Source organism: Electrona antarctica (assembly GCF_951216825.1).
Source record: "Electrona antarctica genome assembly, contig: scaffold_25, whole genome shotgun sequence".
Classification (NCBI taxonomy): domain Eukaryota; kingdom Metazoa; phylum Chordata; class Actinopteri; order Myctophiformes; family Myctophidae; genus Electrona; species Electrona antarctica.
Window position 1 is genome coordinate 7,228,733 of NW_027637034.1, and position 72,089 is coordinate 7,300,821.

General features: G+C 44.6%; 2 protein-coding genes and 1 long non-coding RNA gene across 3 annotated transcripts in view; 2 read left to right on the forward strand and 1 right to left on the reverse strand.

Annotated features, from left to right (window-relative positions):
• Window positions 1-19,201: 19,201 nt before the first annotated feature.
• Window positions 19,202-23,788, forward strand: LOC306919338. Its single transcript, XR_013789522.1, has 3 exons — window positions 19,202-19,300; window positions 20,425-20,781; window positions 22,198-23,788. It is a non-coding gene; the product is annotated as an uncharacterized lncRNA (long non-coding RNA).
• Window positions 23,789-27,953: 4,165 nt separating this feature from the next.
• On the reverse strand, window positions 27,954-46,804 carry LOC306919230 (uncharacterized protein). The gene is made up of 10 exons (XM_079532050.1): window positions 46,697-46,804; window positions 46,135-46,209; window positions 37,714-37,865; window positions 36,193-36,327; window positions 34,072-34,129; window positions 33,113-33,169; window positions 31,014-31,325; window positions 30,358-30,411; window positions 28,534-30,099; window positions 27,954-28,385 (listed from the first exon to the last, which is right to left on the reverse strand). Exons 3-10 carry the CDS (start codon window positions 37,795-37,797, stop codon window positions 28,297-28,299), a joined length of 2,355 nt encoding a protein of 784 aa, XP_079388176.1. The 5' UTR covers window positions 37,798-37,865; window positions 46,135-46,209; window positions 46,697-46,804; the 3' UTR covers window positions 27,954-28,296.
• A 19,648-nt stretch (window positions 46,805-66,452) lies between these two features.
• The window catches only part of LOC306919231 (uncharacterized protein), a gene marked incomplete at its 3' end in the record, with an annotated part of 9,016 nt that continues 3,379 nt past the window's right edge, over window positions 66,453-72,089 (forward strand). Inside the window, exon 1 of the mRNA XM_079532051.1 lies at window positions 66,453-66,922. Coding sequence (XP_079388177.1) covers window positions 66,622-66,922 — 301 coding nt within the window. The 5' untranslated portion in view covers window positions 66,453-66,621. The remainder of the gene's footprint in view (window positions 66,923-72,089) is intronic.

A 72,089-nucleotide genomic window follows, 5' to 3' on the forward strand; every position in this document is an offset into this window, starting at 1 on the left:
GTCCAAATGACAAGTGGCTCAAAAATGTAATGTCAAGCCCTGAAAACTGTCTTTGATTAGAAATGGAGAAGATGATGTTCCTCCAAAAATGCAAAGTTAAATGGTAAATGGTGCATTTATATAGCGCCTTTATCCAAGGCGCTTTACATAGATTGTGCATTACATTTACCCATTCACACACACATGCATACAACGATTGTGGCGGAAGCCATGCAAGGTACCAACCAGCACATCGGGAGCAATTTGGGGTTCAGTGTCTTGCCCAAGGACACTTCGACATGTAGACAGGAGGAGCCGGGATTCGAACCGCCGACCCATGGATCATTGGACGACCTGCTCTACCTCCTGACCCACAGTCGCCCAAAGCCAAAGTTCAAACATTAAAAGTTTTTCTCTCTGTGTCTTTTTTCTAGCCGTCCCGCACCTCCCTGTGTGTAAAGAGGAGGTTTTCACTGAACAACCGGAGAGGAGCTCCAGTCTGGTCCAGGAGGAACCACAACCACCACAGAATAAAGAGGAACAAGAGGAGCTACTTCAAAGAACAATGGAGGCTGATGGGTCAACGTTGACATTACTAGCAGTGAAAAGTGAAGATGATCATGATGATGAAAACAGAGAGACAGAGCCTGTAGCTGGCACCTCAACTCAGCACATGAAAACACAAGCTGATGTAGAGGACTGTGGAACATCACAACCAACTGGTGATGACCAGCTCCTCTCTTCACACTGTTCTGAATCTGACACTGAAGACAGTGATGAGTGGCAGGAGCCCAGTGAAGTTCAGTCAACTTTAAACACACTGAAATCACACAAGACAAAACATGTGGAAGGACAAAGATTGTCTTTGAGCAGCAAGCTGTCCAAGGACCTGAAATCATCAAAACAAACTCACTCCATGAGGAGCCACACGGGGAAGAAACACTTTAGTTGTACAGACTGTGGCAAATGTTTTAATCGTAAGGAAAATCTGACGAGGCACACAAGGATTCATACAGGGGAAAAGCCCTTCACTTGTACAGTTTGTGGTAAAGGCTTTATTCAGAGTGGTATTCTAAAAACACACATGTTGACTCATGAAGGAGAAAAGCCCTTTACTTGTAACGTGTGTGGTAAAGGCTGTCTTCACATTGGTAGTCTAAAATTACACATGAGGACTCATACAGGGGAAAAGCCCTTTACTTGTAACGTGTGTGGTAAAGGCTTTGCTCAGGGTGGTAATCTAAAAACACACATGATGACTCATACAGGGGAAAAACCCTTTACTTGTAATGTGTGTATTAAAGGCTTCATTCAGAGTGATAATCTAAAAACACACATGAGGACTCATACAGGGGAAAAGCCCTTTACTTGTAACGTGTGTGGTAAAGCCTTTGCTAGGAGTGCTACTCTAAAATCACACACAAGGACTCATGAAAGGGGAAAGCCCATAGACACATGAGGACTCATACAGGGAGGAAACCCTTTAGTTGCAGTTAGTGCCAAATGCATGGGTCAAAATGCACATCTGAGGATAATGAGGAGGAATCATACAGGGAAGAAGTGGTTAGTTGTAATAGTAATAAATGCACATTTTCTCCATGAACCCATTTGAGTTGACACATGATATAAGATCATTCAATCTATTCCAGGATGACAATGACCGATAGATACTAAAGCAGTGGAATCACATAATCTGACAATAGAGCGTCACAGTCCCGCCCCTTTCAGAACGAAGAGGGCACCAGAAGATAAGTTCCCATTAATTTCCCCATAGACATATCAAAACGTATTTATTTAAAGACCTTTTAAGCCTCGGATAAAGCCAACTCAGATTGTGACAAATCATGACAATGACAACAAATGTTGGTCCGGACAAATAATTAGAAATAAGAAAAACTCAAAGTGTTACCCTCCCCTTTTTTTCTTCTAATTTGTTTGGCCCAATTATTTTTTGTTTATTGTTATTATTTGTCACCATCCGAATTTAAAGACCACAACAATTTAGTTTCTTGTTATCTTTTTGTATGTAAAACCTATATAAACATGGCAGAGAAAGTTTTTGTCTTGGGTAGATTATTTCTCTATGGTAACACTGTTTAATTATACCGTTGGATGTTTCAGACGTTATACCTTTATACGTTTGGAAACTCAATTCAATCCAAACAGAAGGTTTGGCATTGGCAGAGATTTGTCACATTTGTTGTGGGTGTATCCCACACATACTAGCATGTTCATTGTCATTGTCAGCGTGTGTGATGCTATGTTAACACATTTTCCTGCACATTAGATTTGTTTCTTCAGTATTTTGTTTATTTCTGTTTTCTTTTTTTTCAGGATTTGGAAAGTGAAAGTGGTTAAATGTGTCTGTGTTTTATAAATATTGAACCAATGGTAAAAGTACTAACAAGAGCTTGTGACTAAATAAATAACTATTTTGCGTCCGTTGGAATGAAGGTTCTTTCATATTCTGCAAACTGCCTACAACTGCTACAGTTTTTCAATTTTTTATTTTATTTTTTTCTTTAACCTGTACTACCTATACTCAAGGTATTATTATTATTATTATTTGAATTACATCCATTATTATTAATTGTATTAATTATTTGGGGTCAAGTCCGATGGGGCAAAGATCCCTTATTGTTCGTACAGCAACGCAGATCGGCTGAGGCTGCCAAAACTTGCAGTTCTGGCTTAACTGTGCAGTCGTCTTTTGCAAAACTTGGCAATATGGTAGAGGGCTATGCTACTTTAAACGGTGAGGCCCACAACCATTGGCCAAAGGGTGGCGCTATAGCACTCAAGTGAAAATTCGAATATAAAAAAGGTATAGCTGATGAACCTGACAGTCAGCGGACTCCCTCTTTACCAAGCGTTTCCACCTTGTAGGTTCTGCCTCGCGTAGAACATACACGCCCGTTTCATCTAACGTGATGATGCTTATGGTCGCTATCGGAACACGTTACTGGAACATGTTTCAAATGGACAGATCTACAAGATAACAGCGTGTCTGTTGTGCACCGCGTTACACTTGTAGATCAGCTTATTTTGGCAAGCAAGCCCCTATCCGATGGATCCACTGGTTAATAAAGTAGCAATCTGTAAGATATCCTTTTCTCACGTATAATGAGAAAGAAGGTAATTTATTTAAGTTTGACCTCAAGACAAGTAAGACGCGCGAACGCGGGAAGCGAACGCAGCTCGTAAATTGCAAAAACAACAATTAGAATAAATTACATAATTTTGTAAGGTTTTTTTTAAGTTCTCTTTTTTTTGTGTTTACGTTTTTTTTTTAAGTTAATTTTTTTTTAAAGTTTTTCTTTCCCTTTAAAGTTTTTCCTTTTTAAGTTTTTTTTTTAAGTTAAGTTTTTTTTAAGTTTTTCTTTCCTTTTAAAGTTTTTCCTTTTTAAGTTTTTTTTTTAAGTTAAGTTTGTTTTTAAGTTAAGTTTTTTTTAAAGTTTTTCTTTCCTTTTAAAGTTTTTCCTTTTTAAGTTTTTTTTTTAAGTTAAGTTTTTTTGTAAGTTAAGTTTTTTTTAAGTTAAGTTTTGTGTGTGTGTGTGTGTGTGTGTGTGTGTGCGTGCGTGCGTGAGTGTGTGTGCTGTGTGCGTGCATGTGTGTGTGTGTTTTTGTGTGTGATACAGCTGCGCCCTCTGGTGGTGGGCGGGTGGTGTTACAGCGGGACAGACAGACAGACACACAGACAGACATGATCTGCTGGGTCTCATAGTAAATGCTCACTGCGTTCGCAACTAAAGGCTAATACAACTTGGCAAGAATATTATAAAAAAAAATTATTGAACAATTGCTCACTCACTCCCCTTTGCAGATGTAGTGTTTCGCAGGTAGCGGGTATTGAACCCCAGTCTCCCACTCGCCAGACCGACACACAACCTGTTGTGCCAACAGGGCTGAGCCTGATTGGCAGGGCTGTTGTGGGCCGGGTCTTGATATCTTTCATCAGAGCTTATGATTATTATTTGATTAATATCATATCACTGTCGTATGTCGGAATGACTGGGGAAATGGATCAAATCTGGACACACAACACAGCTATAATTTCTTTGTCAGATGGTAAGTCCACTGATGCGTTCTTGTGATGATATGTCGTCATGAAATATTAAATGATTCACGGGACATTTGGAGTTACAGAGGCATGCATGTCTGGCGTTCATGTTGTGATCAATATACAGTAGCCTACAGTATAGCCCTATTGGCCCCACAGCCGATCAGCCTAAGTTTTAAGCCATGCTCTGCAAGCCAGCTCTCCTCCAAAGGTGGCAGCGGTGGCCGAACGGATTGCGGAGCGGTCTTCGTACCGGAAGGTCGCCAGTTCGAATCAGCGGTCCGACACGTTAAAATTACCACCGCTGAAGTGCCCTTGAACAAGGCATTGAACCACTACGATGAAATGTTCTATGAGCAGGGCCTGGCTGGAAACAAGTTCTTGAGCTTAGCCCAGATACCCTGGGTAAATATAGTAATCATTTCATTTCATTTCAGATATGAGCAGGCAGCCTCATTGGGAACAGATGCACAACCATTTTGTCGTGGTATTTATATAAGTCACACATTCTACAAGCTTTGAACTGAGCAGATTGAGCAGATTGGACAAAACATCTTTAAAACGGCCACATTTTGCATTTCTTTCACCATAGTAAATGCTACTTTCATGGACTGAAGAGGGCAGTTTTTTACAGACGGGTAAAGGGGCAGGGGCTGAAGCCTATGCACATGTCTGCCTTTTCTTAACGGTCACCAGTGGACCTAGAATACAGTGTTTTGGGGGTCTTCTCCTTGCTGGCAGGCCGGCCGGCCGGAGGATTGACATTAAAGATGTGGATTGATCCATCATGACATCCTGTGGTCTCACTCTTTCTACCAACACCTCTTAGTACGGCGAAACATTCCCATGATGACAGTCTGTTAAGATGTGATCTTTATTGTCTGTATATATATAAATGATAAACCCTTATTCTGAAGTGCCACACCGGAAGTACCGGATATGCCTGTTACCCAATGTGTTTATAATGACACTGCTAATAAAGATGCTCAAGTTATTATGGTCACGAGCTGAATGTAAGTGCTGAGTCCTCATTCTTTTCCTCCGTTATGTTTGTTTAGTCCGACTAGCTCCAGGCTATCTAGACTCTTCCTTATCGCTGTAATGGCAGCTCTGCTAACACAGTCTATACAGAGTAGCCTATCTGGTATTTTTGTAACCTCCAAAAGAAAAACTAATAACAAGAAAAACGTATATTATGAGACCATCACTGCGTCAAATGTAATTAAATTATTTTGAATTTGACAGAAAATATACAATATTCAAAATTGGCCAAATTGTCACCTATCTAAGAAAGGATTAGAAATAGATTTTCACAATATGGAACAGTGTCAAACAAGATGTAATGACCCAAATCCTACTGCTTGGCAGGGTGGGGGCGGAGGCGGGGGGGGGGGGGGGGGGGGGGGGGGGGGGGTGCCCCATTTGAAATATATATTCTTTTGGGGGGTGTCCCTAGTTCAAACATGATTTTTTGGGGGTGTCTCCAGTTCAGTTATTAAGGGGCCAAGCTAAATGGCGTATGGTCCCTTATTGTAGTTGTCTGTTTTTAAGGGGCCGCGCCCGAAGTGCCTGGCCCCTTAAAACAAAATTGCATTTCTGGCTTAACCGTGCAGTCGGTTTTCGTGAAACTTGGCAATATGGTAGAGGGGTATGCTAAACGGTGAGAATGCAAAGCCCACGGCCATTGGCCAAAGGGTGGCGCTATAGCACTCAATCAATAGCACTCAAATGCAAAATTTGAACAGGTATAGCTCCGTTTGACCGTCAACAATAAAACTTTGATAGACATATGCGTCTCCTCATGTCGAACAACTTTTGTGTTCTGACTTTTGACCTCTGACCCTGGCTAATGCTGCATTCACATGGAATCAGGCAAGCAGTAGATCAGGCAAACCGTAAGTCATTTTAGTGGACGGGAGCAGGACGGTAAACAGAACAGGACGGCACGGCAGACCGGCAGCGGCAGACGGCATCAATGTTCAAATATTTAATATTTTTACCGTGCCGTCCAGCAGGTTTTACCGCTTGCCTGATCACCCGTTTCGACTGGTATCAATGGACAAGACGCAGTTATCAGTTAGGATCAGTACGATTGTTTTGAGCTAGCGTTTGATTGTCCCTGGAACCTCATGTGTCATTAGAGGTGACCGAGCCTTCTCTGTGGCCGGTCCCACACTGTGGAATGCCCTGCCCCTTCCCATTCGTTCTGCCCAGTCCCTGGGTGTTTTTAAATCTCTCCTAAAGACCCACTTTTTCTCCCTGGCTTTTATTGTTGCCTGAAAACGCATACCCTTCTTATACCATGTCTGTATATACTTCTGCTCTCACTTGTTGCTTTGTTTTTGTTTTGTTTTGTTTTTGTTTTGTTTTCTTTACATGCACTTGTTGTTGCTCTGTTCTTGTTTACATGCTCTTGTTCAGCACTTTGGTTTGTCTTCGGTCAATGTAAATGTGCTATACAAATAAACTTTGATTTGATTTAGTATGGGCATGCTCTGCCGACCCAACGGCTAAGTCGGTAGTTCTCCGTGATTATTTCGCTTGATTATCACTGATGTCCTGACGGAGGCGCGCCGTGTCTGGTGGCCTTGAGCTACGTGAGGCACCGCCGAGCGAGGCGCTAGCCGAGCGAGTCGCCGTGCCGAGCGTTGCGAAGGCCACCAGACCAGACTCAGCGCCGTCCGAGTTACGTCCCGATAGGCAGAGAATAGTATATATTAATAGCCCCGTAGTTTCCATGCGCCGACAATAGTTGGAAATGACACGTCCACCAGGGGGAAACCTTGACCAGGCTATAGTGACTATGCCAGTATGGCCATACTGGGCCCATAAGATGCATGATAAACGGACATACTGGGCCCATAAGATCGTATGATAACGGTCGAATCGGCTAGCCTGATTCCATGTGAATGCAGCATTAGATCACCCACTATTTTGAATTATACATATTTTCTTGTGTCAGCGCTCCAGGCCAAACCATGCAGTTGTTTTTCACGAAATGTGGCAATATGTTAGAGGGCTATTCATTTCCTGGTCCATGGTAGGGGGCAGGACTGCGACGCTCTATAGGCCTAGGTCTTTGCTTCCCACAGGTCCTGGGCAATTGCCAATCAGTGCATTGGGAGCACCTGGCCAGTGGTCCCAGTGTGTTCTATAGAGCGTCGCAGTCCCGCCCCCTACCATGGCCCAGGAAATGAATCCCAATGCATTTTTCCTATAGACATTTCAAAAAGTATTTATTTAGACCAAACAAATAATTACAACGAAGAAAAACCACAAAAAAAGTGTTGTAACCTGCCGTTTTTTTCTTCTTTCTAATTATTTGTTCGGCACAAAAAATTGTGTTTGTTGTCATGATTTGTCACGACTCGAGTTGGCTTTGTCCGCGGCGTAAACGTCTTTAAATAAATACTTTCTGAAATGTCTATGAGGCCCAATCCCAATCTGCTCCCTTGCTGACTCAATGAGCCCTCACTGACTTAGCTGTGCGTTCATGTGAAGTCTCCGAGGGCTTGAGGGATGTCCCATTTGAAATCGGAAAGTCAGTGAGGGCTCAGCCCCGCCCCTTTATGTGCCCTTTGCCAAAGTCAGCATCGATGCTGACTTTGGCAAAGAAATTACCCACAGTTCATAGCGTTACCAGGGGAATGAGGGGGATCCTCATGATTGAACGTCAATCATTTAAGTATGCAAATTATTTATGTATCGTGGTTAGAATGTCAACAAACACAATAGTGCTTTCTCACTGTTCTCAAAGCTAGGGAGACGGAATGGAAGGATAGGCTATATATTTAATAACAATGTCAATAATAATAAGGGAAACATGATGAGAAATGACTAATGGAAATGCAATTTATAATGAATATTATTATATATGAATATTACAACCCCTATCACACAGGAAAGTGTATTTATGAAACGATCAGCTTACATACTAAAATAGACATGATATAAATAGGCCAAGCATGTAGGCACTGGCTGTGAATAAGGACAGTTTTTATAAAGTGATGCAAAGTGTCATGAATGGCAGACTCATCTTCAAAGTGCTGTCCCATTCCTTTCACAACAATTTGGAGCCCTTGCAGCCTCTCACCGTCAAGCACTTACAGCTGACGTCACTAAAGTCAATGAGGGTTCAGGGCTCAGGGCTTGAGGGAGGCAATTGGGATTGGGCCTATGAGGAAAATGAATGGAGAATCATTTCCTGGTCCATGGCAAGGACTGTCTAAGAAGGACGAGACGCGAAGACCGTACGGGCGACGCCATGTTGCTTAGGAAGGAAAGAAACATGCGCAATGGGCTATATGCAGCCAACACTTCCGCGTTCAGCTTCCTTGGTCTCAACTGCGCATGTTTCTTTCCTTCCATGGAGCACCATAAGCAACATGGCGTCGCCCGTACGGTCTTCGCGTCTCGTCCTTCTTAGACAGTCCTTGGTCCATGGTAGGGGGCGGGACTGCGACGCTCTATAAAGGGCTGGGAGTTGGCCGGCCTAACTCAATTAAATTAAATTCATAGCTTTATTGGTATGAGAAAACATAAACACAAACGTTTACATTGCCAAAGCAAAAGTGGAACAAAACAATCAAGATAAAACAATACAATAAACATGTAAACAGAGCTGTGTTATATTAACACTTTGAGTAATACTATCGTGTGAGACTATAAAAGATTGTGCATTTTCTGTCAGAGATAGTTAGCCTATACATCCGAGACGTTTTATACTTTTGAAAGTTAACAGCATTATTTCAATGTTTTAAACATGTTATAGGCCTAAACATTTGGTGGTTTTCAAACTCTCCTTGGGTGATTGTAATCCGTGCAGGGAAGTACATGTCTCTGATGTCTTGGTACAGTGGACAGAAGGTTAGGAAGTGTAGCTCAGTCTCTACCTCGTTTTGTGTGCAGTGTGTGCATAGTCTGTCTTCTCTTGGGAGCCCTAGGTCTCTCTCTCTCTCCTTCCATGAGAGCAGCAGCATTTGTTTGCACCATTCAACACCCTACATTACATTTACCACACATCCACTCACTTACACTACTGATCTACTGATTAACACACGCCACTTAATACTTTAGTATTGTTTGATGCATACGTTTATTATATTGTAAATAAATATTGGTTTGTGCACTTTTAAACAGCTGTGTGTCTTCCTCCTTTGTTATGGCCCAAGAGCCAGGTCATAACACTATCTATCTATCTATCTATCTATCTGACAGTTACACACCTCCACCACCAGGGGGCGAAAGGCTTTAAGGCAACAGTGCCTGGATTCTTTATTGCGCATGCGTGAAAACTTTGACCCGGTCGGAAGTACTTGTTTGCATCACGTGGCCACGCCAGTTGTTTTCCACGGTAATGTTGTTGAACAAACATGTTGTCGTGCCTCTCGGGAATTGTTGATATTTCTGCCTTTATTACACATTCTATATTACAGTAGGAACAGAAAGCTTGGTGGAAATGTCTCCTAAAGGAGGTGAAAAGCGTCAAATGGAGTCTGTACGGCTGAAGATAAATGAACAGCTAGCGTCGGTGGGAGAGGAGATATTGTTTGTTGTGGACAAACAGCAGCGTGGCGCTGCTGATGTTTGTAGTGTGGAGCTTAGCGTCAGAGTGTTTGTGTTGGAGCGCCTCAGCGCGGTGGGAGAGTTCATGGTCAAACTCTTCCAGAGAGAGATGGAGACACTAGAAACTCTGCTGGAGACACAAAACAAACGGCTGGACATTGATTTTGATATGGACATCGATCTACACACTGCAGGTTAGTAGACTCTGAACAACACCAGCTTAGCTACAAGTAGCATTAAGCTAGCTGAACTGAACTACATTTACCAGTAGTTATACTATCCCTAGAATGTCTGTGAACATACATAAATTACATATATTCCTGTATAAACAGCCAAAGATCGGATGCCTCCGCTCCCAGTGAGCAAGGAGACATGGGTGGCATAAATGTGCTCTGCGCTCCGTTTGTACTCACCCAATAAATAATTCCAAAGACGTGGAGTGAGATATTGTCCCCTAGTTTCACATCCATGTAAAAGTTCTCAGGGCGAGGGGTCCGGAATGACAGCTGGACTTCCATTTATGACAGTCACTGGCAGGGCAGGGTTTTTTGCTGCAGCCTAGGCTCCAGAGTCAGAGGCACGGCGCGCGGAGTGCCTTTTTAAATGCATTCTCCGCAGCTGTAAGAAATTAATTAATATCAAACCGAAAGAGGGCGTATTACATTCTAAAAGACAAGTGTAGGTTACATTAATGAAAAACACATCAGTAAAATAATGTCGGCATCGGTGCCAAAAATGACGGATACATCGGTGAGACCGATGTTGGGCTCTACTCACAACACCTTGCTCTGCGAGGCGTTGTGAAGAGACTCGAGACAACGATGGTTATCCTGACAAAACGAATGGGAGAATAAATGTCATCTTTGAGTTGACAAAAGCACTTTGAGTTGCTCTGCTGATGCTACCTTCTCTGTCCTCCTTCTGTCTGTGTGTAAAGAGGTTTCATCTGAATATGAGGAGAGGAGATCCAGTCTGGTCCAGGAGGAACCTCAACCTCCACAGATTAAAGATGAACAGGAAGAGGAGACTGGTGAGTCAACTTTGACATTACTACGTAGGAATATGTGGTGCAATACTCTCTCAGGTCAAACAAATTCATATTTTATTAGTATTATTCTATCAAGACTAAAGGGTCATTCAGCAACTGTAACGATAAAAATATAGTTTGGTAACTCATGGTCCCCTAAAAGACAGACACACAGAATGTTGTTTCCGCTTGTGCCACTACAAAAGTATAGCACAACAAGTTTGAACCCATAAATTCCATAATCATGTTTAGCTATTAACACTCTTGGCGCCAAGGCCAGATTCGAGCCATGTATGTTATGCCAAGGGGTTTCTTAGAATCTGGAGACATATCTAAAGAATTATAGAATATTCTCAGTTTTGTCTTTGTGAACACACAATATCTTAAGAAGCAATATAGCTGCAAGCAGCGATAAAGCGGGACCAAGATAGAAGAAGTACAATGCGCAATAAGAACAATATGCACAAATAAGACTGACGAGCTGAGTTGTCTGTACCTGGGTTTGAACTCACAACCTTGTGGACCGAAGGCGGGAGCTCTACTGATTGAGCTACACAGAGACAATCAGTGACAACATTGTAAACAGTAAAACCATTCAGTGATTTGGTAACAAGAAGGTGTGTCCTCATTTTGGGCATGTCTTTATCCATTACTACAGTGTGTTTTCACGCACAGTTAAAGTGTGTGTGTGTGTGTGTGTGTGTGTGTGGATGTGGATGCGTGCGCGCGTGCGTGCGTGCGTGGCTGCATGCGTTAGGCAGACAATCGTTCATAACCATGGATTTGGATTGAAGATCATCTCTTTTGTTTTTGTGGTGTTTAACATAAGGTGGCTATTATCACACCAGTCTTTAAAGTTATTGATCTCACTGATATAGCCCACAGGGAGTTCAACAATATGTACAAATAAGACTGACGAGCTGAGTTGTCTATACCCGGGTTTGAAACAACAACCTTGCGGTCCAAGGGCAAGAGCTCGACTGACTGAGCTACACAGATCAACAATCAGTTACTCCATTGTTAACAGGAAAATCATTCAGTGTTAGTTCAGCATAAGTACTCAAACTTTTAGAAATTAGCAGATCTACATGCTCATAACATGTCCCGGTACAGTACAGTACGGTACAGTACGGTACAGTATGGTACAGTACGGTACAGTACAGTACGGTACAGCACAGTATGGTACAGTACAGTACGGTATTACACATTGCACTTATTACACTATTACACTATTACACTACTATTACACTATTACACTATTATACTATTACACTATTACGCTACTATTACACTATTACACTACTATTACACTATTACACTATTACACTAAACACACTTATTACACTATTACAAAATGAGACTTATTACACTATTTCAGTTACTAGTATCTCTATTATTGTGATGCCATGTCCTAGTGCCTGATGGGTCAAATGTAATCTACTTCAATATTTCTATAAGTCATCACAAATCTTGCAGCACACAATGCATACACTGAGTTGTCTTTACCCGGATTTGAACACACAACCTTGTGGTCCAACGGCGAGAGCTCTAACTGAGCTATGCAGACACAGTCAGTTGACTCATTCTAAACAGTAACATAATATTCAGTATTCATAATAAGGTGCAGAAGAAGTTTCACAAAACAGCAATTTTCATTGGTTCATAAAAACTTCATTTTTTCACTTAGAAAAAATGTGCTACGATTATCTGTCCGTATAGGTCCAAAGTTCACGTGTAGAAGTTTTCGTGCATTTTGAGCAAAGATTCTGGGAGGAGTTACATTTGAACTGTTTTTCATATAATTCAAAATGGCTGGTGATCTAAATGTCAGAGGTCAAAAGTCAGAACACGAAAGTTGTTCGGCATGAGGAGACACATATGTGTATCAAAGTGTCATTGCCAACGGTCAAACGGTTCATGAGATATGCACGTTCAAAGTTTGCAAGTTTTGCATCAATTGAGTGCTATAGCGCCACCATTTGGCCAATCATGATGGGCTTCGCATAGTCACCGTTTGGCATGGTCCTCTATCATGTTGACAAGTTTTGCGAAAACCGACTGCACGGTTCAGTCAGAACAGCTATTTTTGGCAGAAGGAGAAGAAGTACTGATCATATAATTCAAAGTGGCGGGTGATCTAAAGGTCAGAGGTCAAAAGTCAGAACACGAAAGTTGTTTGGCATGAGGAGACACATATGTGTATCAAAGTGTCATTGCCAACGGTCAAACTGTTCATGAGATATGCACGTTCAAAGTTTGCAAGTTTTGCATCAATTGAGTGCTATAGCGCCACCATTTGGCCAATCATGATGGGCTTCGCATAGTCACCGTTTGGCATGGTCCTCTATCATGTTGACAAGTTTTGCGAAAACCGACTGCACGGTTCAGTCAGAACAGCTATTTTTGGCAGAAGGAGAAGAAGTACTGATCATATAATTCAAAGTGGCGGGTGATCTAAAGGTCAGAGGTCAAAAGTCAGAACACGAAAGTTGTTCAGCATGAGCAGACGCATATGGGTATCAAAGTGTCATTGCCAACGGTCAAACGGTTCATGAGCTATGCACGTTCAAAGTTAGCATTTTTAATTGAGCGCTATAGCGCCACCATTTGGCCAATCGCCTTGGGCTTCGCATATTCACCGTTTGGCATGGCCCTCTACCAGATTACCGCGTTTGGCGAAAACCGACTGCACCATGCAGTCAGAACAGCTATTTTTGGCGGAAGAAGAAGGAGAAGAAGAAAAATAAACACAAAAACAATAAGTGACAAATAACTACGTGACTTCTTGGTCCCTAATTAACATGTCTGCTATCATGGAAAAAATAAACTGAGTTGATCAAATGTACCGGTATGAAGCTGTAAGCAGCTGAATACAGCCTGTTTTCACCCAAAACAGCACTTTGGAAAAATAGTTATGAGCATTTTAGTGAAACAAAGTACTTTCAAAGTACTTTCTACTAGGACTACTTATCGATGACATATCTCAAATTAAACCTTATGGTTTAAGTATAATAATAATAAAAAAAAATAAGCTTCTCACATTTTCCATTATATAGATATGAACCTCAGATTATAGCATGGTTTTTCAACTGATGGATGTATTTAGTGACACTGATCCATCTTCAACGGTCCATAACTCCAAAATGCAACATGATATAAACTCACTTTTTGTGTGTGATTCAGACAGACATTCCAGGGTATTTTTTTAATATATATTATGTTCACATGGTCCGACCAGTACATTCTCTGTGGATCCATTTTTCTCAAATCTGTTTGACAAAAACCTAGTTTCAAGAAACATGCATCCAAAAGTTAGTTTCTATCATCTTCCATTTTGGAGTTATAAGCAGTTTTATAACGAATAGGTAATAGTAACAGCTGTCAGATTGACAGCTGTTGGTTGGTTTGAATGCGTAGTGAATGATTGTTCCATCCTATTTGACCGAATGGAATACAATAATAGTTATTATTGAATAGTAGAATTGGCATTCTAAAACTGCCATTACAATCCACCGCTTTATATATGAAAATTGATACCTTATTAATTTACATGGCCCAGGAGATTTTTAGAATGACAAATATTGATGATTAAAACTGTATGGCTAGATTCATGTTTGATGACAGTGGTCAGATAAAGAAGGCTTCGCTATTTATTCATATTTTTCTTCACTTCTAAGAACTTTTTAAAAATTACACTTCTAAGAAATTAAAAAATTACTGGACACATCTAGAATCAAGAAAAAAACACATCTATAGTTAAATTAGAAGATAGTGAACACATCTAGTTAAATTTAGGAAGATAGGCACATCTAGAAAGATCTTGTAGATCTGCTAATTTTAGAAAAGGTAGTTATTCCTTGCTCCGTTCCCAATACTATTTGTTGGTAAAGTGTAATTCCACACTACACGTACCTATAATAGTTAGTTAAGAATAAAATTAGCTGAAATGATTAAACTTACAATTAAGGTAGGATTTACATTCAAATGGAAAGAATTAAAATGGATTATATTAGGATAGAATGTAAACACTTAACAATTAAAATAATGTAATACTTTAAAACTTTAACCTGGTAAAACTTTAACATTAGGATATTCTCCATTGGAACAAAACTATGGCCACTGTTAGTCCACCTCTCAGGCTGTTTTTCACACCCGAAAATAAATAAATAAACAGACTGACCGTGACCAAATCCTGTAGTTTAGGCTCTCTGCTACTTTTAACTCAGTTACACACAAACATACAAATACCTTTCCTCCCCCCCCTCCTGGAACGATTTAACTGCAGATCTTACTATTCGAAAATAGGTTTTTTGTCCTCTCTTTTTTTTCCCATTCATACATCACGTGGAATTTTAACCGACGAGGGAATGTTACCACTCGGAATAATTAGGCATAAATTATTGACATGGAATTAGAATTACCGTGGGCTACCTAGTAAAACCAGACTAATTGACAGGAGACAAACTAATATTAGACTTTTAACCTTGTGCCATGCCATCTTAAATTATCGATTTCACATTATTCATTTAACACCTTGAAACACTCACTTTTGAATAATTACTTAGATCCATATTAATTTATTTGCAAAACTATAAATGTATTCCTTTTAACTAACCCACACATAGGCTGTACCAATGACCCCTCCCCGTCTTGCCATTTTGGGGACGGGGTGTTTAGGAGAAATGAGGAGTTGCGTTAGTACAGTATGTGTGTGGAAATGATTCCAATATCTTATCATCCTATTTTAGGATTTTCTAACATTGTTGTCCTTGCCTACACTTTTACAAATTTTAGATTGGATTCTAGTTAGATTAAAATTTAGATTAGATTTTTAGTAGTTTATCAAAACCTTTGTAGTTCACTACTTGCACATGTAGTAAGACTAAAATAGATTAAATCACATAGGGTAAATTACAAACTAAAGATCTAGTTATTTTCAATTGTATTTACCCTTTCGTAGTTTGTTTTTTCTTTAGCCAATATTGGTTTGCTGGCCCGTCGTTGCTGTGCGGCGTAGTACAGCAGCATGGTTCAGTGGACACCAATGTTTCATATGACCTGTCTGGCCGCAGTAATAGCACAAGTTCTCTCCCATGTGGCGTGCGTGGTTTAGTTGCCGTCTTCTTCTGTCCTTCCTTTCCTGGAGTACAGCCTCAACCCTGGCTCGGCTTGGTCTTGGGGTAGGCTCGCTGATGTGGTCTAGCTGGAAGCCGCTCAGTTGATTGGTTATTTTTTTCCCTCTGTGTTTGGTCATTTGAAAGTCTGGTTCTGGCTGGTCTCTGTTGTGGTTGCGGTCGGCATAATAGCTGTTGTTTGGTAGGGACACGTGGAGTTGTGTGTCTCTTCTTTGGTCGTTGTAGTAGCTATCATCTTCTTCGTCGTTGACAGGAATGGTGTTGGCTGCGCTGGCTTCATCGTTGTAGTTGGTTGTTTTGTCGTGCAAAGTGTAGTTGGCTTGGTTGTTGGTTGTGTTGGCTTGGTCCTGGTCGTTGGTTGTTTTGGCGTGCAAAGTGTAGTTGGCGTGTAAGCCTGTGAGTTGCATTACCGCGGTTTCAAGTTTCTGTTGTAGTAGAGTCACACGTGACTGTGCGTCGTCCATTAGTTTTTTCTGGTCCTCTAGTTGGTGTTGAAGTGCCATCTCTCTTTGCTGTGCGTCGCTCATTTCTTGTCGAAGTCTCTTTCGGCTCTGCTTTGCCCCCATCTTTAAGATTCGTTTTTTACCAAGTACTCATCTATGGTGAAGACGAGATATTGACCCTGCTCACAGCGCCATTTGTTATGGCAGGAATGAGGTCTCATCATTCGTGATCAGCAGACAGAGTTGGAAGCATGACACAGCGTCAAAGAGCCAGGCATCATCATCTTTCTTTATTCATTGTTGTCAGTAGGTCCTCAGTACAGCAAAATGGTAGCATGGTTGCTCATCGTAGTACAGTCAAAAGTGATTGCATCCCTCCCTCCTTTCTCAATGACATACAACCCCCTTTTATTATCAAGCACGTCTCAATATACAACAGGGACATAGACAGATAATAACAGGTGGTGATTCAATCATCTCCTTTCATGGTGTTTGCTTGCGACATTTAGACATAGTCTAAATGGGATAGTTGGAGGCAAGCAGGAAACAGATTAATTTGAGAACACACCCAAGTAGGTAATCGTCACCTTTGCCAGTAGGGCTTGAAGACTTCAGCTGTCAGATTGACAGGAAGACTACTCTAAATGGGATTTTTACACAAATACATGTATGAGAGCTATTAGTAAGTGAACATGGGAACTACTGTCATTAGTGACAGCTTCTGCAAGGAAGCCATCGTTGCTATTCTGATTGTTGACCAATACCCACAAATAGGTAATAGTAACAGCTGTCAGATTGACAGCTGTTGGTTGGTTTGAATGCGTAGTGAATGATTGTTCCATCCTATTTGACCGAATGGAATACAATAATAGTTCTTATTGAATAGTAGAATTGGCATTCTAAAACTGCCATTACAAAGTACATTTGGTAGTTGGGGTACACCCACCTCCTCCCAGGCCCGCCCAGGCTGTGCCGTAAAGGGGATCTCGGTCGGCTGTCACCTGACACTAGACCACCCCGGAGTTGCAGACTCCCCATCTAAGACAGGAATACACAAAACCATAAAATAAGTAAATGTATGAAGCTAATTTCACCCACTTTTGTTTTTACTGTAACCTGTGATGACTAAAAACTATAAACACGATTTTGTTTTGTGCATTATCTTACCTGTTTCCATGGAAACAGCAGCATACATAGCAGCCTCAATAGCATCCGCAGCAACAGCAGCAGTAGCGGAAGGCTGTTCAGTGGACATGTCGGCCGACATGTCTGTAAATGTAAAACAATTTAAATCAATCAATTTAGTACTACTGTCATAGAAAAGACATAATCTGGTGTAAAATAAATACATAGAAATGCAGAAACAGTGTAGTGTCTCAGTAAACTATAGGATCATATAATGCAGAGAGACAGTGTAGTGCCTCAGTAAACTATAGGATCATAGAATGCAGAGAGACAGTGTAGTGTCTCAGTAAACTATAGGATCATAGAATGCAGAGAGAAAGTGTAGCGTCTCATCTAGCGTCTCAGTAAACTATAGGATCATAGAATGCAGAGAGACAGTGTAGTGTCTCAGTAAACTATAGGATCATAGAATGCAGAGAGACAGTGTAGCGTCTCAGTAAACTATAGGATCATAGAATGCAGACTATTTATGTTTGTGTGTATTATATCAGGATTTCATCCTGTGCTTTTAAATCCATTCCCTGCAGGTGTTAGAAATGAATTAATATCAAACCAAAAGAGCGTGTTTCATAAGGGCTTTATTACATTCTAAAAGACAAGTGTAGGTTACATTAATGATGTAATGTGGACTGATGTTAATGAGGACTTCGGCCACATCAGTGAAATAATGTCCGATATCGGGCATCAGCGCCTAAAATGACGGATACATCGGTGAGACCGATGTCGGGCTCTATTCACAACACCTTGCTCTGCGAGGCGTTGTGAAGAGACTCGAGACACTGACAACAAATAAGAGAATAAATGTCATCTTTGAGTTGCTCTGCTGATGCTACCTTCTCTCTCCTCCTGTCTGTGTGTAAAGAGGTTTCATCTAAATATGAGGAGAGGAGATCCAGTCTGGTCCAGGAGGAACCACAATCTCCACAACATCAGGAGAGGAGATCCAGTCTGGTCCAGGAGGAACCACAACATCCACATATTAAAGAGGGACAGCAGGAGAGGAGTTCCAGTCTGGTCCTGGAGGAACCACAACCTCCACAGATTAAAGAGGAACAGGAAGAGGAGACTGGTGAGTCAACTTTGACATTACTACGTAGGAAGATTTGGTGCAATACTCTCTCAGGCAAAACACAATGATGTTTTTATTAGTATTATTCTAACAAGACTAAAGGGTTATTCAGAAACTTTAAGGATAAAAATATAGTTTGGTAACTCATGGTCCCCTAAAAGACACAGACACACAGCATGTTTCCGCTTGTGCCGCTACATAAGTATAGCACAACAAGTTTGAACCCATAATCATGTTTAGCTATTAAGATATTTGTGCGTGAGACTTAAGATTTTAAGCACGAGACTGGTACTGGTCCACTCAAAGGGTTAAGTGATCTGTCCAGGAAGGTTCTAATCATCAATCAGCATCAGACACTTCATTCAGGAGTGGTGGATTCTTGAGCCACAATGGTTCTGCAGGCTCCACCTGGGCAACGGTGGTGCTGCAGGCTCCACCTGGGCAACGGTGGTGCTGCAGACTCCGCTTGCAGCTTGAATGGCCCTCCTAAAGGCCTCACCATGGGTGTGTTGGGCTTCCTCCTCACGGAAGACACAGGCTGGGGCGCCAACCCATACTGCTCCCGGGTGCCGTCTACATTCCGGCTTTCACCCGTCTCTCCGGTGGTCACCAGACTACTCCTGGTTGTTCAGTTGTTCAGTAAACCCTTATTGAATGATAAGTACAAGTTGTTTTTACTGGTGATTTCCACAGAGCACCACAGGGAGAGGTCTACAGTATCTAGAGAGATGGCCTCCAAAAGACATTCAACGTTGTCAGAGGAACAGCCAGAGGTGGACCAGAGACGTGGACTGTTTGATGCGAAGATGCAACCTGTAGTAAAGTTGTACCGTATAGGTATGTGCTGTTTTGTTTACTTACTTACATAAAGGGATATTTCACTTACAAAATAATTGTGGGTAATGTTATCGTCTACTATATTTATTTTGATCAGACAAGCCCATTGTAACTTCAAACTCCATTTTAACCATCGTAGATACACAGAAAACACCCATCCCTGGTTCTAGTGAATGATATTGTCCTTCCTTAGAGCAGGGGTCCTCAACCTGTGGGCCAGGACCCCTCGGGGGGTCGCCAAATTATTTTGGGGGGTCCCCAAATTATTAAAAAAATAATAATAATCTTTTTTTTGCAACTGAATGGCTGGAAAATGGAAATGAAGAGTTTACATGGTACACATAGTGCATGCATACACCTCCCTAATGATTATATCTGGTTTCAGTATTTATTTATGGTGTATTGTCTCTATTATTAAGGTTATTGTAGCAGTCAATTTATATTGGGGGTCGGGAGGGGGAGGGGCGGGGTCCCGATACATTGCCAAAGCATTTCCGGGGGTCCCCGGCCAAAAACGTTGAGTACCCCTGCCTTAGAGGGGGACAGCCATAGCTGAATGGGTAGAGAGCCTGTCTAGGAAACAGAATGTACCACAGTGATGTTGTTAGGTCTGCAGTGGGTCCCAGGACCCACGGGTGGGAGTCCTAGTAAAAATGGTATATATATATATATATTTTTTTAAATTGTAATTGTTTGATATTATTGCATTTATACAAATCATGCATCAATTCAAGATTGAGACCTGGAGTCACCGCTCCACATTATATTTATGACACACTCAAAAATCATTGTATTATTGGAACATGTTTGTTGAAACTTCCAACAACCAGTTTGAGTTTGTGTCAATTGTTTCAGTTGTCTTTTCTTTTTTTCTTGTAGTGTAATTTTGTCATAACCTTCTGTTGAACACGTATTACTTATTTGTAACTATTTAAATGCAACATTATAATCAATACAAACAAAAGATGTCTTCTAAAATCTTTACTTGGACAAGTAAGTAAATGTAATGCTCAAAAATGTAATGTCAAGCCCTGAAAACTGTCTTTGATTAGAAATGGAGAAGATGATGTTCCTCCAAAAATGCAAACATTGAATGTTTTTCTCTCTTTGTGTCTTTTTTCTAGCCGTCCCGCACCTCCCTGTGTGTAAAGAGGAGGTTTTCACTGAACAACCGGAGAGGACCTCCAGTCTGGTCCAGGAGGAACCACAACCACCACAGATTAAAGAGGAGCTACTTCAAAGACCAATGGAGGCTGATGGGTCAAACTTGACATTACTAGCAGTGAAAAGTGAAGATGATCATGATGATGAAAACAGAGAGACAGAGCCTGTAGCCGGCACCTCAACCGAACACATGAAAACACAAGCTGATGTAGAGGACTGTGGAACATCACAACCAACTAGTGACAACCAGCTCCTCTCTTCACACTGTTCTGTATCTGACACTGAAGACAGTGATGAGTGGCAGGAGCCCAGTGAAGGTCAGTCAACTTTAAACACGCTGAAGTCACACAAGACACAACATGTGGAAGGACAAAGATTGTCTTTGAACAGCAAGCTGTCCAAGGACTTAAAATCATCAAAACACAGGGAAGAAACGCTTTAGTTGTACAGACTGTGGCAAATGTTTTTATCTTAAGGCAAATCTGACTAAGCACTCAAGGATTCATACAGGGGAAAAGCCATTCACTTGTACAGTTTGTGGTAAAGGCTTTATTCAGAGTGGTGATCTAAAAACACACATGAGGACTCATACAGGGGAAAAGCCCTTTACATGTAACGTGTGTGGTAAAGGCTTTGCTCTGGGTGTTAATCTAAAAAGACACATGAGGACTCATACAGGGGGAAAACCATTTACTTGTAAAGTGTGTGGCAAAGGCTTTGCTATGAGTGGTCATCTAAAAACACACATGATGACTCATACAGGGGAAAAGCCCTTTACTTGTAACGTGTGTGGTAAAGGCTGTCTTCACATCGGTAATCTAAAATTACACATGAGGACTCATACAGGGGAAAAGCCCTTTACTTGTAACGTGTGTGGTAAAGGCTTCATTCATAGTGGTGATCTAAAAACCCACATGAGGACTCATACAGGTGAAAAGCCCTTTACTTGTAACGTATGTGGTAAAGCCTTTGCTAGGAGTGCTACTCTAAAATCACACACAAGGACTCATGAGAGGGGAAAGCCCATAGACTCATACAGGGAAGAAACCCTTTAGTTGCAGTTAGTGCCAAATGCTTGGTCAAAATGCACATCCGAGGATAATGAGGAGGAATCATACAGGGAAGAAGTGGTTAGTATTAATAGTAATAAATGCACATTTTCCCCATGAACCCATTTGAGTTGACACATGATATAACATCATTCATTCTATTCCAGGATGACAATGACAGTTAGATACTAAAGCAGTGGAATCGCATAATCTGACAATAGAGCGTCACAGTCCAGCCCCTTTCAGAACGAAGAGGGCACCAGAAGAGAAGTTCCCATTCATTACTGTACTGTAACAGCATGCTGGATGGAAACCGTGCATGTCAAAAAGTACTACTAAAAGTAGCAAATCTACAATCTCTAAATGTGTTGTGCTGCGTCTGGAGCTTGCAGATCTGCTATGTGTTTATACCAGTTTTAGTCTTCTTAACGCTAGACCACAAACCCTGCAACACTAACCCCAGAACTCTTAATTAACAAACGTTAAAGGTAGACAATAACTGTCTGTTGGATACATAGCATTTGTGCCATGATGGAGTGCCAGGAGGGATAGCGAGGGAATTGTAAAATAAAATGATAAATGGCTGGTAACATTGTCAACTGTGTACATTAACGTCAAATTAGTTTATGCAAGTCCATGAAGTACCTCTAAACAATATGTACATTGTCTTTGTTTCCAATTCAGTGTTGCATCATCAGTCTGGCTTCCCTGTTCTACCAGAGGTGAATGAACAACGAAGATTGGCTAAAAAAAAATGCCACTGCTGTGATCAGTGTGGTAAACGCTTCCCTACAATGTCCAGACTTAAAATACACCAGCGAATGCACACTGGAGAGAAACCCTATGGATGTGATCAGTGTGGACAAAACTTCTCTCATATGTCAAGCCTTAAAAAACACCAGATAATTCACACTGGAGAGAAACCCTATGGATGTGATCAGTGTGGACAACACTTCTCTCGAATGGACAAACTTAAAAGCCATCAGAAGGTTCACACTGGAGAGAAACCATATGGATGTGATCAGTGTGGACAACACTTCTCTCGAATGGCAAACCTTAAAACACACCAGAAGGTTCACACTGGAGAGAAACCATATGGATGTGATCAGTGTGGGCAACACTTCTCTCGAATAGACAGCCTTAAAACACACCAGATAATTCACACTGGAGAGAAACCTTATGGATGTGATCAGTGTGGACAACACTTCTCTCTAATGGCAAACCTTAAAACCCACCAGCGAATGCACACTGGAGAGAAACCCTATGGATGTGATCAGTGTGGACAAAACTTCTCTCATATGTCAAGCCTTAAAAAACACCAGATAATTCACACTGGAGAGAAACCCTATGGATGTGATCAGTGTGGACAACACTTCTCTCAAATGTCATACCTTAAAATCCACCAGCGGATTCACACTGGAGAGAAACCCTATGGATGTGATCAGTGTGGACAACACTTCTCTCGAATGGACAAACTTAAAAGCCATCAGAAGGTTCACACTGGAGAGAAACCATATGGATGTGATCAGTGTGGGCAACACTTCTCTCGAATAGACAGCCTTAAAACACACCAGATAATTCACACTGGAGAGAAACCTTATGGATGTGATCAGTGTGGACAACACTTCTCTCTAATGGCAAACCTTAAAACCCACCAGAGAATTCACACTGGAGAGAAACCCTATGGATGTCATCAGTGTGGAAAACACTTCTCTAGATTGTCCAACCTTAAAAACCACCATAAGGTTCACACTGGAGAGAAACCCTATGGATGTGATCAGTGTGGACAACACTTCTCTCGAATAGACAGCCTTAAAAGCCACCAGCGAATTCACACTGGAGAGAAACCCTATGGATGTGACCAGTGTGGACAATGCTTCTCTCACATGCAGAGTCTTAAAATCCACGAGAGAATTCACACTGGGGAGAAACCCTAATGATACTGATGTATGTGGAAAATCATTTTGTAATTCAAATAATGTTTGAATTTCCAGGTTGTACACACTGAATTTAATTTGTTCCCTTCTTGTCAGTGTGGAAAGAGATGTATTAATTCACATCATGAACGCACATATATTTGAAATATAAATATGTTTAGTGTTTTATATAGCTTCATTAGAGCGGGTGAGAAACATCAGCAAATCCACAAACCAAGTGTAGCATGATGAGCATTATGGCATTTGTTAAGCAATTGTTTTTTAAGAAGGGTAATATAATAACCCACAAGTTGATGTTGATTAATTGCAAGTAAACTTAACATACTGTTTTTGTACTATTTCTCATTCACGGTTCGACCAAATGTGCTGCCATTGTGCTGATTTCCCACTACATGTTTCTATCTAGATTCTGTATTTCTGCTTCATTACATTCATTACATCCGACTTTACCATGTTTATTATTGTCATCCTTTTGTTATGTTGCATTGTCTTTGCGGAGCATAACCACTTGTCCATTTACATTTAGCTGCAGGCAGAAATCTCAAGTATCTCAAGTCTCAATATTCATTTTATTCTCAATGCTATTGTTTCGCCATAGTTACCTGTAGGTTACATTTAGATTTATTTTTATTTTGTCTTTTGTTCTTTTTGTTGCCATGGTGTGTTACTTTTCTTAGTAGACTATATCATTAAAAATGTAAATAATGGTTGTGCAGTCACAAATAAAGACAAACATTCAAAGTCAAGAGGTGTTTTTTTTAGCTTGAGTTTATAGGCGTAGAGTGTGTTAATTTCAGTCAATAACTATTTGGAAGGCAATAACACACCTTGTAATGTAGGAGCACAACAGTTTTGCAACACTAAGTAAGGTGTTATGAACAACCACATATTATTGTATTAACACAATATCACAAACACCTGGTCCTTCACCAAAGCTGAAAGATTTGGAGCAATCATGTGCAAATTAGGTTTATATAGGGACCTGATTGTCCAATCTATCTAATGGTTCTGCTTGAATAACAAGATGGAGATGAGAGGGACTCATTCATACAAGGACATTAACAGAGTTGGGCTTTAAATATAATGCAAAGGTCAATCACCACAGGACATGAAGAATAGTTGTAACTTTTGCCACACTTACAATTTACAACACTAGCTTTTAAATGACCACTTTTCAACCTGCCTCCATACCATTTTCTTTCTACAATTTTCTTTCACATAGATCTCTGTCTCAGTTTCCTGTCTCTACACTCTATTATAACATGAAAAACGTGAAGGCAAAAACACGTATTTAAAGGAGGAAGCAATCAATAAAAAGGAAACTGAACAGTGCATACAAGGTATTACTATACTGTTATGTTCTGTTAGAAGTTAGGCAAAATACTCCTTTAAATACGGAGTGCCACAATTTTCCACCCTAAAACATGATCATCAGGTATTATTACAAAATAAGGGGGAAGTGTACAGTAGACCTATTTGTTAAAATCATGCTTTTATGTGGACACGCCCACCAGTTCATTAATTATGCCTGGTTTGCCTGGTGGGTGGTAATCCACCTGAACTGAAGCCGCACCCACAGCTGTAGTTGTATGATAAAGGGGGAGGGGTTAGGGGAGGGGCTGATAGTGTCGTGTCACTATATTACTGTTTATTTAATTGGCCCGTTTCGACTGTCAATGGTTCAGCCTCCAGGAAGAAACCCTAAATACAAAGTTAATACACCATTGCACATAAAAACGACTCCAGGGTGTCTAATGAACATAGACACATGAAATACTGGGGAAAAAATGGTGGCACTCCATCTTTAAGGTTTTAAAAGTTTATGATAAAGCAGCAGCATTTTGTTTGTAGGCCTATGCACCACATATCTGGAACAAACTCACAGAAAACACAGATAGGCCTATGCTGTGTTAAAGGATGAAACAGGGTTTACCGTATTACTACTGTTAATGTTGATTGGGATCGAGACAGCATATAGATCATAATTGATGTAATCATGCTAGAGTAAGTAATGTGTATCATGAATGAGCCACTATGGTCTTTTTTAAGCAATTGTTTATTTAGAAGGGTAATATAATAACCCACAAGTTGATTTGTTGGTTAACACTAAACTTAACACTGTTTATGTACTAATTCTCATTCACTGACTCAATTATTTTCAGAGAAAGTATAGGAAAGAACAGTAGGCTATGCTGTTGTCTTTTAGCCTAGACCAAATGTACTGTGTTCTGCTATTGTGCCGATTTCCTACATCTTTCTATCTAGACTATCTAGATTTCTGCTTCATTACATTCATTACATCTGACCTTACCATGTTTATTATTTGGTATGGGCACATCTAAGATTCCATGCGCGGCCAAAGGAAGCTGACTCCCGACGTCTTTTCCAGGTTTTTAGACAGCTGGTGGATAGAAAAGAAGCTCCACCGTGTCGGCCAGATTCCCGGAAAAGCTTGCCCCAGCGACAACCTGCCGCGTGGGTGGAGCTTCTTTTCCATCCACCAGCTGTCTAAAAAAACGGAAATGACGCAAAACACAGCTTATTCTGTCCGCGGATGGAATCTAAAGTGTGCCCAGGCTGACTGTCAAGAATCATTAGGATTTTTATTGTGATCTCTCGCCCTTCAAATATATAATCCATTAGTTTCTGTTGTGTTTGAACAATAATAGCAATTCAAATCAGTTGTCCTCAAAACCACACCTCCAGTCGCTGTCATAAGAACAGGAGGTGCGCTCATGATCACGGCAGCAGCCTGGTTGTCCATGGCTGCACGCGCACCTGCAGCCCATCAAGTATAACCTATGCTTTGTCCCGCGATGGTGTCGCGCACGCATACCTCTACACTCACAACAGTCGCTTGCCTTGTATATCAGCTGTTCTCTGTGCGCAATACTGTTGCGCTTTGAAGTATAAATGTCTCCTACGGTGCATCTCACTAGCCAACACACAAGAGAGATTGAATGGACTGAAACCAGCGCTCCCCAAAACAACAGGTTTGGAGATCTGTTGGGAATTGATTACATGAAACAGTCACCCGTGCGCAAATAATTGGTCTATTAACTTTATATTTAGGGTTTCTTCCTGGAGGCTGAACCTTTGACAGTCAAACGGGCCAATGAAATAAACAGTAATATAGTGACACCACACTATCAGCCTAACCCCTCCCCCTTTATCATACAACTACAGCTGTGGGTGCGGCAAAATTAAGAAAAGAAAATGCCGCTTATGAACTAACGGTTAATCGATAATTCCCATCCCTAATATCAAGGTCACAATAATCTGACGTTACTAACCGTAACCGCACGTGGAAGCGGGTGAGTCTTAACCGGCCACGTTATGTCTGGAGCCACGGGTCAGTCTTAACCAGCCACGTATGTCTGGAGCCACAGGTGAGTCTTAACCAGCCACGTATGTCTGGAGCCATGGGCTGTGTCTTAACCGGCCACGTATGTCTGGAGCCACAGGTGAGTCTTAACCAGCCACGTATGTCTGGAGCCACAGGTGAGTCTTAAACAGCCACACATGTCTGGAGCCATGGGTCAGTCTTAACCAGCCACATTATGTCTGGAGCCATGGGCTGAGTCTTAAACCGGCCACATTATGTCTTCACAGTACAGAAGCAGAAATATTTGAAACCACAACCTTTGGATCACATAGACAAGGTCCTAGCACGCTGCCTGCTTTAATTCGGATTAAACATCAAACGAAGATGCAAAGAAAATGCAAAACATGCAGTTAAAATATTTTTTAAAAATATATATTGTTGTGAACAAATGACACATTTTGAATTATTTTGAAAGTTTTAAACACCAATCCTTTAATCCCAGTCATGGCGGCAAGACTAAAAGTTCTGTTCAGGAGAGGAGAAAAAGTGATCTTGTGACGACATGTCTGAAATAAATGTCAGAGCTGACATGTAAATATGAAATATGAAATAAATGCTTAAACATGTAGCTAGGTGTAATGTTAGAGTCCACAGAAGACATGTAAATATGAAATAAATGCTTAAACATGTAGCTAGGTGTAATGTTAGAGTCCACAGAAGACCTCTAAATATGAAATAAATGCTTAAACATGTAGCTAGGTGTAATGTTAAGAGTCCACAGAAGACATGTAAATATGAAATAAATGCTTAAACATGTAGCTAGGTGTAATGTTAGAGTCCACAAATATGAAATAAATGCTTAAACATGTAGCTAGGTGTAATGTTAGAGTCCACAGAAGACCTCTAAATATGAAATAAATGCTTAAACATGTAGCTAGGTGTAATGTTAAAGTCCACAGAAGTGAACCTTTCATGCCTGTTTTTATGTCAATTTGAAGCTATGATTCCCTGCTTTCATATGCCATACAAAAAAAAAGAACGGTCACAATTTATGAATAACAGAAATACAGAGAGTGAGAAGCCTAAGACATGAAGTCATGAACCGTGTCAACAAACCTGTATTATTTATTGTAGAGGATGTGAAACATGCAACTAATAATAATTGAAAATGCCAAAATAATAAACCGTAGTGTGCGTGGACTGCTTCGATCACAGATTCGATCACAGATTCTCTATTTCATCAATACTGTCTCAAACAACTGACAATGACATTCTTCTCCTTAAACTGGGCAGTGTACAGCGTTGACCAATTCATCAATCGACTTATTAGAATATTAAAGCACATTCACGTTTTGTCGGCTCAAAATCATTTATTTGATTTCATTCCAGAAGCGGTGACTTTTGGTTCCCAGGGGAGCTGTTTGGCCGTAGCATCCGATAACTGAAGCATTGGATCCCAGCCAATCCCAGGCAGCTTGCGGAGGCTGCTCTCCCTCTCTGTCAGCTCTCTGTCCCTCTCTGTCAGCTCCCTGCTCCCCGTCCCTCTCTGTCAGCTCCCTGTCCCTCTCTGTCAGCTCCCTGTCCCTCTCTGTCAGCTTGCGGAGGCTGCTCTCCCTCTCTGTCAGCTCCCTGAGAAGCAAAACAGGCTCCTCCTACGCACATCACAGTCACATACGCAAACTAGCTTTTCAAATGGGGGTCTGTGGGGCTAATAGAAGTGTCAATTTGGGAGTCCTTGACATGAAAAGGTTTGGGAACCTGTGGTATGGGTGCCTCCAGACGCCCCATCCTGTCCTGCCCCCCAACGCTGAGGGACTGGGTCTAATCCTCCAGTAGAACCACCACCATCCCCCCACCGCTGAGGGACTGGGTCTAATCCTCCAGTAGAACCACCACCATCCCCCCACCGCTGAGGGACTGGGTCTAATCCTCCAGTAGAACCACCACCATCCCCCCACCGCTGAGGGACTGGGTCTAATCCTCCAGTAGAACCACCACCATCCCCCCACCGCTGAGGGACTGGGTCTAATCCTGCAGTAGAACCACCACCATCCCCCCACCGCTGAGGGACTGGGTCTAATCCTCCAGTAGAACCACCACCATCCCCCCACCGCTGAGGGACTGGGTCTAATCTTCCAGTAGAACCACCACCATCATCATCATCATCGTCACTGTAGGCGAAATACTGTGAGAACACAGCCTGGTGCCGCAGCCCTGGAACCTGAGAAACAACGCCCGCAGGTCCAGTTCCATACGGAACTGGACCTGAAAAAAAGTAAGGGTTCTGGGTCGCGGTCCCGGGTGGAAACCCGTGTGTGAAGTAAGCGTTCTGGGTGAGCTGACTGTAAGGATACAAGGGCGTCCCAAAGCAGCCTGCGGCAGCAGTGGCGGCTGGCCGCAGGGAGACGCTGGGGTCGACCGCGGCTACAGAGGGCCGGTCGACGGAGCCGCGATCGTCGGCGGTTTCGGCAAACCGCTGGTGCTTCGCCGTGGGGTCCGTCGGGCTGACCGCGCCGACGTCCAGAGGGTTTGGGTTAACGGTGCCGGGTTCAGCCTCGTTCAGGATGTTCTGGTTACAGTCCAGCTGCCACAGGCTGGCGGTAACGGGGAGGATGTTCTGGTTACAGTCCAGCCGCCGCAGGCTGGCGGTAACGGGGAGGAGGTCCTCCTCACCCACAGTGGCGGCTGCTCCGTAGTGGCGTCTCGGAGGACGGTCACGATCGATGACGTCGACCTGCGACACGGATTGCTGGTCGGCATAGACTTCGCGGTCGTCGTCGGCAGGCTTCGGGACCGTGTTGTGTCCCCTGGTCCAGGGCTCCGCAGACCCAGCAGGGACCGTGTTGTGTCCCCTGGTCCAGGGCTCCACAGACCCAGCAGGGACCGTGTTGTGTCCCCTGGTCCAGGGCTCCACAGACCCAGCAGGGGCCGTGCTGTGTCCCCTGGTCCAGGGCTCCACAGACCCAGCAGGGGCCGTGCTGTGTCCCCTGGTCCAGGGCTCCACATACCCAGCAGGGGCCGTGCTGTGTCCCCTGGTCCAGGGCTCCACAGACCCAGCAGGGGCCGTGCTGTGTCCCCTGGTCCAGGGCTCCACAGACCCAGCAGGGGCTGTGCTGTGTCCCCTGGTCCAGGGAGCAGAGTCTGGACTCGGTGGTGGAGACTCCAGGTTGAAGTTGGAGGAAGCGAGTATTTTGAGCAAGTTCAGGACCAGCTCTAGCTTGCGTCCGTCGGGACACGGTGAAAGTCTCCTCCGTTTCCCCGTGGTCTCTGCGTCTTTGTTTGAGGACAGGTGATCCAAGACGCGTTTCTCTGATGTCCTCATTTCTGGGGAGGGGAGGTGGGGAGGGGAGGTGGGGAAAGACAAAACCAGACCAGATTCAATACACATGCAAGCATGTCACAACATGACTTACATACAGATATACGACTGCACAGGACATTTAAATTAGTGTAACACATTTAAATGACAGTGTAATTAACACATTTAAATTGTTAATAGTGAGATTGTTTCCTCTGCACTTTACGATAGTAAAGAGCATTTACCAGGAGGTCCAGAGAAATACTATTATTATAATTATTTACCAGAGAAACAGCGGTGGGTGTGGTCTTGCTGTTTCACTTCCTGTTTAATGGTGACTGGAAACAGCAGAGAGACAATTAGACCAATGAGACTTGAAATAATCCGAGGCACTTTGTACACGCGAACGCACGCGCACGCGCACACGCACACACACGGAGGAAGGAAGGAAACCATGCGAGGCACCAACCTGCACATCGGGAGCATTCAGGGGTTCAGAGTCTTGCTCAAGGACACTTGGACTTGGGGGAGCCCACAGGGATCGAACCGGGAAGCTCACGGTTGCCAAGCAGCCTGCTCTACCTCCCATGTCAAGGACATGGTTTGATAGTCGATATTGTGTGTGTGTTGGTGGGAGAGTAGTGTTGACCTCGGCGGTGGTTCAGCGGTAGAGTGGCCGGATGGTAACCGCTCCCCCAGGGTTAGTGTCGATGTGTCCTTGAGCAAGCTACTCTGAACCCCCAATTGCTCCTGATGTGCAGGTTGGTGCCTTGCATGGTTTCCCCCGCCATCGGTGTATGAATGTGTGTGTGAATGGGTGAATGTAATGCACAATCTATGTAACGGTGTGTGAATGGGTGAATGTGATGCACACTATGTAAAGCGCCTTGGATAAAGGCGCTATATAAAGGCACCATTTACCATTTTTGACCTCACACACCTGTTATGGTGGAGTTGTGAGTGTTCATGGTAGCGACTCGCACCGGCTGTGGCCTGTCGGAGATCTGCTCTGCGATTGGCTCGGTCTTCACCCCTGGGTGTGGCCTGTCTGATATCTGCTCTGCGATTGACTCAGTCTTCACCCCTGGGTGTGGCCTGCCTGTCATCTGCTCTGGGATTGGCACAGTCTTCCCCCTTGGGTGTGGCCTGCCTGTCGTCTGCTCTGCGATTGGCTCGGTCTTCACCTCTGGGTGTGGCCTGCCTGTCATCTGCTCTGCGATTGGCTCGGTCTTCACGGCGTTCTCCGTCTCTTCTGAACGGGGAACGAGGATGATGAAAGATGATGAAGATGAACACTCGTCGGGAGCTTTACAACGATACAGCGTGCAGACTAGACCAGCTTTACAACGATACAGCGTGCAGACAGACAGCTTTACAACGATACAGCGTGCAGACAGACAGCTTTACAACGATACAGCGTGCAGACAGACAGCTTTACAACGATACAGCGTGTAGACAGACAGCTTTACAACGATACAGCGTGCAGACAGACAGCTTTACAACGATACAGCGTGTAGACAGACAGCTTTACAACGATACAGCGTGCAGACAGACAGCTTTACAACGATACAGCGTGCAGACAGACAGCTTTACAACGATACAGCGTGTAGACAGACAGCTTTACAACGATACAGCGTGCAGACAGACAGCTTTACAACGATACAGCGTGCAGACAGACAGCTTTACAACGATACAGCGTGCAGACAGACAGCTTTACAACGATACAGCGTGCAGACAGACAGCTTTACAACGATACAGCGTGCAGACAGACTAGACCAGTGGTTTTCAACCCTTTTCACTTCAAGGCAGTGTTGTTTTTGGCAGCAAATTCTGATTTTAGTTTTAGTCATAGTCACTTGAATAGTTTTCATTTAGTTTTAGTCACATTTTAGTCACCTGGAATGTCTCTAGTCTAGTTTTAGTCGACTAAACGTCATAAGATTTTAGTCGACTAAAATGTATTTCGGAGGGCCTTGATGCCGTCGTAATGACTATCTACAAGCTCACAAGCTTGTATATCTGCTATTTTCAGCATGCAACCAAGTGTAATGACTTGTACTGGATCTCTCTCTCCACTAGTCCCTTCCTAACATTTTAGTCTAGTTTTTCTTGACAAAATTGTCAATATATTTAGTCTTAGTCATCATAGCTTAGTTTTCATTTATTTTCCATGTGGTTTTCAACGGACATTTTTTGTCGACGAAAACAACACTGCCGGGAGCTTTACAAAGTTACAGCGTGCAGAATAGTTTTCAACCCTTTTCACTTCAAGGCCCATTATTTATTTATTCTGCATTTGAGCCACGGAACCACCATGTGATGACATTTAGCCTCTCAGACCCATCTGAGCCACGGAACCACCATGTGATGACATTTAGCCTCTCAGACCCATCTGAGCCACGGACCACCATGTGATGACATTTAGCCTCTCAGACCCATCTGAGCCACGGAACCACCATGTGATGACATTTAGCCTCTCAGACCCATTTGAGCCACGGAACCACCATGTGATGACATTTAGCCTCTCAGACCCATCTGAGCCACGGAACCACCATGTGATGACATTTAGCCTCTCAGACCCCAAAACTAAAGAATATTTTGTTATCGCTGTTGGATAACATTTTGTCTACAATTCCATGCTGTGTGTCTGTTGATGTTGGTACCATTTAGGGGAGATAACAGGCAAACATTGGTCGAAATAACAATTATTTTAGATTCTCTAATTTTGTGTAGACTTCTTTTAAATTAATTAAGTAATGCAGATGTTATTATTTTAAGAGAGTAAAATTAAACCAATGGGACCCGTACGGGTCCATTTGGTTTCATTTTACACTCTCAAGAGTTAAAGATCTATAAGGGTCCATTTGGTTACCAACTCTCTATCATATAGCTGGAACCCCTTAAAAGGACCACTGGTTGAAAACCACTGTTTAATTTATATTGACAAAGATGAGGAACATCAACAGCGCCCTCTAGCTGGGACGCATCTGTATTCTGCATTGTGTGTGATTGTTGGCGCTGTTAAGTCAGTATATATACCGTTATCTGTGCTCTGGTCTGCCTCCGGTGGCCTGGATGACTCCAGTATGTGGATGCCTACAGACAGGCAGGCAGGCCGGCAGGCAGGCAGGCAGGTAGGCCGGCAGGCAGGCAGGCAGGCAGGCCGACAGGCAGGCAGGCAGGCAGACAGACAGACAGAAAGGCAGGCAGGCAGGCAGGCAGGCAGACAGACAGACAGACAGACAGACAGACAGACAGACAGGCAGACAGACAGACAGACAGACAGACAGACAGACGTTGATATCTCTGCTGTCGGGAAGAAACCTCATAACTCCAAAATGTTCATTTTTCAGGAAATGAAGAATATACATTTTTTAGTAAATAAAGAAAACCTTATATTCTTTTAAAACAAAGCAATACTGCCTCATCAAAGTTGGTGTTGTGACTTTAGATATAGAGAGTATGCACAGGCATGATTTTCCCATCAGGACACGCCCCCCTCATCTAGACTGAGTGGCAAAACATTGAGCAGCATGGAGTGTTGGAGTTTGGAAGCGCTCGTTGGAAATCACTCAACCGTCCTGCGTACCACCTGTTTCTAAATGTCACATAATGCAGGAGGCAGCAAAATGTTGTGTTATTGAAAACAAGCACTTCCAAACTCTGACACTTAGAAAAATAATCAAATGCAGGGAATGTCTTGACAGAAAGTAGCTCATAACGTTTCTATGGTGGATTTTCATGAAACAAAAGCTGGAGGCTAGTTTTTATTTGTTGACAGTATATTTAGTCATAGTTTTAGTCATCATGGCTTAGTTTTCATTTAGTTTTTATGTAGTTTTCGTCAGCGAAAAAGGGGTAGTCGACGAACATTTTTCGTCTTAGTATTAGTCGACGAAAACAACACTGTTACTCACGCCATGTTGGCGAGACGTGAATTCATGGATAAAAGCTGAAAAACGTGAATTGAACCGATTTTGAAAAGAAAGAAACTGTACCTTCACTGAATGAAGAAACTCGAACTCCATGATACGACTTCTTGTCGAGCAGTATGACCTGGTGGAGAGACAACGTTACAGCTATTAACCCATTTAGACCTGAGAACGATTCTACAAATGTCTTCTAAATCTTGACAGTTTTCTGAAAAACCTCGTGTTTCTATGTCAGTCGTTCTCAAACTATTTCATGTCAAGGACCCCCAAATATATATGTATTTGGCCGCTGAGCCCCATCTGAAAATATGTTGTTCCAGGGACCCCCAGAAGCAAAGATTTTAGTTAAAAACGTTCGCTCTGAAAGAATATAAATTCAAAGGTTTGAGCCACATTTTCACGATAAAAAAAAAAATAGCAGATCTACACGCTCGTAGCGTGGCATCTAAGAGCTTAGAGCTAAAGTATAACATAATGCTTAAAACACAAAGGGGTTCTTAAATAACATTACACATGACATTCCACTGTTACGTTCTTAGCTTACGCATGTTTCATGTGAATGTAATGCACAATCTATGTAAAGCGCCTTGGATAAAGGCGCTATATAAATGCACCATTTACCATTTACCAATGTAAATCGCTCTGGATTAAGAGTGTCTGCTAAATGCCTAAATTGTAAATTGTACAGTTGACGTCACACTCAGGTTCTATTTCGTCCCTGCTGACCGCCAGAGGCAGTGCTTTAAGCACTGAATACATCCCTTCGCGCAGTCGAGTATTTTATACCAACAATGTCAATTTTGACCCTGTGATGACCCGGAGTCGTCTATATCTTCCGGTGGTCACCAGGGGCTCAGTTCTACAAGTACTACAGCAGAATTGAATTGCATTATTACAGAACTATTTCTACCCAAATAAGTCGCTGGTAGTCCCGTGACCATATATTGGTTGGAGTAGCGTGCGTTCGCCCTCCAGGAACTGCGACTTAAATACTACCGTTTTCGAGTGGAGCTTGACTTCACGTTTCTTCTTTTCTCCGTGGGAACTGGGAACGAAGGTAAGCTGATAAACAACCTCTGTTAGCATAGGCTGCGTGCGCGCCGCTTCCCTGCCATACACACGGTTGCGTGCTACGAACAGTTCAGCACCGGTTAAAGTTGAACGGATAGTTCGTTCGTCTTTGCTTAGCGTACGCTGTTCTGATTCCCATTAATGCTACGCTGCAGTGCTAGTGATGGCAAGCGTTAGCGCTGCCCGCTCCCAGCACGGTGTGACACACTTGTCAGTAGACGCTATTGTTTACTTTTCTGTTTATTAGCCCGTGTCTGCGACGCGCCACGCCCCAGCACGGTGCAACTCAGTTGACACTCATTTCGTGTAGTGTGTACTTCTTTACTTTCTATATTATTAAGCCTCTGCTACTGCAAGGTATACATAGGGCAGCTTTTTCCTGTCTAATGAGTCTATGCTGCCCGGCTATATAGCAGCGCCGACTAGTATCGTCGGACTATAGCCGTTACTTCAGTAACCAAGGTTGTTATAATTGAACTTGACTGATTTAGTCGGCACTTGTTTTCCAATAGTGGACTTTAATTTCGGCTTAGACCAGAGTCGTTGCCTCTGTATAGGTTATTGTTGTTTTTTCCTATATACACAACCTTCTAGCAAGGGTTTTGTATAGTGCATTTACAGAGTACTAGTCTCTGTTAGAGCACCCTTTAGCTGGCACAGGCAGCGTCCACCCCTAGCGACCAGTAGCGTCCGCGCTCTAGGCTACATATGACTGGTGCGGGTTACCAATGGATGAATCCCACCCACCAGCTCTGCACCTCAATGCATCAATGCATCAATTTTTTAGTGAATGCCCTACTCCACACGTCCCAGACTCTTCTCCCTTCTCTAAAACACGCTGGACAACGCTCCACACGTCCCAGACTCTTCTCCCTTCTCTAAAACACCCTGGACAACGCTCCACACGTCCCAGACTCTTCTCCCTTCCCTAAAACACCCTGGACAACGCTCCACACGTCCCAGACTCTTCTCCCTTCTCTAAAACACGCTGGACAACGCTCCACACGTCCCAGACTCTTCTCCCTTCTCCAAAACACCCTGGACAACGCTCCACACGTCCCAGACTCTTCTCCCTTCTCTAAAACACCCTGGACAAAAGATACATTGTAAATTTACCTCAGCATCCATTTTGTAAAGCTGTTCGTGCTCTGCGATCCTGTTGACGGTAAACTCAAAGTCCTCCATCTTCTCCTTCTCACTCGAGTCCTCCAGGTTCCAGATCCCGCCCATCATTTTGGGGTACCTCTCCCACTAAAACACACACACACACACACACACACACACACACACACACACACACACACACACACACACACACACACACACACACACACACACACACACACACACACACACACACACACACACACACTTTTAGTTCTTTTTTTTTAAAATTATTGCCACATCCCATAGCCATAGAACTGCAGACTTTATTCCTATTGGGAATGCAGTCCAAACCTTAAAAAAAACTTTGGGATTAATAAAGTTACAACTTTTACAATATCTCCATTACCATTTTTTACCAACTTAATTCCTTATTATAATTTTTTTACATTTTGGAAAAAATTGCTCTTTTGCAATGTGAAATGCCACAGAATTCTTAATCCTTTTCCTTGTCTTAATTATGTGCCAACTTGTGAAAGCTGCACGCTTTTATTGTGAAGGCTCTCAGTTCTCAGTTCAGTTCTCACAGCCTGCATATCTCCGCGTGCTGAAAATAGCTGATCTACAAGCTCACAACGTGTTATGGACGCAACATGTTGTGAGCTTGTAGATCTGCTAATTTCAGCATGGAACACGTTGTACGACGAAGAATAAATCAGGCATCACTGTGCTTCTGTGGAGGGAGATGTCTTTTGTTGGCCGACCGAGGCGATAATGTATGGACTGGACAAATACCTCCTCGACAAGCTATTGGAAGCTATTTTTCGTAGCACATTATGTTTAATCAAACAACAACAAGTTTCCTCAGTGTTTGGGTCGAGGGTTCTGTGTCTGCTGTCTGCGTGCATGACAGAATCATCATGCAGTTATAGATTATAACTAGATGCGAGCTGCGCGCTCCAGTAAAATTGTACGGCTGAGAAAGATTCGTTATTTTGTGTCGGATAATAAGGGCTTATTATACTCCAAATATGAACACGTTTGTGAACGATCGTTCAGGGACCACACTCGATGACCATGTATCTGAGCTGGTGCTGGAGGCTGGTGATGTACTGATGTACTGTCGTGTACTGTGAGGTACTGTGAGGTACTGTGAGGTACTGTGGTGTACTGTGGTGTACTGTGAGGTACCGTGAGGTACTGTGGTGTACTGTGAGGTACTGTGGTGTACTGTGGTGTACTGTGGTGTACTGTGAGGTACTGTGAGGTACCGTGAGGTACTGTGGTGTACTGTGAGGTACTGTGAGGTACCGTGAGGTACTGTGGTGTACTGTGAGGTACTGTGAGGTACTGTGATACTGACTATGTATCTGAGCTGGTGCTGGAGGCTGGTGATGTACTGATGGTGTACTGTGGTGTACTGTGAGGTACTGTGGTGTACTGTGAGGTACTGTGAGGTACTGTGGTGTACTGTGAGGTACTGTGGTGTACTGTGAGGTACTGTGGTGTACTGTGAGGTACTGTGATACTGACCATGTATCTGAGCTGGTGCGGGAGGCTGGTGACGTGTCCACAGATGTGTTTGAGTTGGATCGTCTCCTGGCAGCTACGACACATGTAGAACGGAACCAGCCTCTCACTCTTAGAGATGTCCCCACACTGGACCTCCAGCACCGAGCGCAGACCTGCGCACACACACGCGCACACACACACACACACACACACACACACACACACACACACACACACACACACACACACACACACACACACACACACACACACACACACACACACACACACACACACACACACACACACACACTAGGGCATTCACTAAAAGATCGATGCATCGATGTCATTAACACAAGTCGATCCAGAACGCGCCCTTAATTAGGAACTTAACTGCAGCTGTGTATGTGGCTCTTAGCGGTGTCCCACTATTGACTGGCTGAATTTGAACTGCGTGGTGTCAGAGAAGTAACAGGTAGAAGCATGCAAACTTTATCCCCAAACGATATCCCCCCCCACCTCGGCTACATCCGTGCTGACGCAATGACTGTCCTGTTTCTGGTTTAGCTTTACGCGCGGGAGCGGCGGGACACATTCATCTCTCCGTCTCCGGTCAGTGCGGGTTGTTGTTTATTTGCATGGCTCAAAAACAAACAAACTAACATGAGAACGTTATCGAGTTGTTGGAGGAGGAGGAGGAGGAGAAGGTTCACGTCGTGAACGTGGAAGGTAATGCAGATTGTATTCTGATCTGATGATGTGCCAAACTGCTGCTGGCTGCTGTAATGTTAATATATAGACCTATGTCTTCTATATTGTGTTCTGAAGGTCGGGCTGCTGACTGCCACTAGTGTTAATGTTATATTTTGTATTGTGTTCTCGGGCCGCTGCTGCTGTGCTGTGTGCCAATTATGCCCCCTCTCCTGTTGTGTTCTCTTTTCCGGTCTCTGTACAAGTGCGCGACGCACACTTGCATGTGTGCCCGCACTGTTTAGTTACTATTACAGTTTTAGGGAAGTTGTATTTATACAACGCAGTTTCGGGAGAAGAGGCCTCCTTCCACTCGACCTTAACCAGTCCCCCCTCCTTATCAATCACTCCTCCTGCCTTCCATTATCTCCTGGCCAATCCTGCCACAATCACCAAAGTATAAATACACCTGTGCGCCGTCAACTACCTGTTCTCAATGCCTACGTGGTCGAGAACAAACACAGTTTTCGTCAAACAGTTTTCGTCTACCGATTACCGATACCGAAGTCCTCAGCCATCCTCGCCGTGAGCGATCAAGCACGTAAGCGTCACTCTTGACAGCCCGTCACTCAGACTCACTCTCAGCTCAATGCGTGCTTTGATAAAGCTCCTCAGTCACTTGTTTGTTTGTAAACAAACATACTATATTGTTTGTGTTCCCTCGAACACCCGAAGCGCTGCTTAACAGCGGCGCGCATTGTGTCCTGTTTTCCATCTCTCTCGTTCCGTCCTATATTAAAAAAAAAAAAAAAAGAGAGAGGGAGAGAGGAAACCACCGCGCCGCGGCTATTTCTACATACTATATACTTATATATAGATATTTCTACATACTATATACTTATATATAGATATTTCTATTCACGCCACCAGCTGGAGCTCCACGCTTCCGACAGCGAGGAGCTCTTCTCCACAGAAAGCTCGGCAACGCGTCCCGCCCACTTCCAACCTCCCCCTGTTCAGCACGCCACCATGCTCAGTAGTCTAGTGGGAGCAGGGGGGTATCATGCACCCCCCGGAAATATACTTCTAAACAGTGTTTTCTTATTGGAAAAAATGTGCTGAAAATGATGAGCTATGATAAAAAGTTGTCAAAATGTCCCACCTACCTCAAAACCCCCTTTTTGGTATAGGGCTCTGGCAAAATTGTGTAAAGGCACATATTAATTCACTAAAATTACATAAATAGACATGGCAGTCTTCTCATGGAGTATCCTGACACGTAGGGGTAAGTAGCAGAATAGGATTTTGAGGCTTGCTACCATTGCATTTTAAAATATGACCTACATCATCCACAAAAACACAATAAAATATACTGTCCGCTTGACAAATAACAACAAAACTGGTTATTTTACAGCAATTTATAGTGAATATCACTGCCCCAGTTGTATATATATATATATATATATATATGGTTTTTGGGTGTTATATTAGATGAGAAATTATCATGGAAAAATCATATAGCATATATAAAAGCCAAGGTGGCCAAAAGTCTTTTTATTTTGAACAAAGTCAAATATGATTTGGATACGAATTTATTGAGGATGTTGTACTGTACACAGGTTTTACCATATTTTATTTACTGTTTGGAAGTATGGGGTAACTCATTCAAGAGTAATATGACTCCTTTGATTATGTTACAAAAAAGAGCGTTAAGAATCATGTATAAAGAAGATTTCAGAGCACACACCAATAGGCTTTTTATGTTATCGGGTGTTTTGAAAATCATGGATTTGGTAGAATTACGAACATTATTGGTGGGGTTCAGAGCGAAAAACAAATCATTACCAATACAGTTACAGAAGTCATTTGTGTTTAGCTCAGAGGATGAGGACCACAGAAGAAGACATGATTTTAAACATCTGTTCGCTCGGACTACACTAAAACAAATGTGCACTTTTGTTACAGGTATAAAGTTATGGAATTCACAAAACCAGGAGTTGAAGAGTTGTACAACAGTGTTTCAGTTTAAGAAAGTGTTTAAAAATGATAAAATATGAATTAGAAGGTTAGATATAAGTGTTATTTTGTTTCCTCAGCGTTGTCTTTGTTTGTTCTCTTGTTGAGCTCTATGTCCTTTGTCTTTGTTGTTTGTTTTTTTTCTTTCTTTTTTGATGTAATCATGTATGGTTGGTGGCAGCATCAATTGGTTGTTTTTTTCTTCTTTTTTATTTGATGTAATCATGTATGGTTGGTGGCAGCATCAATTAGATGTTTGTTTTAATGATAGGGGCAGGTATAAATAAGATTTATCTTCTTCCTGCTCCTTTTCTTTTTCTGTATGGAATATGTAAAAAAGAAAAAAGAAAAAAAAGTATAAAGTAAAAATTTATATGATCATCTAAAACCATAACTGAAATGAAATAAATAAATATGAAATGAAATGAAAAGATGAAATATAGAAAATATCTTGAAAATTACTCTTTCTGTAGCCAAAAGTCTTCACTATACCTCAAATCGGAGGAAATAGTATATTCAGTCAGTAGTTTTCCAGAAGCCTAGAATTTAACAATAGGTTCATTATGTACTGCTAATGCTGTTATCTTAAAAGTGAATTCTACAGCAGGAAAACAAATGCTTTTAAATGGTGTTTTTCTTTTCTTTTTCTTTCATATTGGATTTGAATTCTTATTCAAGGGATGACTTCCGCACACCCGGTTCAGTTTTATAGCAGGTGCGTATAGGTCCTGGCAGTACAGCAAACGTTATGAGGAAGGAGGAGAGACCCGCACACTGCCACTTGCTGGTTCAAGAACTTTATTTAAAGAGTCATATGCAACGTTTCGGCCTTTCGGCCGCGGTATCCTTGGCTCCTTCAAAGAGTCAAAGGAGCCAAGGATACCGAACAGGATTGTATGTCAGCTGCCCATGAAAATGCACTCATTTCGGTATTGGAACACATTCAAACTCATATCATCCAGCAAAATGAGGTCCTACAGCTCTGTTCCTTACGCTTGGTCTATGTCGAACAATTGAAACGGAATGGGCACGAGAACTCAAATTATCGCTCTGAAAAGCTAATGAAACGCCTACAGAAAGACCCCATCAATGAGCATATCAACTTCACGAAGGTACAACATCAAAAAGCCATTTCATTCTGGCTTGTGTACAGCTCACACATCACAGTTTATAGTGCTCTTGCACAAGCTTACACTCTAGGAAGCACAGACGAGCACCAAAATGTTGCTCTCCAACTTCGCCAGAGTATTCTACAGGCTTTCAGCGAGTCCAAAGACCTACCGTGGCCACTAACAGCCGATGACATGGAGCTTACATATGACAATCTCTTGCCCCCAGGCCTTGTTCGGTTCCTTAGCATGGTTATGACTGGCAATGAAAACATTGAGAATAATGAAAAGCTGAATCGTCTGGTATATTCCATTGGGCAAGCCGTGTAGTGTCGGAGGGAAAATGGAAGTTACCAAAACACATTCTACTCTGTGAGACTGTCAGGCACTTGTTCCGAAGCAAGAAACTCACCCAGATATTACACAGACTTGGGCATTCTGAGAGCTACGATTTTGCCTTAAGAGTTGGAAACTGCCCTGGCCAAGGCCCTGGATACTGTCTCAACATATCGGACACACCAAATTGTGATCAGTGATTGACATCTGCATGCAGGATGCTGCATGCCTGCTCATTTTGCGGAGGAGCGCACGGCCGCACCACCTGCCTACACAACCCCACAACCCTCTCCCACGCCCTACACAATCACCCTGACCGCCAGTTCGTCCACTTCCTCCTCAACGGCTTCACCAACGGATTTCACCCCGGCTTGCTAGCCATCCCCACCACTTCCCACAACCTCCTGTCAGCCACCCAAGACCCAGCAACGGTCGACACTCTCCTCGCCAAGGAAGTCAAGGAGGGGTTCATGATGGGGCCCTTCCCAGAGCCTCCCTTCCCGGTGTACCGCATCAGCCCGATCGGCATCGCCACCCGGAAATATTCAGGGAAGAAGCGCCTCGTCGTAGACCTCTCCTCCCCCCACAACTCACACATCCCCAGCAACTCCCACCTTCGCACCTCCACCATGCAAGTCTACCTGAGTGGCCTCAACTTCTTCTTTAAACTCCTCCACGGGTCCCCATGCCCGTCCGTCTCTCACCCCCACATCATCCTGTTACTCCGAGGCCTTCGCCGTGCCGAAGCCCCGGCCCCCGCTGGCCGCCAGCCTCTCACCTCCGACTCACTCCTCAAGTGCCTGGCCACACTCCGCACTGGGTACCTGTCCCCCCTGGTCGACCTAACCCTAGAAAGCATGTTTCTCCTCGCTTTCTTCGGGTTCCTGCGCTGCGCAGAGTTCACATCTTCCTCCGCACGTTACGACCCTTCCCAACATTCTAGCCTCTCTGACGTCGCCTTCCACTCCTCCAACTCCCTCACTTTCACCCTCAAACACAGCAAGACAGACCAGCTCGGACGTTCCTCAGCGATCCACCTCTTCCGAACTGATCCTCCTCTCAGCCCCTACGAACCCATTCTCCGCTACGTCTCCACGAGACGCTCCCTCAACGCCTCACCACATTGTTCATCACAGAGACGGGTTCCATCGCCACCCGCTCCTGGTTCCACACACACCTCCGCCAAATCCTCACGCTGTCCGGCCTCCCCTCCCAGCTCTACTCCGGTCACTCGTTTCGCATCGGCGCAGCCACCACCGCGTCTAGGCGAGGCCTCTCGGACCAGCTCATCCGAATCCTCGGCCGCTGGTCCTCCCGAGCCTACCAGTCCTACATCAGGACCAACATCACGGACGTCCAAAACGCCCACCTCCACCTAGGCCGCCTGCAAACCCTCTCCCCGTTCTCAAGGATCCTCACTCACGTCCCTTCCTCCAGTCCCGCACTCGTCTCCCAGTCAGCTCTCTTGGGGGCAGTACCGGAGCAGAGACGTCCGCTCTCCGAGCGCGCATACACGGCGTCCTCTCCAGAGACTACTCCCCCACCCTGAGTCTCACCCATCCCGGGTTCCCCTCCTCCCCCCATTTATCATTCAATAAACTGTTAAACTTGAGCGAAGGTGTGGTCTCTTACTAAGTGAAGGGAAGTTGTATTTATACAACGCAGTTTCGGGAGAAGAGGCCTCCTTCCGCTCGACCTTAACCACTCCCCCCTCCTTATCAATCACTCCTCCTTCCTTATCAAACCCACCTGCCTTCCATTATCTCCTGGCCAATCCTGCCACAATCACCACAGTATAAATACACCTGTGCGCCGTCAACTACCTGTTCTCACTGCCTACGTGGTCGAGAACAATCCCTCCATCCACCCCTTCCACCTCCATCTCCAATTCTCCATAATCACACTTCTCTCCTTCTCTTTCAGGAACCCGGGCAATACCGGAGCAGAGACGTCCGCTCTCCGAGCGCGCATACACGGCGTCCTCTCCAGACACTACTCCCCTACCCTGAGTCTCACACATCCCGGGTTCCCCTCCTCCCCCCATTTATCATTCAATAAACTGTTAAACTTGAGCGAAGGTGTGGTCTCTTACTAAGTGAATGTTTTGATAATCAGCGCTTTGCCATATAGATGATACATACACTGTGCCATATTGGAGAGGCCACTGTGTGCGCAGTGCTTTGTTTGACATGCTCCGTATTTGAGCGCGCGCACCTCCACCCGCCCCTGTTAAAGTCCCCCCCCGTTATAAAATGATGCATCAACTCAACTTCGACTTTACTGTCCGACAAGTCGACTTTGAAAAATTTCATTAGCACGCTCGCTAATTCTATTCCTCACTGCAACCAAATCTGGACACTGCAGAGCATTCTTCATTGTGCATGAAAGACAGACACTCACCTACGACATGAAGAACACACACTCACCTACGACATGAAGGACAGACACTCACCTACGACTGGGGTCCCACAGGGATCTGTACTTGGTCCCCTCCTTTTCTCACTATACACCAAATCCCTTGGCACTATCATCTCTGCTCACAATATATCCTATCACTGCTATGCCGATGACACACAACTGTTTCTATCCTTCCCCCCCTCTGCCACTCAGGTGGAAGAGTGCATCACTGCATGCCTGGCTGACGTCTCACAGTGGATGTCCTCCAACCACCTCAAGCTGAACCCAGACAAGACTGAGCTTCTCTTCTTCCCAGCTAAGTCCTGCCCTATGCGGGAGCTAACTATTTCCGTAGACAACGCCCTGGTAACGTCTGTCCCAACAGCCATGAACCTTGGTGTTGTCCTGGACAGTCAGCTCTCGTTTAAAACTCACATCACAGCTGTCACTCGATCCTGTAGGTTCACACTCTATAACATACGACGAATTAGACCGTTCCTCACCCAGGAATCAGCCCAGCTCCTAATCCAGACAACAGTCTTGTCAAAACTCCTTACTGGCCTACCGGCATGTGCACTTAAGCCTCTCCAAATGATCCAAAATGCCGCAGCTCGTCTGGTCTTCAACCAGCCAAAATTCTCACATGTCTCCCCCCTGCTCCGCTCCCTGCACTGGCTCCCAGTCGCTGCCCGCACAGAATACAAAACTCTGATGCTGGCATTCAAAGCAACCAAAGGTATGGCTCCCCCATATATTGCAAGCATGATTGAACCCTACAAACCCTCCCGCGCACTCAGATCAGCCAACGCAGGAAAGCTGGAAGTACCCTCACTAAAAACGCCAGGCCAACGCTCCACACGTCCCAAACTCTTCTCCCTTCTGGCCCCAAAAATGTGGAATGCACTCCCCGTTGCAGTCAGAACTGCGGCATCACTCCCAATCTTCCGCCGTAGTCTGAAGACCCACCTTTTCAGACTCCATCATGGCCCATAGCACTTATCCTACCCCCTTAGATAGCACTTTTTAGACTTAGATAGCATTTGAAACAGACTTATAGCATGTCATGTAGACAGCACAATAATTGCATTGTATATAGTCATAGCACATCATAGTAGCCTACATATGTATAGCATAGTATAGTATATATGTATAGTTAATATGTATAGTGTCATTATATAGATATGTTCTAGTTACGTTCTTAGCTTACGCATGTTTCTTGATAAATGCATTTTATATATGTGATGTATTCCCATACTTTTGTTCCTGCCTAATGTAAGTCGCTCTGGATTAAGAGCGTCTGCTAAATGCCTAAATTGTAAATTGTACGACATGAAGGACAAACACTCACCTACGACATGAAGGACACACACTCACCTACGACATGAAGGACACACACTCACCTACGACATGAAGGACACACACTCACCTACGACATGAAGGACACACACTCACCTACGACATGAAGGACACACACTCACCTACGACATGAAGGACACACACTCACCTACGACATGAAGGACACACACTCACCTACGACATGAAGGACAAACACTCACCTACGACATGAAGGACACACACTCACCTACGACATGAAGGACAAACACTCACCTACGACATGAAGGACACACACTCACCTACGACATGAAGGACACACACTCACCTACGACATGAAGGACACACACTCACCTACGACATGAAGGACACACACTCACCTACAACATGAAGGACAGACACTCACCTACGACATGAAGGACAAACACTCACCTACGACATGAAGGACACACACTCACCTACGACATGAAGGACAGACACTCACCTACGACATGAAGGACACACACTCACCTACGACATGAAGGACAGACACTCACCTACGACATGAAGGACAGACACTCACCTACGACCAGCTTCGTCTCGGCTTCTGACAGCTTCACTTTGAGGAAGAAAGACACACGGCTGGCCCTCGTTTCCCCTGCGTGTGTGTGTGTGTGTGTGTGTGTGTGTGTGCGTGCGTGCGTGCGTGCGTGCGTGCGTGCGACAGACAGACAGACAGACAGACAGACAGACAGACAGACAGACAGACAGACAGACAGACAGACAGACAGAAGTCAACCAATCAGTGTTAAGCAAACAGCAAAAGATCAACAAAACATGTATTTTGACTCCACCTTGACGGCGTCGTAATGTCTGAATTTACACTTGGTCACATGGTCAAAACAGCCAAACTACAAGCACAATCGAACATAGAATGACTTTTAGCTCTTCTGGATCTCTTCTCCACTAGTCTGTCCCTAACATTTGTTATGTTGACAAAGTATATTATATCGCAGTCTATGTCACCATAGCTTAGTTTTTATTTAGTTGTCATTTAGTTTCCGTCAGTGAAAAAAAGTAGTTGACCTTAGTTATCACACGAATACATGAACACACGATTCAACACCCACACACGTACACAGTACCTGTTGAGCTGCTTTGACACACCGCTGGCTCTGGGTCCAAGAGCGCCTGTCTGCGTGGCTCTGGGTCCACGAGTGCCTGTCTGCGTGGCTCTGGGTCCACGAGCGCCTGTCTGCATGGCTCTGGGTTCACTAGCGCCTGTCTGCGTGGCTCTGGGTCCACGAGCGCCTGTCTGCGTGACTCTGGGTCCACTAGCGCCTGTCTGCGTGGCTCTGGGTCCACGAGCGCCTGTCTGCATGGCTCTGGGTTCACTAGCGCCTGTCTGCGTGGCTCTGGGTCCACGAACGCCTGTCTGCGTGGATCTGGGTCCACGAGCGCCTGTCTGCGTGGCTCTGGGTCCACGAGCGCCTGTCTGCGTGGCTCTGGGTCCACGAGCGCCTGTCTGCGTGGCTCTGGGTCCACTAGCGCCTGTCTGCGTGGCTCTGGGTCCACGAGCGCCTGTCTGCGTGGCTCTGGGTCCACGAGCATCTGTCTGCGTGGCTCTGGGTCCACGAGCGCCTGTCTGCGTGGCTCTGGGTCCACGAGCGCCTGTCTGCGTGGCTCTGGGTCCACGAGCGCCTGTTTGCGTGGCTCTGGGTCCATGGGCGCCTGTCTGCGTGGTGGACACACCACTGGCATCTGTGTTCCCTCTGCTTTGATGCTTCTCTGGACCCTGGGATCTTCTGGGGTCTGGGTCCTGGTACCACCACCACCACCGGGTATGGTTCCTCTGGAACTCGGTTCTCCTGGCTCCTGGCTCCTGTGCCTGGGTTCTCCTGGCTCCTGGGGTCTGTGCCTGGGTTCTCCTGGCTCCTGGGGTCCACCACAGGGCTCTAGAGATGCTGCCTGGTACCAGGGTGGTGCTGAGGAGAGCTGAGGAGCCAGCTGCCATGTACTTAGGGCTAAGAATAATCGTATTGCAGAGATGTTAATTTATCGTGACATTGTCCTCAGTCAGACATTAGGAATTATGTACTAGCTTTAGTTGAGCTGCTAATTCAGTACCGCTTAAACCCATTTTGACCCGGGAACGATTCTACAAAATGTCTTCTAAATCCTGACAGTTTTCTGAAAAACCCTATATTTCTATATCAGTGCAACCCCTCAGTACTTGATAAAACAGACGTGTATAAAGAGTGCATTTGGTACCGCTCTTATTTCACTCGATTCGCCAAAAATAGCAGATTTACAAGCTCACAACGCGCTGTGTTGCAATGCGTTGTGAGCTTGTAGATCGGCTATTTCTTTGCAGAACGTTGCCCCAATATCGTTAACCGCAATTGTTTTTGCCACAATAATCGTGACATGTCACTTTCATATGTTCCCTCTTGCATCGCTACATGAAGGTGACGATTAATTGGACACACTAATAATTGGAAATTAACGATTTACGATTAGACAATTATGTGATAATTGTGACAGGCCTACCAGAGAGGTGAGGAGAACACGGATGCATCATCTGGTGATGGGGAGACCATAGCTGGGTCAAAAGGTCATGGGGAGCCCATGTCTGGGTCCAAAGGTCATGGGGAGACCATGGCTGGGTCACGGGATGATGGGGAGACCATGGCTGGGTCACAGGGTGATGGGGAGACCATGGCTGGGTCACGGGGTAATGGGGATACCATGGCTGGGTCACGGGATGATGAGGAGACCATAGCTGGGTCATGGGGTGATGGGGAGACCATGGCTGGTTTCTGGGGTCCTCGGAACTCCCTAGCCGAACATCACAGCTCGGTGGACCTTCTGTCTGGGCGTCAGGGGCTAAGGTGATCGTTGGGGAGGATTCTGAACCTTGATTTGGGCTTTGGTTCATTCCATTAGCTGTAGTATGGATATAGGGCAGGGCAGGGCAGGGTAGGAAGTGATAGTTGGATGAGTGCAACATGAACAGTGATGGTCAGAAACTGATGGAAGTGGATGTATATGAATATTAATTAAGGCATATGCATGTTAATTAATAAGGTCTTCTTCATTTGCCTTTTCATACATTGACATATTTGTTAAAGACCTAGTGCTACAAGCCTTTTCTTTCATAATATTACTGTGCAATGATGTTTGAAATCAGCTGAAGTGCATAAAAGGGCTGTCTGTCTTACAGTTGAAAATTCTAACACACTTAGAATATATAATGCATATATGATGCAACGCAAAAATACATATGTAATAGTCCACCGGCAAATTACATTCGTTAATGTTAATGTTATTTCTGTTTAAAAGCATGTGTGTGTAAAATTCTAATCAAATAATATGTCATAAGGATGCCGTCCATCTAACCAGTTTGTGCAACATATCCTGTTAAGATGTTCATACTTTCCTTCAGAACAATCTCTCTAGGTTTTCTCTAGGTTTTTATTCATAACAAGGTGGACAGTGTGAACATTCCCTTACTCTGTGTTTTCAACTCACGAATGAAGACTTTTGTCATAAGTTATGCCTACATGTGTTCGTATTAAAAGATTATATCAATGTCAATGTTTTGAAATGTGTTGCATATTATCGTCTGTCTGGTGGAAACCTCATATGTCCAAAATGGTTACGTGTCAGGATTCAAATTCTAAAGTAGCAGATCGACAAGCTCAAAGCCCGTCACTTCGCACCACACTTCGAGCTCGTAGATCTGCCATTTCTCATTAGGTTTGTGTGACACTGTAGTACGATCACGTAGCCTTAGGGCGTCGATTTACAGAAGGAATATGGAGATAAGAGGCTTCTGCCCGACAACAACCAAAGGACCAATGTCTACAATAGATATGCCACAGGTTAGGAAGCGCTCGTCGAAGTCACTGAGCGGCCCTGCGTACCACCTGTTTCGAATTTGCACATAATGCAGGAGGCAGCAGCACGACCCATTAATAAAAAACTAGTGCTTCCAAACTCCAACACTTGGACAAAATATCACGGCATGGAATTTCTTGACAGAAAGTAGCTCATAACATGTCTACGGTGGATTTTTATGAAACAAACGCTTAGGATAATTCAAGCTTGCCCTACAGCGGCAATGTTGGTGAGTTTAATGGAGTTGGAACAACTGATGTTCGGGAGGTTTGACCAAGCAAAAGACAACCAACCACCACCCTCCTGCCAACGTCTACTCCACCCTGTGCCACCCGTGCCAACCACTCACCCACCTCCAACCCGACCAACCACTCCTACCTCACCAATCACCCCCGGCGGCGTGCATAGTTTCCAGTAAACCCTGCTACACAAGAGGATTAATAGCCTTAAATTAATACTCGTAGCTTCCAGTTCATCAGCATCACCCTCAGAATGGCCTCTCTGCCCAACATCTACCACTCAGACGACGAGGCTCCATCCACCGGCCCCGTCGCCGCCGAACCCGGTACTCACCGCACCGACGCCGTCGCCCTGCTGAACATCCATGCCTCGGACGACGAGGCTCTATTCATCGGCGCAGCCACCGAACCCGCCGCCGAACCCGTGGCCGCCGGTACCATTACTCACCGAGCCATCGCCGCCACCGATCTTGACGTCGTGCCCGACACTCCGGAGCAGCGGCGAGGTAGACCCAGGCCAGTCGTTACTGTACCTCCCGGTTCCGCCGCGTCCAACATGAACCGGACACCCCGGGAGTTCCGCGAGGGTCCACGTTCCTCCCCTCGCCACGATCACCAGCAGAACCCGGTACTAGCCCAGCAGCTCAAATCATCCCGCACTTCTTCGTCCCGTCTCCCCGGTCACCAAGCTCCAGCAGCAGCTTCCCCAACCAGCCATCCCGTTGCCTCTCCGCGCGGCTCCACCAGTACCAACCCTCGCTTCAGACTGGACCGTGGTCGGCCTACAAAGAGCCCTCATCGCCAAAGGCATTCCGTTCACCCGTTCAGCAAACAAACAAGCTTTATTTACAATTCTCATGTCCACCCGCGTCGCGCAGTGCAGTAACAGCTACAGCGGAACAATAACAGCAGCCTCGCCAGCCAACGTGGATCCGTCGCGCAGCCATGACGTCACGCGTCATCCTCCCAGCCCAGGAGACGCTCCACGGGCGTCCGCTCGGCCAAGTGGCGACGTCGTCGCGCGGCAAGCGGCCCTGTCGCGTCGCGGAAATGCCTCGCGGCGAGCTGCCACGTCACGTGGCGGCGACGTCACAAAGCCGGCGGCTCCGTCCCGCTCCGGTGACGTGACGCAGCATCCCGCTGCCACAGTGAAGTCAGTCACTGGTTCTTGGGTTGGTTGGAGTTCCACTGGAGGTAGTCAGGGGACTCGGGGCATCAGAGGTCGTCGCTCTTTCAGCATCGCTGTGAGACATCGCCGTGGCTTCTGCGACAGCGTTGCCTTCGTGAACAGTCGGGGCCTCGTCTTCACTCAGGCAGCTCTTGGAGAGCTCGGTCAATTCGGCCACGGTCTTGGATACGAGAATCATTCTGAGGTCTTCGTTCATTTTAAGAGACACATCCGTCGTTTGGCTTGAAGTTGTGACAGCGCACGCTTTCACAGGGAGGAGGTTGGCACTAGCTTTCACAGGGAGGAGGTTGGCACTAGCTTTGTTCTGGGACTGGCTCGTGCAGGATGACTTCCTCACCTTCACCTTTAAAACAGCACACAACATTAAAAGTCAGTCACTGCTTATTTTATTAACACCTTTCAAATGGCCCGCACAGGTTGGAACGTGATGACTCCAGAGGACATGAATTGATGGTTATGTCCACAATTGCCATTTCAAAACAGTTTTAAGGACATGTCACACCAATGCAACTCCTCGCAACAAAACAGTTTAAGGACATGTCACGCCAATGCAACTCCTTGCAACAAAACCGTTTTAAGGACATGTCACGCCATTGCAACTCCTTGCAACTGCCATTGGGGATAATGGTTGCATGACAGTATTCATGCAACTATACTCACAACCTAGCCGCAATTTGCAACTCTAGATCTTTTTTATAATGTGATGAATCTAGAGTTCCAATACCCTCCATTGACTCCCCACTCATCCAATTTGCGTTTGCGATCTGCTTGTCTTAAACGACGTTAAACTCACCAACATTGCAGCTGTAGTCCAAGCTTGAATTACCTTAGAGCTGTTGTGTGGAAATAATAAAAAAGTTCCCCCATTTTGTGTTTCCTAGAACTGTAATTATGGAAAAAATCATTAACATGGTGAAACACATCTTGATGACATCATCAAGATGTGTTTCACCATGTTAAGGATTTTTTTCAGACCTCCAGTTCTAGGAAACACAGAATGGGGGAACTTTTTTATTATTTCCACACAACAGCTCTAAGGTACATTAATGACATAGTAAAATGTTGAAAATGAGTGGAATGCCCCTTTAAAAACGTTTGCTCTGAAAGAATATATATTCAAAGATTTGCGCCGCATTCTCACGATCAAAAATAGCAGACCTACAAGCTCGTAGTGCCGCGCTATGAGCTTGTAGATCTGCTATTTTTCAATAGCTAAAGTATAACATAATGCTTAAAACACCAAAAGGGGTTCCCGTATTAAATAAAGGAAACCCCAATATACAAATATCCTACCTAATAAAAAACAGAAGCCAGAACAAATTAATAAACAAAAAGAGTTCACGCACCCCTAGACTCCAAAGGCGCATTACTTTATCCAGAACTGTAGCAGTCCTTTAGCATAGTTTTAACACAAGACATTACATTATCCAGAACTGCAGCAGTCCTTTAGATAGTTTTAACACAAGACAGACGGAACGCTGTTGTTTGGATGCAAACATCTGAGCCACTGCAGGCAGGAAGCCTTTATAGTTCAGTCCATGACGACAGGAGCCAATCACATGCAAGACCATGCAGACAGGAGCCAATCACCTGCCAGTCCATGCAGACGGGAGCCAATCGCCTGCCACGTTCAACCTACTAGTCACCAGCTGGTAGTCAATCAGCCACTCACCACCACCACCACTCAATCAATCACATCAGTGATGACATCACAGACCAATGAGGGCAGAGGACAGGCATGGGGATAAACAGCACAGCACCATAAACAATGCACTCACAATGTGACACATCATCATCATCATTCCATAAACAATGAACTCACAATGTGACACATCATCATCATCATTCCATAAACAATGAACTCACAATGTGACACATCATCATCATCATCATTCCATAAACAATGAACTCACAATGTGACACATCATCATCATCATTCCATAAACAATGAACTCACAATGTGATACATCATCATCATCATTTTTCGACCGCGGTCGAGATCATGGATTTCACAATGCCACGCCAGACTTTCCGGTCCTTCATTGCCACCCCCAGTTCCTGCTTACTGACAAGGAAGCTCTGAGAAGGAAGGGAAGTGGTCACGTGACTGGGCTGCGCCATGACACTTTCATGCAGTGGCGGTCCGTGCCGAAATGAACTAGGCCTTCAACCCCCCCCCCCCCCCCCCCAAAACTAGCCGATCTACAAGCTCACGACGCGCTGTGGGCTTGTAGATCGGCTATCCCCCCCCCCCCCTGTCATATGTTCTTATACAACATTAAACCACGCAAAAATTGGTGGAACTGAACCACACTCATATCAGGCTCTGTAATATCCCAGCTATGCTGCACCGGCGGGGACTAAACACACGCAGCGCGTGCGCGCGTGCACACACACACACACACACACACACACACACACACACACACACACACACACACACACACACAAGTGGCTCCGCAGCGCACAGCCACATAAGACTCGGCCACACACGCTGTCAGCACGGACAACCACACGTCCTGAAGTCCACAACCATAGCCTATAAAACGATCAATCAATAAGCTGCGTCGCATCGCGATCGCATGTATATAAATATTATATAAAGATCCTTACCATGGCTGCCTGCATCATACCAATGGTCTACCCTGCAAGCTTTTCTTGAAGTCCTTCCTTCTCGAAAAATGCTTTGACTGTAAATCCACCACTAAATCTGTTTCTTCTCCTCCTTCAGCCGTTTTCCGCGTTTGCTTGTGAGTTAAATCTATTTAGCTCCTCAATCAACCCACAAATGGGAACTCGCGCAGAAAGTTTGAAACACCCAGTTCTCTTTTCTCATTTGACAATATTTCCCCCCAATGATGGGATCCAAGCAAGACGTTAACGTCACCAAAGGCCAGCTAGCTGGCGCTGGTACATGAAAGAAAACGCCCAGCAGGGCAAACTCGAAATCTGATTGGCTAAGGAACCTGTCAATCTCTATATTGATCCCATTCATTTCAACAGCAAGGGGATTCACTGGAGTTTCTGCAGGCCTCCTGGTAGAGAATTTTACCCGGAGACAACACAAGGAAATAATCTCATTGGTTAAAAAAAACCCAAGGGCTGTCGTACCTGCACAGAATGGAAGCAGAGCATCCAGCCTGTCTGAGTGAAAAACAGTGCAGTGGCAGCGAAATAAATATAATATTATATATAATATTATAGATATAATATTTGTTAAAAAGAAAAACTTATTATAAAATATAAATTTCTGCATCAGGCAAGTGGCATCAGGCAAGTGGGCCAGCAGAGAAGGCCTTGCTGGCCCTGACGGCCCACCACTGCTTTCATGGACACTTTCATGGGAGCCAAACTACCCGGAAGTTTGGCAGAATGCACTGGAGTCAATGAGAGCTCAGTGACCAGCTCATGAACAAACATTATTTATGAACAATTGAGACCTTTCGTAAAGTAATCACTTCTGGAAAATAACAGAAGACATGTAACACATTATTGTCTGCTGTGTTGTTATTCGATGTGTACACTGTAATTTTTATAGAGGTATGGTATCTAAAGAGCACAAAGTACCTTTCTGAACGCACCAAGTATCGCAAGACTTCCCACCGTTTCCTGTCTGGCAGCCAAATATCGCGATACTTCGGAGCCAGAAACGATACTGCTGCTGTTTAGATCCTCAGATAAAATGATATACTGTGCAAAAAGTAAGTGATTAGAAAACAACCTGTGATATGTCTTCTGTTATTTTCCAGAAGTGATTACTTTACAAAAGGTCTCAATTGTTCATAAATAATGTTTGTTATGAGCTGGTCCAGCCGGCTCCATTCACTGCCATGTATTCATTGCACTTCCGGTGTGAGTTTGGCTCCCATGAAAGTGTCCATGAAAGTGTCATGGCACAGCCCAGTCACGTGACCACTTCCCTTCCTTCTCAGAGCTTCCTTGCTTACTGATGCATGTGTCCCTAGCGATGACATCATGTGTCCCTAGCGATGGCATCATGTGTCCCTAGCGATGACATCAGGGGACGACAGTTTTCTACCTCTGGTCTGCTTTGAGGCAGGACTCCAGAGAAGAAGGGAAGATATAACCTCATTGTCAGCTCTGTAGCAGTGGCCGGCAAACTGTGTTCTTCTGGATCGGACTAGTGAAGAAACACGGGGAAGGTTGCCGTATGTTAGATTAGTCGATGGGTGGCTCTTCCAAGAGAGATTTTGCGCTCTCATTAGAAGGCGGGTGTAAGTGCCATCCAACCGTTTCTCTAGTTGTGCGACACATTATGTGACACATTGTAGGCTTGTAGATCGGCCATTTTCTGCATGCAAAGCCTTTCCTTAAAGATGGAGTGCCACGATTTTTTTCCACCCAAAACATGATCATCAGGTATCATTATAATATAAGGAGGAAGAACCTTTTCCAAAAAGTGTATAAAATCATGCTTTTATGTGAATACGCCCACCAGTTCATTAAAGTAAGCCTGGTTTGCCTGGTGGGTGGTGATGGGTGGTGATCCACCTGAACTGAAGCCACACCCACAGCTGTAGTTGTATGATAAAGGGGGAGGGGTTAGGGTTTGGTCTGATAGTGTGATGTCACTATATTACTGTTTATTTCATTGGCCCGTTTTACTGTCAAGGGTTCAGCCTCCAGGAAGGAACCCTAAATACAAAGTTAATACACCATTGCACATAAAAACGACTCCAGGGTGTCTAATGAAGTACTGTCACCTCATAGACACATGGAAAAGTGGAAAAATACAAAATTTGTGGCACTCCATCTTTAACGAAAATGGTAAATGGTGAGTTTATGCTCCTCCTCTTGTCCACATGTGGAAGTGTCCTTGGGCAAGACACCGTTGCCTCAAGTGAGTCGGTCGGTGTGAGCTCACCACCGTCGGTGTGTGAATGTGGGAAGTGAGGACGCTGGCGTCGACTGTTCGCCGCTTCACCTCCCAATGTATGAATGAATGAACCATTGTAAAGATTAATTCCCTGATGAAGGCTTAACCGCCGAAACGTTGGATTATTTTTTGTCTTACATGCTGTCCTAATAAATATTGGCACTCTGGCTATTGGCGTGTGCGGCCTTATGGCCGATTCATACTCCTATTTTACCGCTGTAGTGCCGAAATGATTTCGGCTCGTCAGACATTTTCAGTAGCACCGAAGAGCCGACTTTAGGACGGTACCCGAACCTCAAATTACATCACATTGTAGGCTCTACAGAGCCGAACCGACTTTTATTCGGCTCTAAAATACGAGTATGAATCGCGCCTTAGGGGAGGCGGGCATCAAACAGGGAACCTTTCGATTCCCTATTGGCTGCTCTACCTCCTGAGCCACTGCCTCCCCACATCATTGTATAATCAAATGTATCATGAATTCAACCATCAAATTAGCTTAATTGACACTCAGCCTGAATTTTCATTTTGTTTCACTTCATTCTGAATCGCCAGAACATATATGTGGGAGCTATTTAGTATTTCAGTATATTTTCTATATAATTATCTAATGCATTTATTATTTAGTTTGCTTTGCTTAATTAGTTTGTTTACAGCCATTAATTCTGTTATAGCTAATGCTTTTATTTTGAAGGTGATGGGCAATTCTGGGGGGCACAGCTGAGTCTACTTAATTAAGTGAGCACACACAGGTAGTCAGTGAGCACCGGGAAGGTTCATGATTTTTTACCAGCAGGTCGGGGAGAGACTAGCATTTTGACATCATTTGCTGTATGTCTGTCTGGAGAAACTACAATAAAACACCATCAAATGTTGCTGCCTGACTGGACAATACGGTGATACGGTGATCCACCGTGCATAAAGATGTTGTTTAGTCGGCCCTCCTCTAAATACTGTACGTGACTCCTCTACACTTGTATCAGTCCTGGGTGAAAAGGGTTAACTGGAATGGTAACGGGACAAAATCCAAACTACCGCACAATCTGAAAGAGTACATTTTGAACTCTTGTAAGGAAAGGTACTATCCCAACGACGAAATAGCTGCAGTAGACAGACAAGCCATTGTTACTGAGATTAATGACAATCTGCGTAAAAGAAGAGATTGGAATAACAGTGAATAGCCTATGTTCTTTGACAAGTGATGTATCTGGAAATCACAATTCACATTAAAATAGCACAAAGAACCATGTTTTAAACTAAAGTGTAAACCTGGATCTTTGTCTCTCATTGAGAGAGTGACATGACGTGTTTAGACAGGATGTATGGGCAGCTGCAGGAGGGACCCTAAAGATCTGGCTTGCTGATAGTAAACGGCCAGGCCTGTAGGACACCTACTGTTCTGTGCTTGCTTCCTGGTGACCACTACCTTATTTAGACATGTGTGACAATTTGGTAAAGGGGGGTTGGGATCACCTTTGCATTCTTCCCTTTGTTGTCTCTGTGTTTGAGTTGTATAAGGTCTACTGAAAATGTTTGTTACAGTTAGTTCAGTGGCTCACACGCCGTGAGGCGGGTGGGCCAGGCCCATGGCTGTGAATGATGTCTTGTACTCTCTGCAAATAAAATGGAACTCCGGAACCTTCATCTGCCTGTCTCTGCTGTTGACTTCATGCTCCGTATTTTTGCCTGAGTATTTTCTAGTCTAAGTATCTAAAGGTCTGTGTATGGGCCTTTGATTGTAGATTAGATTCTTCAAAGTGGTGCCGAGCTCGGTCGTGTTGATGCATTTTTTGCGTCAGGCGAGAGAACCAGTGGACAATTGACAATTCAGTCTAATAGATATTTCGGTCGGCAATTTTTTGGGACGGAGGGGAACGGCGACGACGACGGCGCTATGCGCACTGCAGTCGAACCAGCGAGACGATGGCGACGGCCTGCCCGGCGCGGTGGGGGGGGTTTCATTCGTCACCACCGCGACGGAGGCGGCCTGCACAGAGGAGCGGCGATGGGCAACGGCTCTCGGCGATCGTGACCAGAGGGCGATGGACAGCGGCTTGACGGCGGGGAGAGGGGTGCTACGGAGCACAGCGTGCCCCGGCCCGAGGGCGTTCATCGGCGGTCTGCGGTCCAAGGGAGGCGATGGCCACTTCGTTGACTCTTCACGGCGCGTCTCGACTCGACAGGCGCCGGCGGCGAGGCGTCGTGGCTTCGTTCCATTCAGCGGCTCGACGGAGCTGATCTACAAGCTCGCAACGCGGCGAATCGCAAGTTTCTGCCTCGCAGTGGCCTGCAGGCTCCTGTGATGACACTGAATCACTTTCTCGTTTTTTAGTCATGTTGTATTATCATGACTGAAAGGGAGGAGGTGATGAAAGTGAATTCAGATCAGAATGAAAGTTTTCGGACAAAGGGCAACTCTCGACAACAGAGCGGCCTATGCCATGCGGTGCATAAGTGTACTGCATCACAAACCTCGTTTGGCCCGTGTGCGCTGACTGATGACGAAGGTGAGACAAAAGGAGAAGAAACGTTACAGAAGATTTCATTATATCAGATGGATATCGTTCCATCTGATTCCAAATGTATGTTTACGTTTGTCTAGTTCAACATATAATGGGCATGTGTGTTGATTTTATGTGTCAGGTATTTAATTAGATAAGTTGGCTTAATGGGGATGATATGCCTAAGGGAGATTTGGAGCTGAATAGAAATGTTTACCGGAGTACAATTAGTTAGATGTTTCTTTGTCAGGCGAAAGACAGCGCTCCTGTCGTACGCATAAGTATTAATCATCCTAATTGTGCATAACGTTCTTATTTTTGTTCGAATAAATTTGTGAATGGGAAAAGTCAACGAAAGTATTTCTGCTATGACATGTGGGGAAAACTCTAAAGTTATATAAATTACTCTAGGATTTTAACGTAAGTGAATAATAGTAGCATGCACGGGATCTGGAAAAACTTAGTTAGGGTTTATGGTCGCCGGTGGTAACAGTGCTGTTATTTGTACGAGCCTTGGGGAATCTAGAGTGTTGAAATAATTATAGATGATTTCTGCATGTCCTAAAAAGATGAGTTAACTAAACAAAAATGAATCATTTTATGAATGACTATGGTAAAATTTATCCTTAACATTAACTGATGCTAAGAGCATCAGATGTAAAGTTTGAAGAACTGTAACACACTTTGTATTCAATAATTGGGTGCTTTGGAGTGAAGCAAAAGGGGTTGGATACAGCGACGGTGTATTGTGTTTAAATGTCAGATAAATGTTTACGGGTTATCATTTATGCCAATGATCATGTTTTGAGTTATGTAAGGTTAAAAGTGTTGATTACAGTACAGAGAAGTTGTTAGTGTGTAAGAGAGATTCTTACTGTGGTTTTCGGGCTGGAATGTATTTTTTACTATTTACTTACTTACTTATTTTTATTCATTGTATTTCCTATGTAATGTTTTAGCCTGAAATTAAATTGAACACAGAAGGGAGTTCTATAAGCACACCGATGATAATACTGTAATGGAATGAGAACACTGGTAACGAGTTATGTGATTTGAATGCCTAGAAGTTTGTAAGCCATTTTTGAATTCTACTGTAATTGTTGATTTCTTTGTGTCATATTTGTTATGTTTCAGTCAGTGCCAAAGGGAGGACGAGGGTCAATTGTGTTTCCATATTCGTTTTTATGAGGCATGGTTGCCTCAAAGGGAGGTCTGATGTATCTGGAAATCACAATTCACATTAAAATAGCACAAAGAACCATGTTTTAAACTAAAGTGTAAACCTGGATCTTTGTCTCTCATTGAGAGAGTGACATGACGTGTTTAGACAGGATGTATGGGCAGCTGCAGGAGGGACCCTAAAGATCTGGCTTGCTGATAGTAAACGGCCAGGCCTGTAGGACACCTACTGTTCTGTGCTTGCTTCCTGGTGACCACTACCTTATTTAGACATGTGTGACAATTTGGTAAAGGGGGGTTGGGATCACCTTTGCATTCTTCCCTTTGTTGTCTCTGTGTTTGAGTTGTATAAGGTCTACTGAAAATGTTTGTTACAGTTAGTTCAGTGGCTCACACGCCGTGAGGCGGGTGGGCCAGGCCCATGGCTGTGAATGATGTCTTGTACTCTCTGCAAATAAAATGGAACTCCGGAACCTTCATCTGCCTGTCTCTGCTGTTGACTTCATGCTCCGTATTTTTGCCTGAGTATTTTCTAGTCTAAGTATCTAAAGGTCTGTGTATGGGCCTTTGATTGTAGATTAGATTCTTCACAAGCATGCATTGTTTCCTTTTTTTGTGTGATTTTTATTTCAATCAATGTGCTGTAGCCTACTGAACTGAGGATATGATTATTGTCTTTGACACGCATGAAACGTTAACTTTTTGTTTCTTTTTTGCTGTACTGTTTATAGTACATTCATGGTTTCATGGTCTATTAATATTATTATGAGCTCTTATAATTACTGTTTTATTTTATCCTCCTGCGTTCCATACCTGCACACACCACGCTCATGCAGTTAAGAAAGATTCACAGTTTCAAATGTTTTCCCGTTTCTCCGAAATGAACCCCGTCAAAAATGAACCTTGAACAATATTTCGATTGCAGCTGTAATAATTTTAGCGCAGCGCCTGCTTCTTGGTGGTAGCCTAATTATTTATTTAACCTTTATTTAACCAGTAAAAACACATTGAGAAATGTAACCAGTAAAAGCACAGTCAATGATAAATTAATTTAGCACGCAATGGCGTTAGAGGCATATTTGCTTTTCTTTATTGTAATAAGTTTGGCGCAGCGCGTGGCACTGTGCTTCTTCTACTTTGCAAACTTTAAAATACAAAAAGGGTTTAATTGCAAACATTTCATCAATAATCATCAAGACAATTCAGATTAAACGATAATAGATGCCACACAAGCATGCAAAAGCGACACATACACACACAGTCTGATTGAACATTTTATTAACATTTATTCACATTTGCACATTCTCTCTTATATGGGTTTGGTAAACCACTACATCTCAGAGGCAAATATTGTATTTGTACGCCACTACATTTATTTGCAAACTTTAGTTACTAGTTACTTTGGAGATTTTGATTATTATAAAAAAATATGCATTAACCACTTCCTCAGTATAGTAGACTATTTGAAAATAGCCGATCTACAAGCTCACAATACGTTGTGATGTGCTAGATTATGAGCTTGTAGATTTGCTATTTTCAAAAGATTTGTATACATTTGAAAACTTGAAATGGGACATTCTGCACAATGAGTACTTTCTACTTTTGGTACTTTAAGTACACTTTGATACCAATACTTTTGTACTTTTACTCAAGTAAATGTTGAATACCGGACTGTTACTTGTAACAGTATGTATTTCAATGTATTTCTATATTGCAGTATTGATACTTTTACTCAAGTACAAAATTTGATACTTTTTCCACCACTCCACTGCATATTGCAAGCTATACTCAAGTGCATCTCTGCTCATCATGGCTTGAAGCCACCTGGTGGTTGAATGGCCACTCCACATATTAAAATAAACCTGTGGGTGTGGCTGAGAATCTGGGGGTGGGTCTGTGGGTGTGTCTAACAGAGGTACCTCTGGGTCCTGATAAATGTCAGTTTGAGACTGAGGAAGAAAGATATGGGACCCCACTGTAGTTAACTCGTGCACCATTTTAAATACATCTTGGTATTAATTTGGTTATTTTTCATCAAGACAGAAAGGTCATTACTGCAGACAGCTCCTCATAGAATATACACTGGTTCCCAAATGGAAGAAAAAAAAACCCTTCAGAAAATGACCCTGATTGCATTTTTGAGGAAAGTTACATAATGTGTTGTTTCTATATGATTTTGATTTGCTGAATCCATTTCTGCCGTATGCCGAGTGATACGTCACACCGTTTAGTCAGAAATTGAGTAATTAGCATAATGAACTAGATAAAGTGCCCCTCGGGGCACAAGTCTCCACCAGGGCAGGTCAGGTTGTGGCCTACTGGTGGCGCTATAATAGGCCAATGTGAAAAGGGTGCCATTTCTTCTCACGCCTTGGATGGCAATTGGATGATTTCAGGCATTTTGTTACAAAAATGTGTTTTGCAAAAATCCACCTGTTGGTGGCGCTATAACAGGCCAATGTGAAAAGGGTGGGATGTATTCCTCAGCCTAGTAGGAAAGTCTGAGAAAGATTTCACGTGAATTGCACGCTGCGTTCATGATTTGAGTCTTTTTGTTCAAAACGGGCCAATCCTGCAAACTTTGAAAGCCAACGTTATAGCCAATTAGGATGGAATATAAAATATCGGACAGATCCGGCTTGAACACATGACTATAGCGATAGTGTGTAACGATTTGCGGGTTTGTGTTTTTCAAAAGTCGGCCTACTGGTGGCGCTATAACAGGCTGTTCTGGAACATTTGGGGCAGAGGTTCATCGTTGGCATCCAGGGAGTGTGTGTGCAAAATTTGGCATTGACCGGGTTAACTCCTTTAGCGCCATCTAGTGTTAGCATGCTTACACTGCCGATATGCCGCCCGTCTGCTCCCACTCTACGGAGCTTGTTTCCCTTCCGGGATAAACAGGAAGGTGGGGGCCTCCGGGAGGACATCAACACCACTCGCATTAGCTCACAGCCTTTAGCTAGCAGTACGACCAGCTACATTTTCTCAGCGATGCGATACAAACTCACAGATTATTTGTGAGTCGGGTGCGTGGCGGCGCACCATGGACAGCTCTCGAACCTTTGGAGATACGGCGCTTTGAAAATCCTGTTATAATGGAGGCTCAACGGAGCTGGATTTAAAAATCGCATCGCTGGTGGGGAAGGAGGAGCTCCATACTAGCCGGAGCAATGCTAAAAGGTAAACAGACGGACGGACGTACGCACGTTCATATATGTAGTAAACGGTTGTCTACGCATAAGCTATAGGCTACTGTAGGCGTAGATGGAACAAATAGGTCCCAGGGGGGGGGGCGTTTATAAACGTAGATGGCACAAAAATAATTAAATTGTCACTTTTAACCAGATCGCCATTCTGAAGCACCCCCCCCCCCCCCCTTCGAAAAAACCCCATTTCGAACAACCGCCACTCCGAAAAAGTCTAACCGTCGAAATGGCGAAATGGCGGGCGAAAGGGCGACTGTGGCTATGGAGGTAGAGCAGGTCGTCCAATGATCCCTCGATCGGTGGTTCGAATCCCTGCTCCTCCTGTCCACATGTGGAAGTGTCCTTGCGGGCAAGACACTGAACCCTACATGGCCTCCAATGAGTCGGTCGGTGTGAGCTTGCCACCATTGGTGTGTGACTGTGGGAAGTGAGGACGCTGGCGCCGACTGTTCGCCGTTTCACCTCCCAATGTATACATTAATGAACCATTGTTAAGCACTTTGAACACTTGGACAAGCGCTATAAAAATGCAATTTATTAAAAATGCAATTCATTATTAACCGAGGGGGGTTTAGACCCTGCAGGTCGACTCGATGAGAGCCTTTATCACATATGCTGATGGGAATTCACTAACCTCTCCACTTCTCACTAAATGAGCAATGAATAGCATTACAACTCAAAGACTTGATTGAAGTATTTATTAAAAGTTTGCAGAATTACAGTACATTTCAAGCACAACTCAAAACAAAAACTGTTAACTGTGGACGACGCCATAAAGCATTACACTTGTAATATTGCCCACCATTTTCAATTCATCATAACATTTAGAGACGTAAAATATACACTTCTATATAGCAAAAAACAGGAAATCATCATAATGGAGGGAAAAAGGGAAACAAGGCCTACAGTGAGGGGAAAAGGGGGTGGGTTGGGGTTTCAGATTTTACCGGGGCCAGTTTCAAATTGCAGTCGTCCGTAGGTGCCCTTTGAGAGCGGTTTTGAAGGAGTCAAGGGATTTGCATGTCTTAATTGCGAACGCAGTGATTGCGAACGCAGTGAGCATTTACTATGAGACCCAGCAGATCATGTCTGTCTGTCTGTCTGTGTGTCTGTGTGTGTCACGCTGTAACACCACCTGCCCGCCACCAGAGGGCGCAGCTGTATCACAAAAACACACATGCACGCACAAACGCGCGCACACACACACACACACACACACACACACACACACACACACACAAACAACTTAACTTAAAAAAAACATAACTTAAAAAAAAAACTTAAAGAAAAAACTTTTAAAAAAATCTTAAAAAGAAAAAACTTTAAAAAAAAACTTAACTTAAAAGAAATCTTAAAAAAAAAATAAAAAAAAAAGAACAAAAAAAAACCTTAAAAAAGTACGTCATTTATTCTAATTGTTGTTATTGCAAACACACGTACACGCACACACGCACATACACACACACACAAACAACTTAACTTAAAAAAAAACTTAACTTCAAAAAAACTTAACTTCAAAAAAACTTAAAAAGGTACCCGCGTTCGTGCGTCTTACTTGTGACTGTTGGTATCGGTATGGCGTTCCACATTTTGGTGGCAAAAGACTTGGTAGGACATTCCACATGTTGGTGGCAAAAGACGGTTGGTAGGGCGTTCCACATATTGGTGGCAAATGACTGTTGGTAAGGCCTTCCACATTTTGGTGGCAACACTTTGCCGTGATGCTATTACCTCAGGGAGTCAGGGGTTCTTCCAAGCATGGCAGCTCCCTTCAAAACAGCCTGTTGGGGCAACCATGGGCAAATAACTTTGCACTGAGCACCAAACTGCTCTGTAATGTGTTTGCGTAGAATCTCACTTGAGGCAAAATTCCCCACTAACAAGAGGTAGTCAATGCTGAGATCCTTTTTAAAGATTTCTTTGAGACCTTTAGTGATGCCACTCAGACTTTCATTGAAGAAAGATCTCTTCTTTGCTCTTGAGATTGTGATCACCCCATCGTCCCAGCTGACACCTTGCACATTCTTGAAGTACTTCTCTATTGGTTGCTTCTTATGAGCTAGGTAAGCTAAGTTGTAAGGACAGCGGATCTCTATATCATCATCCACATCCTTAAAGACTAAGAAGTCATCGATCATGTTGAGTTTCTTTAGAGCTCTACTTTCATACTTTACATACCAACGTTCATACTCATTCCAGAGATCACAAGAGAATATTTCCTTTAGGCAACTTTTAAAGTTTTTTGCAACCTGCTCCTCTCCCATACCATTAGCAGAGGCCTTGTGCAGCATTTTCAGGACTCCTCCAACACATACTTCATATACCGTGATGTCAATGGTACCATCTGCAAGACAACAATGTTAGGCATTAAAATATGAAACAGAGTAAAAATGTAGTGACGTTGCATACATTTAAAGATAAGGATTTAGCAGTATACTGTAAATACAGTGAATGTGTACAGCTTGCATTCACACACACACACACACACACACACACACACACACACACACACACACACACACACACACACAGTATATATGAGTCATTGAATAAGTCTGCATGAATAAAATATAGCACAACATACCTCCAAAACAGACAACAATGTATTGTGTTCCAGGTTGTTCCAGTAGTAGGGTACTACTTGTCGTGTTGTCATCAACAAAACCATCTGAGGGCAGCTGCCTACACCAGATGAGGGCTGCTTCTGGCTCCGATGCCATGACCAACTTGTCCGGTTGACTTTCTCTCACAATGCCAGCCTGAAAAGAAAGAAAGAAAGTAAGAACAAAAATACTATTTAATTTCACACATTTTCATGTGGAGAAGATATCATATAGAAGATAATAATCATTTTGATAATGTCATGTAATGTCATGTCATGTAATATATATATTATTTTGGGGGGGGTCCTTAGTTCAAACATGATTTTTTGGGGGTGTCTCCAGTTCAGTTATTAAGGGGCCAAGCTAAATGGCCTATGGTCCCTTATTGTAGTTGTCTGTCTTTAAGGGGCCGCGCCCAAAGTGCCTGGCCCCTTAAAAACAAAATTGCATTTCTGGCTTAACCGTGCAGTCGGGTTTTGTTACACTTGGCAATATGGTATGCCAAACGGTGAGAACGCAAAGCCCACGGCCATTGGCCAAAGGGTGGCGCTATAGCACTCAATCGAAAATGCAAACTTTGAACAGGCATAGCTCATGAACCGTTTGACCGAGCCAACAATAAAACTTCGATAGACATATGCGTCTCCTGATGTCGAACAACTTTTGTGTTCTGACTTTTGACCTCTGACCCTGGCTAATGCTACATTCACATGGAATCAGGCAAGCAGTAGATGGCAAACTGGAAGTCATTTTAGTGGACGGGAGCAGGACGGTAAACGGAACAGGACGGCATGGCAGCCTGGCAGCCAGATCCGGCGACGGTAGCGGCAGACGGCATCAATGTTAAAATATGAAGTACTGTTTCCTTTTAATATCAATGCATCATGGATTCAAATTGTCAAAAGTGCAAAAAGCAGATTTACAAGCTCAAAGCGTGTCACACCGCAACACGAGGTTGTAGATCGTCTTTTTGAAGATTCGAAGGCAGTTGCAAAACGCATGCATCTATCTATCTATCTATCTATCTATCTATCTATCTATCTATCTATCTATCTATCTATCTATCTATCTATCTATCTATCTATGATTCAGTGACAGTTACACACCCCCACCAACAGGAGGCGAAAGGCATTTAGGCAACAGTGCCTGGTTTATTTTGTTGCGCATGCGTGGAAAACCTTTGACCCAGTGCTTGTTTGCACCACGTCACGTAGCTGCGTCTAGTTTTCCATTACGGTGATGGCGTTGTTTGTTGAACAAGTCAAACATGTTGTCGTGCCTCTCGGGAATTGTTGATGTTTGTGCCTTTATTACACATTCTATATTACAGTAGGAACAGAAAGCTTGGTGGAAATGTCTCCTAAAGGAGGTCAAAAGCGTCAAATGGAGTCTTTACGGCTGAAGATAAATGAACAGCTAGCGTCGGTGGGAGAGGAGATATTGTTTGTTGTGGACAAACAGCAGCGTGGCGCTGCTGATGTTTGTAGTGTGGAGCTTAGCGTCAGAGTGTTTGTGTTGGAGCGCCTCAGCGCGGTGGGAGAGTTCATGGTCAACCTCTTCCAGAGAGAGATGGAGACACTAGAAACTCTGCTGGAGACACAAAACAAACTCCTGGACATTGATTTTGATATGGACATCGATCTACACACTACAGGTTAGTAGACAACAACACCAGCTTAGCTACAACAAGTAGCATCAAGCTAGCTGGACGGAACTACATTTACCAGTAGTTATACTAGCTCTGGTCCATAGCTCTAATGCGTTGCATTTAGAGCTATGTTTCCCAATTCCTTTTTTAACCCTACCCCTCATTCCTTGCCCCTACCCCTCAGCCCTTGCCCCTTCCCCTTGCCCCTACATAATGAGTGTCAAGGGGTAGGGAGATAAATCATCACCCTAGGAATTGGAACGTCCCTAAATATTGAACGTCCCTTGTAGATATTGATATATTGATATACAACCTGTTCTCAGAAAATAGCTGATCTGCAAGCTCACTACAGGCTAGTGGTCCCCAAACCTTTTCATGTCAAGGACCCGCAAATTGACAATTAGCCCGCATACCCCCATTTGAAGAGATATGCCAGGGGCCCCATAGATTTTTACGAATCTAGCAGTGTCACAGACCGCCAGTGTGACATGCATTAGTCCATGGACCCCCATTTGATGGCATTTCTGTCTCTGGGACCCCCAATTTATATTGTGAAATCAATGTTAATTAACTCAGAGTGTACAAATGGACCCTTATGGGTCCATTTGGTTACAAACTATCATAGCTGGGGACCCCCTGGAACTCTCTCAAGGACCCCTGGGGGTCCCCATAACCCACTTTGGAAACCACTGCTATAAGCTGTAGATCGGCTATTTTGGGAGAAGATATGATGATGAAATAAATATATTGTGGTGACTAGGCACACACAGAACAGTTGTATATGACATTAATAATTCACTGCGTTGTTGCCCACGTTTAATATGATTGTTCCTCATTATAATGCAATGCAGTGTGTTACCTTTAAGTCCAGAAACACACCTCCGAGGTGTTGACGTATTTACCTCTGCGACAAGTGTTGTCTCTCTCTCTTCTTTTCTGATTAAACGGAGTGCCACCATCGTTGGCTTTTCCAATCTGAGAAATATCTCCTTCTCTTCTCTGCCTACGCCGGCACTCCTACATTGGTGACCCCGATACTCTTGGACGTTTCCAGAGTTTACTGAACATGTCAGCTTCACTGAAATTGCCCGAATTTTGGGAACGAAATGCAAGCGCGTGGTTCGCACAGGCGGAGGCTCAATTCACCATCAAAGACATCACAGGGGATGAAACGAAATTTTATCATGTGGTGGCATCTCTTACCAGCGCGACTGCGGGGAGAGTGGTGAGTCTACTAGAACGTCCTCCGACGAGGAACAAATACGGGACTTTGAAGGCGCATTTACTGGATACTTTTGGACTTAATGAATACCGAGCGTGCGCGCCAACTCCTCTCGCTTCCCGGCCTCGGCGACAGCAAGCCGTCTGAGCTGATGGATCACATGCTGGCTCTACTGGGAGACCATCAGCCTTGTTTTCTTTTCAAGGAACTCTTCCTGCAGCAGCTTCCAGACCAGGTTCGTTTGGCACTTGCAAATTCTGCTATTACTGATTTTCGTCTGCTGGCCAGAGAGGCAGATACATTTTTCTCGGCTGGGAAGAAATGTTTTGCGGCCACGCCCACTACTGCCTCCAGTGTCTCCAGCAGTGATGACCATATGTATCAGCCATACTCCATCTCTGCCACTAACACTATGCCCCGACGTGCAAAGCAGCCAGGAGGATTATGTTTCTACCATGCCAAGTTTGGCAATAAAGCCAAGAAATGCCTTCCTCCCTGTACATTCAGTGCGTCGGGAAACGCACCGGCCGCCACCTGTGACGGCCGTACCAGCGGCTTGCTGTTTATCACTGACTCCATCTCCGGTTGTCGTTTTCTTTGTGATACAGGCGCCCACATGAGTACTTTGCCAGCTTCGGCAACAGACATTCACATAGGGCCACGCGGCCCCCCCCTTGTAGCAGCCAATGGCAGCACAATCCACACCTTTGGCACACGCACTGTGACGGTGTGTTTTGCTGGTTAGCGTTTCACCTGGGATTTCATGTCGGCGGAAGTCTCCACCCCCCTCTTGGGCGCTGATTTCTTTTTTGCCAATAAACTTCTGGTTGATGTGAGGAACCGACGCCTCGTCCATGCTGAAACGTTCAGCTCATTTCCTTGTGAGCACAGTGACACTGCCCCGACAAAGCTGTCCAGTGCACTCTCGCCTGCTGATGACTTTTCTCACCTCCTCGGGGAGTTCTCAGACATAACCACGCCTACTTTTTCATCTGCCTCCACCAAACATGGCGTGTTGCATTACATCTCCACCGAAGGCCCACCTTTGCACGCCAAGGCCCGTCGTCTTGACCCACACAGGCTCGCTATCGCTAGGACGGAGTTCGATGCAATGGAGCGCCTTGGCATCGTGCGTCGGTCAAACAGCCCCTGGGCCTCCCCCCTTCACCTGGTGCCCAAGTCCAATGGTGGTTGGCGCCCGTGTGGCGACTACCGGCGCCTTAATGCTGCCACTACGCCTGACCGTTACCCTATTCCACACATCCATGACTTTTCGGCCCACCTGGCGGGTGCAACTATTTTTTCAAAAGTGGACCTCGTCCGCGGCTATCACCAGGTGCCCGTGCATCCTCAGGACATTCCCAAAACAGCGGTAATCACCCCGTTTGGGCTTTTTGAGTTTCTCAGGATGCCATTCGGACTCAAAAATGCTGCCCAAACCTTTCAGCGTTTGATGGACACGGTTCTGCGCGACTTGTCATTTGTTTTTGTCTACCTCGATGACATTTGTCTGGCCAGCACATCGAAAGCAGAGCATCTGTCGCACCTACGGCTTCTCTTCAGTCGTCTCAGGCAGCACGGCTTGATCATCAACCCAGCGAAGTGCCAGTTTGGAGTGTCTTCTATTGATTTCCTGGACCACCACATCACTACAGCCGGAGCAATCCCACTGCCCTCAAGGGTGGAGGCAGTGCTGAAGCTCCCACGGCCTCTCACGGTCAGGGCTCTACAGGAGTTCTGTGGCATGGTACATTTTTACCACCGTTTCGTGCCTCGGGCTGCCAACCTTATGCGGCCCCTATACAGTGCTCTCAAAGGGAAGAACTCTCCTAGGCACGCCATTTCTTGGTCCACGGACATGTTGGTGGCTTTCTCAGTGACAAAACATGCCCTCGCAGGAGCGACTATGCTGGCTCACCCAGTGCCAGGGGCTCCTGTTGCTCTCACCACGGACGCGTCGGACTATGCTGTTGGTGCTGTTCTCCAGCAGTTGGTCAAGGGTGTTTGGCAACCGCTCGCTTTTTTCAGCCGCCAACTTTGTTCCAGCGAGCAGAAATATAGCACTTTTGACCGTGAGCTCCTCGCCCTGTATTTAGCAGTTCGCCACCTCCGTTTCCTGCTGGAAGCTCGCCAATTCACTGCCTTTGTGGACCACAAGCCTCTGACTTTCGCCATGGCCAAGGTGTCGGAACCATGGTCGGCCAGGCAGCAGCGCCACCTGGCGTTCATCTCTGAATTCACCACGGACATCCAACACGTGGCAGGCAAGGACAATCCCGTGGCTGACTGCCTCTCTCGCGTGGTCATTGGCGCGGTGCACCTCGGGATCGATTATACCCAGATGGCTGTGGACCAGGCCTCAGACCCCGACATTCAGGCTTACAGAACAGCAGTCACTGGCCTCAAGTTGGCGGACGTACCTTTTGGCGATGACGGCACAACACTACTGTGCGACGTGTCTCTGGTGCTGCCACGTCCTGTGGTGCCGCAGGTCTGGAGACGGAATGTTTTTGACGCCATACATGGGCTCTCGCACCCCGGCAGTAAGCCGGCACAACGTCTTGTGGTGGCAAAGTTTGTCTGGCATGGCATGAAGAAGGACGTTCGCGAATGGGTCAGAACCTGCGTGGCATGCCAACGTGCAAAGATCCATCGTCATGTTAAGGCCCCGTTGGGGCCCTACACAGTTCCTGAACGGCGTTTTGACCATGTCAATGTTGACCTGGTGGGACCTCTTCCTCCCTCCAGGGGATTTACTCACCTCCTGACTATGGTGGACAGGACCACCCGTTGGCCGGTTGGCAGCGGCTGATGTGGCACGGGCCTTCATCGGTACCTGGGTCGCCCGCTTCGGCGCCCCCTCTGATCTGTCGTCCGATCGTGGCCCCCAGTTCACTTCTGAACTCTGGACTTCTGTTGCTCATCAGTTGGGTGTCTCGCTCCACTGCACGGCGGCATACCACCCTCAGGCCAACGGCATGTGTGAGCGCTTTCACAGGGACATGAAGGCCACACTTAAGGCTACTCTCCAGGACGACACCTGGATTGACAAACTCCCCTGGGTGATGCTGGGGATTAGGACTGCGCCTAAAGAGGACCTCCTTTCTTCCTCGGAAGAGTTAGTTTATGGACAGACCCTCAGGGTCCCAGGGGATTTTATTCCCCGCACTACTGTCCCCTGGTCTGCTTCTGACCAACGCCGTACTCTCCTGGATGCTGCTAAGACTTTCCTGCCAGTCCCGACCTCGCACCACTGCCTGCCCCAGGTGCACATCCCGCCCGACCTGTGAGCGGCGGGGTATGCGTTTATCCGCCACGATGCCCATCGGGGACCCCTGCAACCACCTTACGATGGTCCCTACCGGGTGGTGGAGGCTGGCGACAAGACGTTTGTTGTTGATATTGGGGGCAGGTTGGATCGCGTCTCAGTGGACCGACTGAAGCCGGCCCACCTGGATTTGAGCCGCCCGGTCGAAGTGGCTCAGCCACCGCGTCGTGGTCGTCCCCCGGGTGGGGCTCCCTTGGAACAGGTCCGGCCCCCTTTGGATCTCCCACACTGCCGCCCGGTACCTACTCGCCGTCAGCACCCATCTGTCACTCTCCCGCTGCGACCTCCTTTGCCTGCCCAGGAGCTTCGGAATAGCTTTGGGCGGGTCATTCGGGTCCCTGGTCGTTTTACTGGGCCAGTTCTTGTGAATTCTGGGGGGACGTGTGTGGTGACTAGGCACACACAGAACAGTTGTATATGACATTAATAATTCACTGCGTTGTTGCCCACGTTTAATATGATTGTTCCTCATTATAATGCAATGCAGTGTGTTACCTTTAAGTCCAGAAACACACCTCCGAGGTGTTGACGTATTTACCTCTGCGACAAGTGTTGTCTCTCTCTCTTCTTTTCTGATTAAACGGAGTGCCACCATCGTTGGCTTTTCCAATCTGAGAAATATC

What these genes read in the sequence shown, in the direction of transcription:
- LOC306919230 (XM_079532050.1), bottom strand. Translation starts at nt 37,797, where the DNA reads ATGTGTCGTAGCTGCCAGGAGACGATCCAACTCAAACACATCTGTGGA. An exon ending in TCACAACTCCACCATAACAG is followed by an intron (nt 30,412 to 31,013) that starts GTGTGTGAGGTC and finishes TGCTGTTTCCAG; the next exon opens with TCACCATTAAACAGGAAGTG. An exon ending in TGGAGGCACCCATACCACAG is followed by an intron (nt 28,386 to 28,533) that starts GTTCCCAAACCT and finishes ACAGAGAGGGAG; the next exon opens with AGCAGCCTCCGCAAGCTGAC.